Source organism: Haliotis rufescens, unplaced genomic scaffold, assembly GCF_023055435.1.
Source record: "Haliotis rufescens isolate VD_foot unplaced genomic scaffold, xgHalRufe1.0.p SCAF_1, whole genome shotgun sequence".
Lineage (NCBI taxonomy): Eukaryota > Metazoa > Mollusca > Gastropoda > Lepetellida > Haliotidae > Haliotis > Haliotis rufescens.
Window position 1 is genome coordinate 34,220,828 of NW_025963779.1, and position 72,089 is coordinate 34,292,916.

Sequence of the window (72,089 nt, forward strand, 5' to 3'; positions counted from 1 at the left end):
CAGGTAACACATAAACCAATCTGAATCACAGGTAACACATACACCTATCCCAATCACAGGTAACAAATATTAACAACAGCCAACAATGCAAAAAAATTCCCCAAGTAGTGGTAAGAAATTGTTCGAATTCTGATTTTTGCGAAATATGGGGTTGCTAAGTCAGTAAAACAGGTAAGATGCTGTTACAATGATTATAAACATGTGATTTTATTTGGTCATGTTTGTCTTCAATTTTACACATAACCCAAAATCTATCACATAGAAACCTGAGTTCAAAACATTATTCCATCTTCCCGAGGCAAGAGAGTTAACTGACTTTAAAAGTCCAGTTTCCACCCTTGCCGAACTAGGCTGGAATTCCTTGGCTCGATCGTAGCACTACCAGTGGCTGTTACAAGTTATGTCCCTTCTATAACTCTCCTATGGACCAATCAGATTCCACATCTCGTGTCACTTGCATTTGCTTCAAACAAAATGGCAGCACCCAGTCAGGATGATCTGATTGACAATCAAAATCTATATTGTGATAAAACGGGTCTTACATCGCGAAGTGCATCAAATCACGTGAGCACCTTGATGAAAAACTTGAAAAGATTTTGGAAAATATCTGCTGACAACGATTTGGCGGTGCACATGCTTTGAAAATCCTGCAATAGCCCATTTTCTGCATGACAGTTTACAAACCGGATTTTGATTTTGGTGCGCGATTTTGATTGGACTATGCATAGACTCGTTAGTCCAGCCAAAATCTTACTCCATAATACCAGCCTAGATTGGCAAGGGTGGAAACAGGACTTTTAAAGTCAGTTAACTCTCTTGCCTTGGGAAGAAGCATTTATAAGGTGTTATTAGTTAATCATTATTTCTCCTAATGGTACTCATGTTTGACATTTAGATGAAAAGATGACAAAGGAAGAGTTTTCCAAATTGATAAAAGACAAGTCTGGTTTCTATCGACAATAGTATTTGGATATCATTTCAGTGGTTTTGCTTTTAATATTTCAGTGGCAATCCTGGCATCAGGTTATCATGTTAATAATGACATAGATATTTCTTTGTTGCATTAATTCAACAAAATATGACAATACTATATTCATACCGTCAAAAGAAACATATCACAATATCTCAGCCCAACTACTGAAATTATTTGGATAAAATTCAAAGAAATGAATTACCAGTACTGTGGTCTTATATATTTATGTAGAATTTCATTAAACAAAGATAGGTACGCCATAAATCACAAAGAACAATGAAGAAAAAAGTGTGGTTTATTTCACGATAAAACATTGTTCTCTCATGACGTCATTTCGGGAGATTCATCATGCACCTGCAACTTGATGACGTTGTTAATTGGACAACATTATTTTTGAGAGGGAAGTGTCTAGTGAGTTGCAGAGTCCAAAACGATTGCTTCAAAAGGTGGGAGAGATATGACAATCAGTATTGGGAGAAAAGACACAAATAATTGACGTGAAAATTGTGAAAATATGTGTGAAAGACATTACCGCGGTCGAATTCTATTCAGGGAGTCGTCATTATTTGAATGCAGGTAAATATTTTTATTGCATGTACTGTTTATTAACATCCTTAAATAGATTATAAGAGAAATAAACGATGAGTGGGAGTTGTTTATAGACAATAAAACACTACAAGGTGAATAAACCATAAAACAACCTATTGAAGTCATACTGTGCTTGTGGTGACATCAGTTACCTAAGAACTCCAGCACAACAGAGGATGTTGCAACTTTTGGAACTGTTGCCAGGAATTTGAGGAAGTGTTCCAGATCCCCACGGCGGCTTCTAGCAACGACATCATTCATGAGAAGAACCTTCTTGGGAAGTGGAGGGAAAACGGTGCCAGAGAACTTCTCATTCAATTTGTTGTACAAGTCCTCAAAGTCATTAAACTTTCTCTCAACCTACAAACATATACAATCAGCATGTCAATATGCATGGCTTTTTTTTTAATTTAAGAGGCTCTGAACTCGAAGGCAATTAAGAAAATATCTTCTTGAGATTTTATCATATTACAAATGTATTATAGGTAGAAATGTCTGTACAACTTTGAATAGGAAAAAGTGAACTTTTCGACACACATTTTAAATCATGCTCATTAAAACATATCACACTTTTTGTCTTTGGGAATACAGCAGTAGTCAAAAGGTAGTCCAGCAGTCGTTCCACTGCAAACACCAAATTGTAGGGTGTGCTTATTTCAGAACCCTTCTTGGTAGCCATATATGGATTTATCTAGACTTGCTCAGCCAAAGCAGCCAATGTCACAGTACCATTCCCATATTAGAATTACAAATTTCCAAATTCATGTAGTTATAGTTATAACCAGTGATAACCAATGTTATGGCTCTGTAGAGGTGACTTGTATTTCACTAATGACAGAACAAATAAAGTGCATCGAAAAGACTGTAGTGCATATTTTTACACTATTGCAATGAATGCAATGTTAAAATACATCCTAATTTGAGAAAATAAAAACCTAAACAATAATTTCCAATTTTGAAACAAATGATCAGTCTTTTCCAAGTTTAGAAACCTAGATATATCCCTTCCATGTAACACACTTTTGTTTATTAGATTTAGGGATTTGATGAATACAAAACAAATGTCCTCATAATCAGTGTTTTGCAGCTATAAGCTATTTGATCTGGCCTAATATATAAAAAGACACTTTACAAATATCAAATTGCATCTTTTGCTAAATATAAAATTCACATCTGTGATAACATTTATATTTTGTCAATCTGTGTTTTAATCCAAATCTCTTCCCTACTACATGTATATAAATCTGTGTCAAGCCCAATGTACATACAATTACCTACCATAAATTGCACAGTGTCAGATTCCTTGTGCTTTGGGGATTTGAAGAAAGTTAGATTGGAAACTGCAACAACTTGATAAATATATGTTGATGACAGTAACCCTGGGATATGCTTGAATGTGGGCACTGTCAGATCAATCCCTGTGTCCTTGTTCTTCACGTCCCTGCATCAACAACACATTGATTTACAGCATCATCAACTGTAGTGTTATGGTATATACAGGGATGTTGGTGAGGAAAATACATAGAAACACACACAAAACATTGCGTCATTAAACAATGAAAATGCATGTTCATCAACGCTAGACAAGATAACAAACCAACTATACCTCTAAAGACCCTAACAACAGTCTACTTTCATCATACAACTTTACCCATTTTCATTTAGATTAAACTTTTATCGCATAAAAAGGATTTACTATACATCTGATCATAGAATATGTGTCTATGCTATATTATTCGCCATCTAAATAGAATCAGTTGATATTATCCTAACATGTGTTTTTGGTTTATTGATACTAAATCAATTACGTTTCATTTCATTATTCAAAATTAAAGCTTTATCTCATTAATAATTTTGATAAATACATTTGCTGACCACTGGGTGACCAGCTGGTGACAGTCATTATTAATTATGACGGCATTTTAAAACCAATCATAGTGGTCAGCAGAAGTGTGCACTCCAAGTGTGCTACCTGACAGTAACTGTTGCAGTCGGCATGGTTAACTCCTAGTCGTCTTGTGAACTGCAAATAGCTACATCCGTTTATTGGCCTTCTTTTCAACGTTTACTATATACTTATGCTAACACGCCCACATTTCAGGACAACCGCCATTTTGAACATCATGTGACACGTAAGCTCCCTACAGCGGTTTGCTTGTGGTAACCGTGCCAGAAGTTTAAGACAGCATAGGTTGCATACTCTAACAAATATCAAACAGATTTGGCATAATACCCAAAGCGGAAGAATACAAATAATACCACGCACATGTCCAATAGATGCCCTTGAAATCAATTATGTGAGGATGCGTAAATATTCATATAAAGCAGGACAGAAGACCTTTTTATACATTGACTCGCTAATATCATTTATTTACTTTGGCTAAAGGAACATCATATTAAGGCTGCAAGAAAAATACAATGATAATTTAATATTTCAAATAAAATTATCTACAGAAAATTTACTAAACGTTTGAACACTGAAACTGTCATGCAGCTACGAAATATAACAAACAACTGAACAAAGATACGGGGCCGCCATTACACGGCATGTGTTGATACGTGATCATCCGTGTGACAGCAGAGACGATATAATAGATCTGTTATATGATCTCTGGTGACAGATTTCGAGGAAATCATGCCGGGATAACGAATGCATAAATTGTAACATCTTTATGTAAAAAAAATTATCGCTTAGAGACTTGGCTTGAACCAAGTGAGTTTAAGTTTAGCTTGTAAAAAAAAGTCTTATATTGGCTCTTGTGAAACTGACATATGGTCTCTATGCAAGCGCTGATACAGGGTTTTTTTAAAAGGGGGTTGCATTTCATTTACATGACATCCATGGTAAGCACGTGTGTTGCCATTCAGTGTTAGACAGTCAGGTAAAAGCCAGAGCAAATAGACCCCTTTAAGTACACTCATAAGCCAACTGTAGATTTAAACACTTTACACACGTCGCTCCAAGTAACAGTTTCTTGGTCTGCTAGTTCAAATTTTAGGATGATCGCCAATTTACCAGTTAATGGCAACCCTAATTACACAGAGATGATATCAAAGTTCCACATAGTATTAATGACAATGTCTAGGCCTCGGTACAAAATGGGTACCAGGCAGTGAAGCATTCTCTCCCTTTCACGGCGTTGGCGTGTATGTTTTTGTAAATGATAATCATCACCTGCCAAACAATAGACACAGTTCAGTCACAGTTGTCCATGACAGGAATTTAAATGAAAAACGGGATCGGGTGGCCAGGCTCGCTGATTTGGCTGATTCATGTCATCATATCTCATGATGTCAATCACTGGATTGTCGGGTGGAGACTCGATTATTTACAGACCGCCTTCATATAGCTGGAATATTGATGAGTGCGGCGTTACACAACAAACGAACATACAAACAAATATCGATAATAACGATGTTGGCCGTTTACGAGCGCTTCCAGTGGAGACGATTTTCTGGGAATCTGGGAAATCAGCTATGGGCGGACAAACAAGCATCGGCATATACCTCGTCACATGACCAATCCTTTTCTCGGTCCGTGACCCGACCTCACTTCAATTAATCGCCCACCCTCTCTGGTACAACGTTCGCGATTGTCTGTTTTTGTTAATGATAATCATATAATACCGTTCTGGTTTTTTTGTTACAGGAAAAATTCACAATTCAGATCTGACTTGGGTGCGATGCTAAAAGTATCCATGCAACATAGTAAACAATATGGGCGAGAAGTTCTTTAGCTAGCATGCAGAATAGGGGTTCATTACCTGCAATATAGGGTCAATTGTTTTGTGTGGTTCTGTTTGCAGTTAATGAGGATACTCAGGCGATATCTCAATATCTCTGCCCACATTGGGGGCTGGATGGCAGAGTTGCGTCCCTTGGGCATGCCAGAAACCTATGTGGGTTCGAATACCGATTTGCCCCGATTATGTTTCCAGATAACTCCTATGTTTAACTGAAACGTCGTCATATAAGTGGTATATGCCCAACTCCCTCTCCTCACAGACAATGACTGTGGATCTTGGTCGTAAAGTTGGAAGTATGTTATCCATGTACGAAAATCAGTAACTTGACACAAGTGTCAATATGTAATCCGTTATAATGGCACAGGTAGACAGATTCAGTAAACAATTGATGCGTTATTCAAGTTTCACACTAAGATTGAGCGTACGCGAAAAACGCCGAATACACCCATATATTGATGTAAAAAATATATTGATGTAAAAATGAGGGAATAGTGTTGCAGTATCGTTTGTTTGACCAGACATTCCACAATGACCCTTGAGAATGCTCTTTTAGGGCTGGGACGAGTCCAAATTTACTACCCCCTATTACCCGACCCTACCCGGGAACCCACTGCAAGTCTCAAGAGTAAGGAACAAAATGTCTGATTGGCTAAAACTATTCAGATACATGTATCATACAATCAGATCATGCGTTCACTGAAGTTGACTGAAGCGTTATCTTTACTCAAACATATACAAGTCAAAAGAAATGTGTGCATCGTCAGAAGGAAATGCGAACATTAGCGACTTGTAGTGTAACCACTGAGCTACAATAACACTTTCTATACCAATAGGAGATGTGCAGGGAGAAGTTTGATTTCAATGTGGATTTTCTGAAATAATACAGCTATTTTTCATGTTTTGACTTAGCACGTTTTTACTTAAAGGGCAAGTTCACACGCAAATGAACCTTTTTTTCTTGTACTTTTTCCACATTAAAAGTGTTAACATAGAAGTGTCATAGACAAAAATATAAAAACATCATATTTAATTAACATATTTTTTGCATTAAAACGATTTATATTTTTCACATTAACCAAGTGTTCTATTTCCATAACAAAAACACCATGGCTTATGCCCCTTGCAATATGACGTCATTGGTGCCAATTGATAAACATTATGACGTCATCATGCTTCGTTAGAGCCGCTTCACGTGGTGAAGGTACAGTTTTGTGATTCTAGCGTCTCAGATGCCAGCCAGAATTGTGTTATGCTGACTCACCACTGCGCCGGAGTGTGTCGTAGACCATGTTGTTTTACCGCAAACTGGTCCTTGATATCTTTTGCGTTGAGAATAGACAGGGACCCGGTTGAATTGGCACCAATTACGTCATAATCTAAGGGGGATAACTCAGGCCTATTTCGCTCGTAAAACGAAGGCCTCACGACGGCATATTATTTTAACACTATTGTGAGCTTCCTACTTTCACTGTGAAAAAAAATGAGTGTATATTTTCAAACACAGATACTAACTAATTCTAAAATTGCGTTTTGTTTAGAAAAAGAAAGAAAGTGATTTTTGCGTGTACACTTCCCCTTTAAACATTTGTGCGACCTATAACTTGAACACAACCGCAAGGATTCTTTTGAAATTTAGGAACCTTTTCCATACTAAGAGAAGAGGTGCAGTACAGATTGATTTTGACAGGTGGATTTTCTGAAAATATATATGATATTTTACATGTTTTAAAATATTATTTTTTACTCCCAACATTTTTGCGACCTTTAACTTGAAAACTTCTTCATGGATTCTTTTCAAATTTAAGGAACACTTTCTATACTTATAGGAGAGATGCAGTGCAAGTTTGATTTTGATAAGTGTATTTTCTGGGAAAAAAATAAAATGTTTTAGGTGTTTTTTTTTAATTCAACATTTGTGCGACCTATAACTTGAAAACAACTTCATGGATTCTTTTCCAATAGGTGGGGTGCAGGGAAAAGTTTGATTTTGAGATTTCTGAGAAAATACTGCTTTTTTTCATGTTTTGAACTTAGAAATATGTTGTCAGTCGAGGTTGGGGGCATTAGTGAGCCCTGTTTCCAGTGCACTGGATTGACTGGTCCAGACTCGAGTATTTACAGACCGCAGTCATATAGCTGGAATATTGATGCGTGGGGCGTTAAACAACAAACTGCTTGACATCATTTTACGTTCGCTTCAAACAACTATACGCTCGTCTTTAAATGCGCATTAACTATCCAGATAATTTAATTCTGTTAAAAATGTTTTGAGAATAAAGTTTTCAGGAGCAGTGTTTGTTTGTGCATAATCATGAAATTATCTTCAAACTGGAGGCATATTCCAAGATCATATCTATACTTTACTTCCTAGTATGACAAATCTAGTAAAAACAGAGGCATTTTGTTCAAGATCATAACAGATAACAGCACGAGTATGGATTTATGCCACTTTCAGCAATATTCCAGCAATATCATGTAGGGGGACACCAGAAATGGGCTTCACACAGTGTACCCATGTGGGGAATCGAACTGGGTCTTTGGCGTGACAAGCAAGTGTTTGAACCACGAGGCTACCCCACATGGGGAATCGAACTCGGTCTTTGGCGTGATGAGCAAAGGCTTTAAACACTAGGCTACCCCACACTCTTTGAGAATAGGAGAGCCAAATCCAGTTTCATCATCCTACAATATGTCACCAAGTCTGGGATACCACTGATGTGGTGTTCTTGGCTGTTCATTGATGAAAGAGTGTTTGTTGATACCTTTTTAGGTGAAGGAGAAACACAAACTCAAATTCTCTTGTCATGTTTTATTTATTTCATGATCTGCTATAAGCCCAATCATCAATGAAAATATCAGACCAATTGCAGATAAGGAACTATTAACACACATATACACTATCTTCTTCCGTTCTTCATAGTGAACACACTGTGTTCATCCACTGTTTATGTTCATGTGAAAAATTGTCTATGGGAAACAAAAATCACTTTTTAGCCCATTCTGCCTTTTCTTGTATTTCAGCCACCACTTCATCCAAATAGGGCTTCAAGTAACGAACATCCTGAAGTGGTAAACATGTACATGAATAGAAACATTTGTGAGAGAGAGCATTGGCCAACATCACTTTTAGGATATTCCATTTCGAACAATATTAAGACTGGAAACAAAAAGAATGGGCTTCACACATTAAACAGTGTTAGTATGTCCAGTGCACACTTTAACCTCAAGACTACCTCTACACAAATCTGCTGGGGCACAAGCAGCTAGCAAAGGTATCGTAAGTCTCCATCGTCCCAAGCACTGTGGCCTAACATTGGTTGCTGGAGACGTAAAGCCTAATGTCTATATTTGTGGTGTTATAGCTTGATCTTGATTAGTTCATAAAATAAATACATTTTTTGAGTAATACAAACAGTCTGCCATTTATCTGTCTAGTACTCTCAGATATTGTTAGCCCATAGCACTAGACAAACTAGTCGTACACAATGAAGATATTACATATAATCATCACAATACAGCTGAAATAATGCTCTGACCTTTAATCATAACTCAAATCAAAGTTAAAATCGTCACCCCTAGCTTCATCATCTAGCTGCCTTGACCTCACCTCCTCATATTTCTGCCACTCGTCCTTGGGCAAAATATCTTTCTTGTTTGAAAGGTTGAGTGCACGGGAGATGCGAAACTGGCGGGAATCATACACATCCCTAGGGAGGCGACGAAGGGCTTCTTTAACATTTGGTGTCTCGTTAAGTATGTCATCCCGCATCAGACCTGCATGTACAGCATGAAATAACATACTTGGATAATTCAACTGTTAAGTTCAAGCATCAATATCCATTAGTAAATGTGACCTTCCATGGATACTAAATATAGATAGAATACCAAGGAAATGGGGTTTAACATCCCCCCCAAGATTATTGCTCTTATACAGCGATGTGCATGCACGTGTGTGTGGCTGCTTGTACTAGTCCAGGCTCCATAGTGCTAGCCCATTGAAATACAATGCTGCAGTTTAACATGAATACCCCACTCAAACACAATATAGCATGGTATGCTATATTATCACGGTAGTTCTTTTCATTATAGATTGTAATGGCGCATGCTTATTAACCTATTTAATATGTCATATGCAAAATGTTTCTTGTTCTTTGTTGAACTTTGATGACACATCAATTAGGATTGATCGATGCTGATTTTCTTTACTGGGTTTGGTAAATATACCTGTCATTAGCAAATCGAGGGTGGGCAAATCCATATTATTGTGGCATGTCTATTTTGTATTATGATACGAGTGGAATATGTGCTTTACATCACTTCCTGCTTTGGATTATGCATAATCAGTATACATATGACCTAGGTTGGGTCAAGGGATTTCGTCCAAACAAATGGGTTCTTTTCTCATCAATTTCGAATGGCGATAGGGGTAATTCCACTTCAAAAACATTCCAGAAACAATCATAAAAAAGTTAACATGTATACTTAAGAGTAGCTGTGACATACCACAACGAGTCCTGCATTTGATCAAGTGATGAAATATCGTGCTTAGATTTCCATAAGTAAACAGTCGACAGAGGGTGCGAATTACGAGATTTACCGATACCCCGATAATATAGAGCATGTGTTAATATAGAGTCATACTACATACTGATTCCTTGTTTTAGCCCCTTAATGTAAGGCACCAGACAAGGTAACAACAAGTACCATATTTTAACGTCTTTTGGTATGACGTGGCTCTCTGGGCAGATGTTCTACCACTAGACCATGGAGGCAGTCTATAATACCAAGAGGACAGAGTAATCTATATTCCCACCATCCGTGCATGCTTATAGTAGTAAACAAATAGATCTTACCTCTGTAAATATGAAAGGCACCAGTCCTATCTAGTCTAATACCAAAATTTCATGGACAATAATGAAAAGTTTGGCACCAGAAAAAAAGACAACCCTTATTCGAATTTGTGAAGTTGGAAAAGCAAATGATAAAAGTTGTAAAATTAAACTTTCCTTTTCAGGTTTTTGAACTCAAACACGAGTTTGCCACTAACGTTGCTACATGTATATCCCCCGCCCCTGTTGCAGAATTTATGCCATAATTAAATCTAAACAAACCTTAACCTTTTTTAACCAAGGTGGAACTTGTCATGGAAATTTAAAAAAAAAGAAGAGGTTGCCACTAACGTGGCCAAGTCTCCTGCCCAGCAAATGAAGTGTATATTATGTCAACAATAGTGAAATTTGATCACACAAACACATACATTTGAAAATATTCAAAATTTTGTAAGGAATAAAAGGCATCAGGGGAGCGGAAGAAACAAAATATGCTGCTGAGTTTTTGGCATTTAAAAGAAGAATTAATAAATTTCTAAAAGTTCAACTTGTTGCCATGAAAAAATAAAAAAAATATGAATGATCTATTTTAAATAGTAAAAGGCACCAGTTGAGAATGTACCTGACAGACCTGCAAAGTTTGAACAGTTTATGAGTTATGCTCCGGAAACGAACCCTACCTTCATAGAACCTAAGTCCATCTTGTTGCCATGGAAACGTGAAAAATAACAAATTCTAAAATTTCTAAATAGCAAAAGGCACCAGTTCAGCATGTACCTGACAGACAAGCAAAGTTTCATGAAAAAATATTTAACGTTTTATGAGTTATGTTCCGGAAACGAACCCTACCCTCACAGAACCTAGGTCCATCATGTTGCCATGGAAACCACAAAAAAATAATAAAAATTCTAAATAGCAAAAGGCACCAGTTCAGCATGTACCTGACAGACATGCAAAGTTTCATGAAAAAATATTCAATGGTTTCTGAGTTATGCTCCGGAAACGAAACGTGACGGACGGACATACGGACTGAGCCCGTTTCTATATCCCCCGCCAACTTTGTTGGGCGGGGGATTATAACATATTTATCGCTTAAAGTATGCAAAATTTTATCCTTGTATCCATAGCCAAAGGCGGACAGAACCCATGCCTATATCCACTGTCGCATTTGTGGCAGAGGATATTAATAATTCTATTGTGCCCACGAAGCTTCTTAATCATTTTCATCACAAAGACCTTGTAATGTTATCAGGATAATCCTAATAGCATTAACATTCAATCAAAAGAGAGAAGTAACAATTGTTTCCCAGTTTGGCTGCCATGAACACTTACTCTGGAATGCTACTCCCTGATCAGTGTTTGAAATATACAGGGTCTTGGGCTCCTTGATGCTTGCTCCTATACTATTCCAATCTTGGCAACCCATATATAGTTAATTTAACATTAGGCCCATGTCAAACCCTAGAATTGTGTGCTGCAGTGTTGATTCTACATACTGATTAGGGATACACAATTCAGGAACAGCTTCAGACAAGTTTGAATTGTTCTCAAGACAGTTCATCATCACAGATAACATGATGACCATTGCTAATTGGGATTGGAATATAAATAATTCTGTTACATCTTAGTATTCATTACCTAGCTGTGGGAAGTATGACAGACCATATGCCCACTTGGCCAGTGATTTTCTCCAAGCAGGGACTGAAAATACAACAAAATTATGTCAATAATGTTAATAATCTTCATGATAGAGTATGAATGATAAGGTGACTTGCCACCACTTGATGACCACTGTTTGAATCTATGTAATACATCCAGCTGAACACATTCTTGAGTATGTTTTGTATAGATGGTAAATCAGCTGTGATCTATGGATCAAATCTTTGATAGGCATTTAGAAGTTGGAGTACTAAGTAAGGATAAGAATTTATGGAGGAATAACTTCTTTATTACCATGATTACAATTAAGAGCTTCTCTACTCCAGTATAGCAATATCTACTCTACTGTATAAACATTGCCTCCTATATATACTTGCCAACCACACGCTGTATATCACTTGCTTGATAACGGTGTTAGAACCTACACCGAAACGTCGCTCTTAATTGTAATAAAGAAGTTGTTCATCCATAAATTCTTAACCTTACTTATCTATGGATCATATTTACAAAATGTATGAAAACAAGAAAATTAACCACTGCCATATGTGTAATTAGTAGTGGGACGACACACAATTTTTTACTTCTCGGTACAAGTCTCGATCACAGTTGCTCACTAAGTAAAAAATATCGATACTTGCCTTAAATGTTTGTTCTAATAACTGTTACACCAAACACTAATTAGTAGTGAAAATTAGTACTGAAAACATAAATATTTTCATCCACTGCGCCATATTTGACAATGCCAACAGAAAATTGTCAGTATGCTAGGTATTTGGCAACAATGACTATGAAAAAGATGGCTTACACACCATTGATAAGAACACAAGCAAGTATAGTGATACATATTGGAACGTGAGCAAGGTATCATGATACTATTGGATCGCACAGTTGGTGTATTGTCCCGGTCCTAGTAGTTATAGAGGTATGCTGCTTAAGTCCTCATTCAAGCAAAGTGGACAAACAACAGGTCACCAACCAGTTATAATTTTTGTCTTGTTATTTCTGAAAGCTTAAAAGAATGTTTTGATTTGTGTCCTGTGTTCTCGGAACATATTGGCTGGCAATCAGACAAATTGAGACAATGTCCTAAAAATGAACCAATATGACACTCTGCATTCATAATTAAAAGAAATGTCTTTATTAAAAGATCTACACATGCTTATTTGAAGTACTAATTACTTGCAGTCTGGGACAAAACCTTTTAGTCTGCTAACCCGAATATGGCTCTAAGAATCATTCACAGTAGAGTTTAGTGTTATCATATCAACTGTTATTGGCCAACCTTACTAGACTGTAGGGCTGGGATGAGTCCAAATTTAACACCCGGGTATCCGACACCCTTTTACCCAGCCCTACCCTCGTACCCGCTACAGGAAAGAGTTGGGTACAAAATGTCCGAATGGATATCGTTTTACCACAGCCCTGGCAAAAAGTATACAGATACACATATAAAATAATCTCATCATGCATACACTGAACCTTTTTCATTACTTAATCATATATAAATTAGAAGGAACGTGTGCATAGTCAGAAAGAAATGCAAACATTAGCGACTTAGAGTGTAACCATGGAGTTTTATTGTTATTGTCATTAAACAACATATCCACGTGACTAACCACGGGTCCAGGTACTCAGGACCCACAAGAGTTACCCGTCCCAGTACTTATTTACTGCAGTGTTAGAAATAAAAAAGAGTGCCTGGCTTCAATCAGGACCCACACACTTTAAGAGATGCAGGCTCTGACTAAACTCTCCAGGCCCTCTTTTAGAAAACTGCAGCTCATTGTGACAAATAAATCGACATGTAAATTTACTGCAGGCCATAAGGACTTATACAAATTTGAAACTATGGGCCCGACACAAGATATACTTACCATGGGCAGACCCTTATTTCAAACACTCATAGACTGAACAGAATGTTACTTGACTCAGGCTAAAGTCACAGACTGGGTATGGCCATGGACTGGTAGATATATCCCTTCTGGTTAATCGGACAGATTCCTTCATACGAGTGCATGCCATTTCTACCTCTATTATATAATTTATATTTGTATAATTTCAGGACAAGATTAAACACAGGACCATGTTACTAATATTATTTACACTAACTAACTCGCAGACGGTTACATGGTTATACAAGTTCTATAAAGGATATCTTATTTGTCAGTTGCATGCTTGTCTGAAGGGCAAGAGTTAATTTCGTTCGGCCATCTCATTTGATACTAATATATCTTGACACCGTCGAATCGGAGAATCAAAGAACATCCTTCCCTGAACTAGCATAACTCTTAAATCGAGTAATACAAAGATAGATTCGCCTACACTACTCACAGAAATCGTGTTGATTTGTTATCCAACACATTAGTTTGTCGAGCAACACCAACTAGCGATAACTTCCCATTGCTCTTAAACTCTTTAAATGTGTCATTACTTCCATCCCCCTTTATCAAAGTAACCGATAACCATTTACTGATGGCTAATAAAGAATTAATTGCGAATTACAGTCTAACCTTCTGCGACAACACGCCTGGCAGCCATAGTTAGTTGTTACCGACCGACCTTCAGAACTGACCTTGCTTACATTCCGAATAATATCGTATGTTTCCGCCTTCCTCCGTTTAACTTCGGAAATTAGAGCCTACTCGTTTCTTCTCGGCACATGAAGGCATTCGTCACACCTCGATTCTTTCCGCAACCTAACGTGGCAAACCAGCTTATCAAAACATATGAGGCTAAACAAACTAAATTTTAATGTAATTAATTTCAAATACCTCTGTCAAACAATAGCTCATTGCCATTTTAGCAGCAAACAGAACATGGTCTAACTTGTTTATATGATTCTATTTATGACATTTTGAATATTCACGAAAGGATTTGGGTGGACGTTCACAAGTGCGCATGCAGCGCATGTGAAAACAAAACAAATGAAAGATGCTAAATTGTGACTCTATCTTTATTATTCATAATCTCAAGGATTTTTTTTAATTATGAGCAAGGACACGTTTGTGAAGTAAAGATACAAATTTCCCCATCGTATCTCGACGTTTCGATACCGAAATGCTGGTTTCAAATCATAGATATAACTATGGACACTTCCATATTTTGGGTCCATGATATAACTGGAGGGATATCACTTTATTTGTCATTTTACACAACATGCCCGGGGGAATATGTCATTGTCATTCTTTGTTGTCAGCACCATACGCAGCCTACGTCATATTGTACAAGCTGACAGGCGCGTGAAGATCCGGGGTAGAATAGGTCTTCAGCAACCCTTGCTTGCCGTAAAAGGCGACTAACGGGATCGGGTGGTCAGGCTCGCTGACTTGGTTGATGCATGTCATCGTATCCCAATTGCGTGGATCGATGCGCATGTTGTCAATCACTGGATTGTCTGATCCAGACTCGATTATTTACAGACCGCTGTCATCTAGCTGGAATATTGGTGAGTGCGGCGTTAAACAACAAACAAACAAACAAGCTGACACGCCGTGATGTAACTGAAATACTGCTCGAGTTATCTACCTTTCGCTATTTTATTAACCTGGTTGGTTCATGAGCAGAGACTCAAAATGGCTGACAGTTTTCAACAACTGACATGTTGGACATTATAAGTGAATGTGTCACTCTTCAGATGGACGGGAGATTCTGATGTGTGACCTTGACTTTCGCAACACGTGCATGGTACAATCAACGTCATGTAAGCACTTTGGGAAAAAGCCATTAATTTTATTTTAACACCTAAAGCAACATGTTATCATGAGTGTGTGTGTGTGTGTGTGTGTGTGTGTGTGTGTGTGTGTGTGTGTGCTTTCCTAACCTTAGTATGATACACACAACTAAAATAATATCTTTATCATCCACGCTTGATAATTAGCTATAGTAAAGATTATAGAGTGTAATGGTTTATCTACCTATCGATGTATCGCAATAGTTCATAGCCGGTGTCACCCTCTACCCCCGATATATATTCTTATTGCAAACAACTGCGTGTATTACAGTACATGCAAACCTATCATGGGCTTTTGTTCACGTTTTGACTTTGCGCTCCCCCATAACACTGGTAACATGACGTCAACAGTGGTCGACACAGATAATATTATACGAGCCTGTGTGTCATACTGATTTTACGAAACGAGTTTCAGAATTCATATATTTCCCTAGCGAGAGAGAGCTCGCGGGTTATACATGAATTCTTACACTAGTTTCATAAAATCCGTTATAATCCGTTAATTATCTATCCTTCTAAGCTCCCCTTCAGATGCACTGATTCACGACCGCCGTCTTAGAAAACCACAATTGTCGACAGACGTCAACAATCTATGACGTCGTTTCTAGTGTGACGGCATTCCGACCTTGCGTCTCAATAAGGTTCGAATGACGTCAACAATGCCGTCCGGATGACGTAAACAATACTTGTGCGCGTGAAGTGATATTTGCCCAAGTGCACTCACGAATTTTGATATCAAAAGACAGATTTTATTTATCATCCAACATCATTCTTACAACTGTTTCAGTTTGTAGACAGTAACAAGCAGTGTCTTAGTGTAAAAAGTACTGCTAACGGCTTTAGTAGCAGAGCTATTAGTGTTAGCATTTGATTGTGACGTCATGTAATAATGACGTCACAATGGTCTGCAATATCTCCTGTGGGAGCCAGGGATGATAAATGACATTATCGTCTACCGTGACGTCACGACACTTTACGTCAACAATGACGACTATATCAGGGTGCGTGTAATTATTATTCTACCATAATGTAACATCAACTGCTGCCATATCACTAATCATTTTGGCGATCATTTCTCTTTGTTCGATCCCATATTCCCGTGTATTAAATCTTTTCAAATTCGAAACTTCACGCTATCGCGGTCAGGTTTCGATAGAAATTACAGGTATCGAATCTACGTTCCAAACCTCTATATTGACAACACCGTAGGTTTTTTTCATAATTGCACGTTTGCTTCTATTATCGCTTCTCGGAAATAATAAATAAATACTTTCTATGGAAGGGAAAAAACTCGCTCCATATTTTTACACGTAGTTCCGCAATTACAAATTCCTTCGGTTTGCCGTGCAAGGCATGACGTTTATGACACAGAAGATGTAACCCTCCAAATATAGAATCATGATTAATATAAAGCACTTTTGATTCATGACTGATTCATACACTGTTTTCTTGATTTCTCATGACGCATGTTCTAATCAAGTCATATCCGCCTCAAACAAACGGGACATGGCAAACATCGAATGACGTTTACATATATCTCCGTCCTCCAAGATCACGTGTCACATTATACACGAGGCCCTATTCCGTCACAAAATACTAAACATAAAAACACAATCTTACCGCTTTTACCCCATTTGGCATTGTTAAAATAACCCGCATAAAGTCGTGTAGTGACATTTGAAAAATGTCGAATACCTTTCTTTTGAACGAGTTAGGATACAAAAATACAATACCTCCACCCTTACTGGACCTGTGTCAGAAGAAGACAAAACATCGACCTACGACTTCGTTGACGGGTTTACGAGGTTGTCATGGCGCTGCTGTGGCACACGATGACGTTCTCCTGCCTGACCTCGTGCTCCTGCAGTGCGCAGCTGCCACTGCCACTGCCGTTACGAGCACACAACGTTAGCCTGCAGGGAGGGTTCGGATGGGTCTGTTACCAATACTTATCGGTCTGGTCGTACTCCAGGTGACCTGGCTAGGATTCAGTGATGGTAAGTGCTTATGTATTGTATGTATTATGGTAAGCTACTTTGATTTGCAAGTGACAGACAACATTTCTCGTGGCCCTTTCTTTTATAGAAAAAAACAATCAATTCGAAACAAAAATATAATTTCGATCATTTTTTTAATGAATTTGTCTTTGCATGATGTTTTTGTTTTTCATTTGTCTGAGAACATCAGACCCCTTTAACAACATATATAGCTTTAGCGGTGACTGGTCATTGTCGATAAGAAAAAGATGTATCAGTTTTTGAAATTAAAAACTCCGAAAGGAACAGGAAAATTAAAAATGTTTTAACGAAGCTGATATATAAGTGTATATTATATGGTACTTTATTATTATTATAGAAGATATGCATCTTCCCGAGGCAAGGGAGTTAACTGACTGTAAAAGTCCAGTTTCCACCCTTGCCGAACTAGGCTGCAATCATGGAGTTACATTTTGGCTGGACTAACGAGTCTATGCATAGTCCAATCAAAATAGCGTAACTAGCCACCCGGTTCGTAAACGCCATGGATTTTAACGTACATATTTCGGTCGACTGCAGGATTTGCAAAGCATATGTACCCAGCTGGGCGTCGACAGATATTTTGCAAATTCGTTCATGTTTTTAATCAAGACCCGTTTATTACAATACGAATGTTGACTATCGAGCAGATCGTCTTGACTGGGCCGTTTTGTTTGCAGCTAATGTAAGTGATATGAGAGATAGAATCTGATTTGTCAATAGGAAGAACATAGAAGGGACATAACTCGTAATAGCCACCGGTGGCGCAACGATCGAGCCTGGAAATTCCTACCTAGTTCGGCAAGGGTGGAAACTGGACTTTTATAGTCAGTTAACGCCCTTGCCTAGGGAAGATGGAAAATATGTGGCGTCATTAATATTTGCTTTTAATGACGCGGCATATGTTGATCAATTTCATATATATACGCTGATTTAATTTGGCAGATTTGGTTTAGGAAACAGGTGCACCTATTGTCGTCTATCGTCAAATGACGTCATTTACCTATATTATATCTGAAAACATATATGAAATTGATTTAAATCACCCTGACCTTTTATCCATGTACTAGGCCTTTCGGTAAACCCTGGGGCGGCCGGGTAGCCTAGTGGTTAAAGCGTTCGCTCGTCACGCCGAAGACCCGGGTTCGATTCCCAACATGGGTACAATGTGTGAAGCCCATTTCTGGTGTCCCCCGCCGTGATATTGCTGGAATATTGCTAAAAGCGACATAAAACAATACTCACTCACTCACTTCAGTAAACCCGTGTGGACCAGGGTAATATGAGTAACCAACCTATGCCAATTGCGTCGGTCGATGCTCCTGATATCAATCACTGGATTGCCTGGTCCAGACTCAACTATTTACAGACCGACGTCATAAATATAGCTGAAATATTGCTAACTCACAAATTCACCTTTCCTTAAAATGCACTTTTTCTATCCAAAATAGGAGCTGCCCTGTCCACAATCCAATACCATAGACCTCATGGCCCCGTTGCTGGGGCCCGAGTCGGGGCAGCAGCAAGTGGCGGTATACCCCCCGTAAAACCACTGCCCAGAAAAAGTGGACCTACATCTACGCCCGCCACTGCAAAAGCCCCAACTCCAACAGCATCGACGACAGCGACAGCTTCCGCCTCGGCTAAAGCACAGGCGTCAGTAGGGAAAGAAGACCGGTATCTTCACTCCTTAACGAAGATCACGACATTCATGGTAAAACTGAACTCGTTCTTGGAACTCACCATCGGTTCCATAACCAAACAACTAACCGATCTCACGAGCCAAATGGCAGAAGTACGTGGCAGCCTGGAAAATTTAGTGAACAATACCAATACACAACCGTCCATTCCATCCATTCCACCACCCGTGCCCGTTCTACCTGTGTTAAACCCGCCAACCACACCCAAGCCCATACCACCACCGCCGCCGCCGCAACCGAAAGCCAAACCAGTACAGCGTCCTACACCCCGCCCCGCGCCCCGCCCTGCCCCCAAACCCATAAGACCGACTCCAGTGAGGCAACCCATCCAACGTTATATGCCATCTTACCCGATTCAGTACAAACCCGCAGTGGTTCCGGCTGCTAGGAAACCAGCAATTACACAGCAACGACGTGTGGATTACTACCCTGGATCACGTGATAAGAGCTTAAGGTGGCCTGGAAATAATGAATTCCATCCCTGGTGGAAGAATTGGTGGAGTAGCAATTTTCAGGGGTTCTACCCAGAAACTTCCGGGGACACGTCATCAGCAGGGTCTTTCGGATCTAGGAGATCACAGTTTGGGTCCACGAATCAACTTGGATCACAGTTCGGTGGCCAGTCCTCTTTTGGAGACACGTCACAGTTCGGCGCTACTTCCCAATTTGGAGGTGTGCCTCAGTATAGTGGGTCAAAGTTCGGCGCTACATCCCAATTTGGAAGTGTGCCCCGGTATGGTGGGTCACAGTTCGGCAGTTTCGGCTCCTATCCTGGTGGTTCTGCGGCTGCTTGGATGGCAGCAAGCCAGAAGTCCCGGGAGCCCGGAGAGACAGAAGGGAAGGGGAGAAGTACTGCAGGGGGCACTGCAGCCGAATACTGATAGATTCACACAGGGATTCTCTGCCGCCTCCATAGCGTGGTTCCAGAAAACGATACGTTTCCGAGTGGCGAAATTTCGTATTTGAACAGTTCACGTTTTGTTGTCACCGCATTCATGCTGTTTGTAAAAGTATAGGAATGGACAACTAGTAAACCTTAATATTAACAAATTGTACTACTTAGTTATTGCCGTGCGTCACTTCAGCACGAAAGGGATCATTTTTAACATCAGTAGAAGCACGGTTCATGTGTATAGTACATAGGCGGATCCAGGGTAGGGGTGGGGTGGGATGGTGGATCTTGTTCAGGGGGTCTAGGGATTTTCATATTTTAGACCCGTTCGTCCCTTTTTAAAATGCTGGATCCGCCCTTGTAGCCCAAGACCATTCTGTGCATAACGTTCGAGATGCACCAACCGACTCTTAAAGGTTGACACTGACTTGCAATATAGTGAGATCTTCCAGTATCAGGGCCGGCGTAGTAATTAACTTAGTGGTTATAACGTTAACGTTCTCTCGTCACGCCGAAAGCCCGGGTTCGACTCCCCACATGGACACAATTTGTGGAGCCAATGGTGTCCCCCGTTGTTATTGCTGGAATTTTGCTAAAAACGACGTAAGACCCAACTCATTCACTCCTCCAGTAACAAAAGCGATCGTGGCGAGTCACCTTGAGGACAATGCACTTATCCATTTAATGTGTACTTTTGACCAATCTCATTAAAATCAGATCTTAATGGAATGACTGACATGAAGTCGACATTAGCCAATCAGAGGACAGTTTTCTCATGCTTTACGGCACTAATTACAAATTGGCGACTACGCTTCGAAACATATTTTGACAAATTCTCGATTTAAAATTTGGAACCTGAACAAAAGAACATTCTGGAATGGCTAATATATGGTCTAGAGTGTCTAGAGTGTATGGAGTGTATTAAGACCGTAACTATCGTTCGGAATACCCCGTGTTAAAGTTTTCGAGGTTGCATGATTAGAAATCACATTCCGACTGTCACTTTCACGAGCTGGTAAGCGACGCTCTGATTGGTCGGATGAAAGGTTGTTCTGACATGACCCCTAATGGGATGTCCTCAGATCTTTGTTTAGCAGTAGCCAGAACTAAAATCTGATTTTAATGAGATTTACTTTTGACATTAGCAATATCCCAACAAACCACATAACACAGAATATGTTTTACTCACTCACTCAAGTAGTGACAGTGACGTACAGGTTTTCATGGTGTAGTCACGTTCCAGGAATGATATACACGGCATATATAGGGAAATAAAACGTTTCAGGATAAATATCTTACTTTGTCATTTGTTCGTATAAGGCCGCACACATTAATTCAGTTATTCTTCCGAATCTCATCTTTGAGTATGTGTGTTTGTGTGTCTTCCGTATTATCAATGTGGTGGGGGTGAAATGGGGTTTAACGTCGCGTCCAAGATTATTGCACTTATATATATATAGCGACGTGCATGCATGCACGTGTGTGTGTGTGTGTGTGTGTGTGTGTGTGTGTGTGTGTGTTTGTGTCTGCTTGTACTAGTCGGGACTGGTGCCGATTAAGAGTGCTAGCACACTGAGATACCATACCACAATTTAACATGAATACCTCACTCAGACACAGTATACGTCTTTTGGTATGACGCGGCCGGGGATCGAACTGTGCAAAGTGTGACTGCCCAATGTAAATTACCAATATGTGTGTGTGTGTGTGTGTGTGTGTGTGTGTGTGTGGCTGCTTGTACTGCTTGAATGTTATAATGCTACCTAGCCCACTGGGATACCATGCAGCAGTTTAACATTAATACTCCCCCCAGACACAGTATACTGACTTCGAGCCAACCAGTCCTTGTTTTAGCCCTTTGAATGCCAAACACCAGGCAGGGTAACAACAAGTACCATCTTTTAACGTATTTTAGTATGACGCGGCGGGGGATCGAACCCACGACCTTCTGCGCTCCGGGCAGACGCTATACAACTGGACCACGGAGGCGGTCATGGTGTGTTTTGTGTTTAGGTGTTTTGACTTCATGTCTTTACCACCTCGATTCAGACTTTCGATCTTAGCAAATGTAAACAGACACAGATCACAAATATGCCATCGACAGTAACCATATTGGGCGTAGATGTCATGGCGCTCAGAAACATAAATTCATATATTTAAAAAAAACGGAATATAATTGCGCTTTTTGTGCATTCGTAACGACTCGATTACAATCGTTTTCGTGGAACGAAAATGCACGGTTTTTAAGGCCTAGCTGACTCATACCAAGAATTTAAAATCCTCGATGATGGTTGGAAAGTACACCTGACGCGACCTCCTGTGGAGGTGTGGCCAGATCTTCACACAGAGAGTCGGGAATCGTGTCCCTTTATGGTGACTAATTAATTGAAAGTTGAAATATTATTTCATATAAGAAAATTTACTACTACATGAATTGCAACAGAATAACACTTGATGGTCTCCGTAATGAGTCTAAATGACATACATTTTTTGGAGCGTGATCTCTTTATTAGTTGGAATAACCTCCGCTAATAAATGCCATAATGTTTCCATCCTCGGATGCAAACGATCCTCTGTTCGCAAGGTGATGATGTCTTACGAGGAAATCCGATTGCAATATCGACTAAGGGAGGCTACTCCGTTCTACAGTCGACCGCATCAACAAAGATGGCTGAACATGAGGGACAAACGGCAGAGTTGACCATGGAATAGATGCCAACTCTGTGTGAATCTTTAGTGCATTAATGATACCGACGCTCCCATAACATAACATCAGCCAGGTAACTTTATCAACGCTACGGTGATGTCAAATATTGATAAGACATTCAGAAACAGTCCATGGCTTCTTGCTTACATCAAGCTTTGCAGGTCATCGCCTCGGGTTCACAATGGCATTGCCATTCGCGCTGACTGGAACAGACGCGGGCCGGTCAAAATTGACTTTTCTACTCTTGAACTGCCCCTTTTCGTTTCAGAACTGAAAAAGCTGTTTTATTCTATAGATCTGAGTAGTCACATAATCAGAACGCGGATGTTTAACTGTACTATCAAACAAGGAAATATTTTCGCCTGCAGTCTGTAGATTAGCCTAGTCTAGTCTGTCATACCCAGAAACAAATATGTCCAATATAGCCCTTGCAAGTCTATAATAGTGGGCAAGTCTAGATTGCTGCAGTATAGGACAGTCTCTGGGCTCCTTTTTACTATATCTTATTAAGATAATTTAACAACTGTTTTTCTGTAATATATGTTCATTTCAGAGACTAGATATTTGTCTATCTGTGGGTTTGTGGTGTAGGCTGAGCTCGAAAAAATAAAACATTCAGTATTGGTTAAGAGATGAAAGCAGTTTTCAAAGGTAGCTCTAATCACTGTGTATTTACGTTAAGAACCCCAATTTTTTGTCATGTTTTGTATGCAGAATCCCTATTCTAGCCAAAATTTCACAATTTGATCTAAACATATGGATTTTGTGACTAATAATATGTTCAATTTATGCATGATTCATAAAACAAACTAATTTGGTTTGTTAAATTATTTTTTAAGGAATATATGGCAGACAGGGTGTAAGCAATGGTAACATATTGTGCATCAGTCTGTTGCACATCCTTGTGTAATCATGGGACCACCTCCATGGTCTAGAGGTAGATTGTCTGCCCGGAGAGCAGAAAGTCGGCGTTCGATTCCCAGCTGCGTCATACCAAAAGACGGTAACAGACGGTATTTGTTGTTACCCTGCCTGGCGCCCAACATTTAAGGGCTAAAACAAGGACTGGTTGGCTCGGTGGCAGTATACTGTGTCTGAGGGGAGTATTCATGTTAAACTGCGGCATGGTATCTAATTTGACTAACACTATAAGATTGGCTTTAGTCCGGAATAGTACAAGCAGCTACAAACACGTGCATGCACGTCACTCTATAAGTGCAATAATCTTGAACGCGACGTTAAACCCGATTTCACCTCACCTCTCGTAATCATGGGAATTGGATTTCAGTCACATAAGAGATATTGCCATGCCCAAACAATGAATGAATAAATATTGAACTTAAGTGTTTTCTTACCTGTCAACTTGAAGTTTATTGATATTTTGCACAAATCGTGATCGTTTTTTCCCTTGTAATAACGAAGCAATCAGTCGATCGCTTCAGCTTCCAAAACAACTTTTTGACAGTGACGTCATCGGATTTCTGCCAGATGATTGGCTGACCAACAGTGATCACCCTTGAGCAAATATGGTGTGTTTGGAGGGCTACAAATTTTGGCGTTGCGACAAGTGATCCATTAAATGAGTATTTTCAAAAAATATTTACAAGTTACATAATGGTTGTTCTGGTGAATTAAGAAAACCACTCCTATTCCAATCACCTTCAAACATTTTGCACATATATACAAGTCTCAGGTGTCCTAAATTCTTTTTTTTTCAACGTGACATGGACACCAGAACTCAGTACTATCCTCACGGGTGGTACACACTTTCAAATGTACCCTATGGTGACAAGAAGGGTGCGTGCACTGGGCCCATGACACAAACACAATGAACGCACACATCCTCAGAGTTCCTCGGGTTAGAATTTGTGGCACTGGCCAGCTGCTGGCAGCACAGTTCATCTGAGTCGACTTTGTCATTTGAACTCTAACTAAGGAAGTTTCCTCTGATATTCACACAGAGAGGTGTTGTATCTAAGTAAAAGATCTGATTTTAATTAGACTGACCAAAGCAGTACCCAGATGCTCTCTTTCCTAAAAAATCCATTGACACACAATCTTGGGATTGTTTTTTTAGGAGAGAGCGAGTGAATGAATATTGTATTGTCCTGTAATCACTCTTGTTCCAGCTAATATATGTCGGTTTGTAAATAATCAAGTCAGGGCCAGATGAACCAGCAACGATAGAAATTAACTGTTTTTGTCTACTAGTCCTTATAATGATAACATAAAGCAAAACCCTTAAAAATGGCAAATTGGCACTGGTCCTATTGGGCAGTTTGGCAAGGACTATAGGACTAGTGCCAATTTCTAACGCTGACCAGTGGCATGAGGAATGATCCTAACCATTTGGCAAGAGGTAAAAACATGCTGTGGCAGCTCTATTGAAAATGTCATTTTGTCCATTACTCAGCCATTTCTGCAAGAATGATTATAAACAAATTATATGAAGCAGGTATATGGTATGTGGTATAACATATGCACGGCATATTTTGATCTTTTTTCAAGCTTTGACCTTTGACCTTCACATACCCCACTTTTTGTTACCCCACTTTTGTTACTGCATCTCTGAAACTATGAGGTCTATGGAGGTGACACGGTGTATGTAAGTTTACATCTATGGTGTCTCTTAAATTGGCATGCATTCTTATCTGACTTTAAACATGGGTGTCATTATTTCTTTTTAATTTAATTGAGATACAGAGCCTTGTGGCTCTGTTTTTTTACACCTTTTGTATGTATTTCAGTGCACCCAAATCTGTAAGGAAATTTGTTTGGCCTCATTGAATATTTGCAAGTTTGAAATATGACCAATACATTGCTATACCACCGACAAGAAATGGGGAACTGATGAAATGACAGTGATGGTGTTGTAATGACAATAAATGTCTGTAAGATAATTTTCGGGCGTTTAGATCAATATCTAGTGTGTCCACCGTGTTTGGCGACACTTGCACATCACCTTGATTGCATGCTGTTGATTAACTTGCATGGGGTTACCCTTGATATTGCCCATTTTGCCTGAAGAACTAATCCAAGCTGGGCCACGTTGGTGGGTGTTGGGTCATTCTCTCTCTACCTGAGAACATGCCACAGCTGCTCAACTGGGAACATAATGGTCGTCAACATATTGCTGGCCAGACAAATGTCCATTCACAATATCATAACCAAATCAGTTAGGCTGTCATGTGTGATACCACTTCACCCCATGATACTACCACCCCTATACTGATCATGGTCAAGAATTTGTTGCCATGGCAATCTGCAACGTTGCCAACAACATTTTCTACCATCTGTGAATCAGAGGCAAAACCTTGATTCGTCTGTAGACATGATATATAATACATTTGGCACACAGCCCATCCCTGGTATTGCCTATTCCACCCCAATCTTTGCCGCCTATGGTGACCTGTTGGGGTCACACCCTTCTCAGGACACCTTGCTTTCAGGCAGGCTGCATAGAGCCATTTTTTAACAGTAGATGTTAAAATTTGCCTTCCTGTTCTTGTATGGAATTCTCTGATGATAACAGGAGCAGATTTGAATCTATTGCTTAGTGCAAAAAGTGGAATGAGAAGATCTTGACTAGGTGTAAGTTTTTTACGCCTGCAGCACCCAGGTCCATTGCAAGCAAACCCATTTGAAGGGACTTGTCCCACTGTCGAGAAATTACACTTGTTGCTTTGCCAAACATTCTGGCAACTTAGCATTTTGACTTCTAGTGGTGTAATGATATGACGATACAAGGCCCACGATACAATACATCGATTTACAAACCCTGTATCACGATACATACAATACATTCCATTACAAGTTATTTTGCTTTTAAACACATGAATAATTCCCATGATAACAAAACTGCTTAACAACCAGCTTTCACAGATTTTCAAGTATTTCCTGGTTAGCTGTAAATAGCATAACAGCATAACATTTACAGTGCCTTGTAGCCTATCAATTTCTGCGTTCAGATGCACCACCACAATATTGTACATGTACACCTCAATGACAGCTACATTCAAATCTACCCATGAAGATTCGGGGTAGAATTGGTCTTCAGCAACCCATGCTTGCTGTAAAAGGTCACTATGCTTGTCGTAAGAGGCGACTAACGGGATCGGGTGGTCAGGCTCGCTGACTTGGTTGATGCATGTCATCGTATCCCAATAGCGTGGATCGATGCTCATGATGTCAATCACTGGATTGTCTGGTCCAGACCCGATTATTTACAGACCGTCGTCATATAGCTGCAATATTGCCGAGTGCAGCGTTAAACAACAAATAAACAAACAAAACATAAAACATTCAAATCATTAGTTCCCTTGATTTTTGTAGGTTGTATATATATGATATTGTTATATGATATCTCTTCAGGATGGATGAAACTGCCATGGAAATTCTCTTTGATGGCAAACATGGCCTCAGTCTGAAACAAGGTCTCAATAAGCTGTACAAGGACAAGACTTTGTGTGATGTGACCTTGACCTCCAGCGATGGCATTGACATTCAAGCTCATTGGCTGGTTCTGGCAGCACATTCAGATTTTCTTCGGCATCTCGCAGTCAGCAGGAACGTGATGCAGTTCATGGTGTCAGACACAGGCAGCTTGAAACTGAGTAAGCTGTCATTAATTAAATCCTTTATGAGGTTGTGAGGTGGTTAAAATGTTTGTTGTACTTTATCAGAAACTATGTTTAAATATGGTCTTTGGTTTAAGATACAGGTTTGATTCCTGACGTAAGTACAATTTGTAATGGTCCTTTCTTGGGTTCAATACCAAATTGAACTTTCCAAGGGAATCAATTCTCTTTTTGAAAAGCTTGGTTATGCCTATGTTTTCAGTTGTATTTTACCTGTATTGGGGAGTATATTCATGGTATTTGATAAAACTATAATCATTCATCATTACACATGGTATTGTGATACTTCTGTGGAATTCTAACATCTATGTACAATTTTCTTATATGTTGATACTGCCAATATAACAGCAGCTGCCATTACACATCAACATATTGTCATTCTGGATATCTGAATTAATAAGGATATTCTAGGCCTTCAAGAGTGACCCACATGGCAATAGTTTGGTAATCTATGTCAAAAGATGGAAATGCTACAATACATGCAGTGTTAGAAATTATGCATGAAAGTCAACAGGTCATTGTCATAACTCTTTTTAAAAGAAAGAATTAGGGCGGGTCCAACATAAATACCATGAGGAGACCTCAAGGACCCCAGGACCCCTTTAATTTTGAACACTGTATAAGACGCTGATACTAGATAAATTTTAGCACATATATGCAGACAGTGATTGTTAAGGATTTATGTGTTTATACAAATATTCGTAATTTTTAAACTTATCCTATCTCACATGATGCATTTCTCGTTCTTCTATTGATCCTAAGTGGAAAAGTGCCTAAACAAAGGTTTCCAGCATCTAAAAGACAATCCACCCAAACACACCTAGCATCACCATGATCACCTCCCAACATTCTGGGTTATGCATGCTTTCATTGCAGTCGACCAACACACTCAAAACACATATGTGCCTGACTTGTAGGCAGGTGTTTTCCCCTTCCAACCCCCATGATGTCTGCTTGGATTGCTGCTGTCATTGCAGCTCATCTCTTCAATCTTGCAGCATTTATCTTCACAAGTGCCGGCAAAGAGAACAAGAAAAATTGACAAAAACAAAGAAAAGTCCTATGAAAAAGTCTAAAAAATCAGCGAAGCTACCTATATCTTCGATGATCGTTGAATTGTCTACCCCAACGCTTCCTATCTTGTCTCTCGATGACAATGGAGTATCTGACCACTTTCTCACGGAAGATGTTCCAGTCTTGACCGCTCAGCCCCTTCTGGAATATCGAAGTCTACGGCGATTCAACCTACTGTAGTTTCCTCACAGTTGGCCACACTCCCTCTTGCTTCTGTGAAGCCTACCGTCTACTGCCACTGATAATGTCAATCTTTTTCCACCTGAGGGCATCTCTCAGACTGCAGTTTTATCTACCTCGGCAGCTTGTCACTCCACGCCTCCTTCTCGGTGTTCCTGATCCTCTAATCGGTGTTCAGCAAACAAGCTTTCAGTTCTCCCACAGAACTCGAATCGACGATCTTCGAAGAATCCGTGATCACAGGATCTGCGATCTCCTCCCTGGATCAACATACTTCTACGGTTTGACGAACCTTTCAAGGATCGCGACACTCCCAACGTTCGCCACTCCTCTAAGGATCGCCGCATCTGAAAGGAGCGACGTAACTCTAAGGATCAAACGTTCCCCCATGGTTTGAGGTTGGAGATCTTCATAGGATTGATGATCAGGGGATTGGTCATCTACTCACATTTCGGGTAATAACTTTATACCAATTCTATTGGACACTGGTCACACTTGGCTCACTACTCTTCTTTCATTCATCTTGACTCTCGTCTACGTTGTTGTTCTCGTTCTTATGACTATCATTATCAACAACGAGAATTTCCATGGAACCCTGCTATGTTTAATGCCTACACAAACCCACCCCGGCACAGTTACTCTCTCTTACAAGCTGTGAAGTCAGCGTGCCTCTTAGTTGGGTCCTCCTACAGATGCAGTAACTCCCAGATGACGTCAATCGCATTACTAGGGTTCTTCGTCCCTGCGACTTCATGTTCAGTGTAGATCTACAGGACATGTATTTACACGTCCCCATCCATCGGGAGCATTGCCGCTTCCTCCAGTTCATTTTCCTCGGCCACCACTACCAATGGAAGGTGCTCCCATTTGGAATTTTTTCACCCCTTAGCTATTTACCTGCCTCACTAAGCCCTTTGTCAAATTCCTACATGTTCAACGCATCATCTTCGAATCATATATCACCAACTAAATTTAGTTGAGACTCAACAAAGGTTAAGACGGGAAAAGGAGACATATGGGTGAGACATTTACCTGATCCAGTTCCTTGTACTATATCTTTCTATATCTAAAATAAACCTTGGCATGGCTCTTTGAGGTTATTATAATTTTGGGGGTTCTCCCAGACTGAGTATGCGATTGGAGAAAGCTTTCACTCTTCTGTAGAGACTTATGTCCTTACCTGGAAGTCGCAGCCTGATTCCTGTTTCACTGTCCTCTATTCCACTCACCTGTGCCTTCTGCATGTGTTGTTAGGTGTTGGTTCACTGATCCTTTTGTGGATATAGTCAATCGTTCCTCATCCCGTCTTAACCTTTGTTTAAATCACCAAGGCGTGATTGATGGTTTTGATGACGCGTTGAAAGAGATGCCAAGTTGGCTTGTCCTATCATCCAAGGGAGATAGTGATACCCCTGTCTTGTTGTTTGGATTTACGAATCGAATCATATGGCTTTACAGTTAATCTTCTTAATGAACATGTTTCACATGTTGTTCCCAATTTCAAGTGTTTCATTTGTTCACTTATCAGAGTCTTTTTTAGAGTGTCTTTGTGACACTTGACAGTGTTACTTAATGTTGTTCTGTATCACTGTTAAGCACGAGCTTCCTTGTGTATATCCTATGGTTGTTGCCTTTATAGGCTAGGGATTTGCGCCCCCACCTTTCAACCGTGGGATAAATGCACAGTGTGACATGGGATAAGTTTAAAAATTTGTAAGTTTTACAGTAAATTGTATATTGATATCCTTATTCTCACACACTGTATGTTCACCATTCTATCCTTGAATCACAATTCCTGTAGCCTATTAGCTCAAGAAAGAGAAAGTTGGCTAGAGAAATCACATGTTGAGCACATGTAGGTCGACCAGCATGATAAGCGTGCATGACCCAGATTGTTGGGAGGTGACCATGGTGATGCGAGGTGTGTTAAGGCACTTTTCCACTTAGGATTAAAAAGAATGAGAACTGCATATTGTGCACTAGGACAAGTATATAGATATACAATTTCTTGTAAAATGTACAATTCTTATTCTATTAGTACAATAATTTTGGTTTCAGACATTGACTCCGAGATACTGAAGATGATCCTGGACTATCTGTACACTGGGGAGCTGGTGGTCACCAAGGACAGTCTGCACAAGATAAAGCAAGCTGCCAAGGTCCTACAGCTGTCCAAAGCTCTTGCCTTGCTGGAGCGGTCTCACTTGTCCTGCTTGGGTGATCAGAGTTATGAAGCCGAGTCCGAAATACTGCAACCAACTGAATTACCTCTGTCTCCTGTCCTTGAACTACAACAGCTCCCAAGTCAACAAGACCAGGGGTTTGCTGTTGTAGGGACTTTAACACAGTCACCTGCATCATATAGTCGAGTGCAGTCCATGCAGGCACCGTTTGTCCAAGTGCCATCCACTGCATCACCCATGGCATCTTCCCAGGGCCATCTCCAAGGCCAACAACATGACACTGATTGCCATAGATTGGAACAAGCTGCACCAAGTTTTCAGGAGGAAGCATCTTTACAACCTACCATTGTGTCTGTGGAATCTCTGAATGGTCATCAAACAGCATTTAGTCCTCCTTCATTTTGTAATGCATATCTACACCAAAGACCTCACACCAAGGACAGTTCTCATGAACAGCCCAGTGTCAGCAGTGGGAAGGATGGAGAAGTGTACAGCCAACAGGAAGGTAAGCTGAAAAATACTTCAATGGAAGTGTCTCCTAGCAGGGAACTCTTCATGACAAATGGCCAGGGCGATGATCTGTATGGCAACACTAATCAAGGGGTACATTCCACAGATCTTGCAACTTCTCCCAAAGAACAGGATGCTTTTTCTGAGCCTTCATGTGTTTCTCCTGAACATGAGGATCTTGACTCCAGTGAACCAGGTAGAAGGAGAAGTGAACCCATTAGGCCGTACTTGGATGAGGATATGAATGCAGGTGGGAGAAGTCAAGGTAGACCTTTGAAATCATGCTTCTCCTTCAGATCTGTTGGGAAAGACCGAAGTGCAGTTCTCAGAAGAAGAGGTAGGCCACAAAAAGTAGTTAAAGGATTAGGATTAGACATTCTCAAACGACAGTGTCCCAAATCTCAATGTCCCTCTGTGAAATATGTGAATCTTTGCACAAAAAAAAAGGTGTCCAAAATTCCTGCGATAGAAAAACAGATGAATCACGATGAATCATCTGCTTCTGTAGTGTTAGAAGTTGTGTCAACTAATATGTTCCCAGAAGAAGGATTATTGAATGAACAGCCAGAAGGGGAATCATCACAGTCAAGGGTAAAATATACATCAGAAGATTTGACAGCACAAAATGGTTCTTCATATTTAAATGGGTCATCCAGTACTTCAGGAGATTGTGAAGTAGACCTAGGACTTGTGAAGACTGAACAACCTGATGCCGAGTCAGGTGACCTGGATTATGTCATATATGAGAATGCTGACACCTCTGATACTGACTCCTGTGGACGCTCCTTCAATAGAGTTGATGATACATCACTCACTCAGGGTCAGCCTTACACTGGTCAAATCAATGGCACCAGACACAGGAGAGGGAAGAAAAGAAAAGGCAAAGTTAGAAATTGTAGAGTCAGAAACAACATCACCTCAAAACTTCAAATACATTCATCAAGTGGATCAAAGTCATACCACAAACTCAGAAGTGCATTAAAGAGTAAGTATTTACTTTCTCATTATGTCCACAACATGTGTATTTGGAAGACAGAAATGTCACCATTTCAGTGCAAGGTGTGCAAGGGAACGTTTAAGCACCTAAGTTACTTGAAGTATCACTGTTTGTCAAAACACTTAACAGTCAAAAGACAGAAAGTAAAACCTCAAATAAGAGCTTTAACACAAAGTCTACCCTCCATCCAAGCAGCTCTGATGGAAGACAGCTCTGTTCCAGCCCCACACCCACCAGGAAGTTCATGGACTCTAAGGACAAGTGGAAAACCATGGACAAAGGGCACTTCACAGACAGCCGGAAGTGATGGGAAGTTCAAAAGGACCAGGAGAAGGAAAGCTTGGAAGTTTGTTCTACCGACAATCAATAAAGGTTCTGGCAAGGAGGGTGAGCGGAGAATTTCAAGAAGGATGTCTACGAAACTGGATCACACTACTAACAACGTAAGTTGATTACATGTATTTTACAGCCTGAGAAATAGGATGGCTTATTGGGGTAGTGGTTGCTGTTTTCACGTTCCGTGATAGGAACATAGGTCATTTTCTATTATCCTAAAATAACAGTTTTATGTGTAGTTTAAGCATGTCTTAAGTTATCACATGTATAGATAAACAGCAGAACGTGGTCCAGGTAATCCATACGTATTAGGACATGAATTCAGTAATGTTTCTTGTGATTGTGCTGGTAATTGAGAACATGTCAAATGTTCAATGTGAACAGTTTGTGTAGCATCTGTTGTCATGGTTGCTGCTTTTTGAGTTATAAATCTGTTTTTCTGTTTGCAGTCACTCTTGCAAGATGAAGATAGACACCAACAGAATGTAGTTTTTGATAACAATATCCCATCCACTTCAGGGGACAACACCAGTTTCACAGTGTCAGATGAAAGTGAAAAGTCACTTTTGATAGGAGGAAAATCCATGAAAAAGGGAAAGTACAATTCTGCAAGGTATCACTGCGATAACTGTGCTAAACCATTCCATTTCAAAAGTAACATGCTTCGCCATTTGAAGTTTTGCAATAGGCCAAAGGTCAAGGACAAAAAGATATCACAGGGAAAGGTCATCGGCAGGCCTAAAAAGATCCCATCCAGTTCAGTGGTAGCAGACGTGAAGAAATCACCGAATGGACGGGCAACCAACTTACAGATGATTGTGAAATATATCAATGGAACAACTTGCACATTGTGTAACAAAACATTTTCTCGTGCTGATACCACAAGAATGCATATTCGTGCAGTCCACTTTCAGCAGAAAAGGTTCACCTGTGTGTGCAATGAGGTGTTCAGCTGGAGTGCAGCTTTGTCTGTTCATAAGAAAACATGTAGCTCTTTTATCAGTCAGTAACTGGATGAAAAGGCAATGTTTCTTCCACATGAACTGCCCCATGGCCACTCTTCTGTGTTTTAACCATAAGTCATTATCCGAAGAGTTCAGTTATTTTTGGGAGTTGCATTATTTTTATAAACATAAATATTTAAAGATCAATGTTAATATTTAAAAAAAAATTGTTTTGATCCCAGTAATTAAATAAGTGTCTCAAGCCATTGCCTTTGATATGTTGTCAACCAAAATGATACTTTACTGTATGACGTGGCCTCTTTTTAGGTAAAATGAGAGAAATATTGAATGGGATTACATGTAAAATAAACTCAATTTAGAACATCCTTAAAACTCTGGCAGTGCAGTAAAGTTTATGTATTGTTTATTCTTGTTATCATATATATACACAGCGATAGAAATTCGCTCTAGCCCTATAGTCCTTGCCATACGGCTCAATAGTTATAGTATATCATAAGGACTAGTGGAAATTTGCACTTTTTAAGGGTTTTCTTATGTTTTCATTATAAGGACTCATGGACGAAGACTGTTAGTTTCTATCGCTGAAACAGCTAGTCACAGACATTTCTGAACGATATGAAAATTGTGTTTTATATTGTCATAAGGGCTGGGACGATACACCAACTGTATGATCTGATACGTATCACGATATCTTGCTCACGATCTGATACTTGCATGTGCTCTTATCTGGTATGTAGGCCTTCTTTTTCAAAGACAGAATGGCAAAGTACTTTGCACACTGAGACTGTTTTAGTGGTCTAGTGGTAGAGCGTCTTCCCAGAGCGAATGGTTGGGGGTTCGATCCCAGGCTGCATCATACCGATAGATGTAAAAAAGATGGTACTTGTTGTTACCCTGCCTGAGCATTAAAAGGACTGGTTGGCTTGGAGTCCGTATACTGTGTCTGAGTGGGGTATTCATGTTAAACTGCGACATGGTAACTCAGTTGCCTAGCACTTTATATCCAGCATTAGTCCTGGCTAGTACAAGCAGCCACACCCACACCTGCATGTATGTCGCTAACTAAGTGCAATAATCTTGCATGCAACATTAAAACCCCATTTCACTTCACCTTCACCTCACCTGGCACAATGATGATTTACAGTTGACAGTGTCTAGTATGTTGTAATGGATTTAAATATTTACATTTTCACTACTAATTAGTGTTTCCTGTAACCGTTATTAAAGCAAACATGTAAGGTAAGAATCGATATAATTTATTTAGTCTGCGACTAATTGATACTTATATCAAGAAGTAAAAAATCGCAATCCATCAGTGTATCATCCCACTACTAATTTGTCAATGTGGGACACTATGACAGATGCTTTAAGAAAATTTTAGAATAATATTCACCTTCACTTTGAGGAAGTATTTCATTTCCTGTAGATTTCGTACATGACTGAGATTGAATCATCTTGAACCCAAAATGATAACTTAAACAGGAAGTGTATGTGAACATTCTACTTTTCCTCTGTATTTATCATCACCATAAGCTGGTTCATTTACAGACTTGCAGAAGAAGTTTTCAGGGTTAGTGGTTCATAAAGGTGAGCTTCAGTAGTTAGTGCTAGTACTATTATCATGCTGATTTACAATTCATTCTCATTCAGTGGGGATGGGCAACATCACTGCCAATAATAAAATGTTTTCAATAATCATGACATATTTTTATACATCATGTAGATAGCTTATTATGAACATATGCAATCTTTTTACCTTTAAATCAGGTATCCCATATTTCTGAATGAAACTGACATTTGGTACATACATGCTCCAAGCCTCATTGCTAGATGATATTGGCAGCTACAGGACGATACTTCAAACACTGCTGATAATATTGCACATTGAACTGACAATCTATTTCTCGAGTATATATATTAAATATCAAAGTGTTATGGTGTAATATTGTCTTTCTGTATTGGTGTCTTATTTTTATTCTTCTACATTGATGCTGTGCATTATTATGTGAATAAACATAAACGTGTTATTTAATCATATTTTAGAAATCAAATTTTATGAATTGTTTAAAAATTGTTTTTAAGAACCACAGGGCACAGGGCTTAAACTTGGTATGAATGTAATGACTACAAGAAAATATAATTTTGCAGAAGGCATGACTTTTAGTACTCCAACTTGTTGTTTCAAAAATACTTTTTGTTTCTTTTCTTTTTTAGAATCTTTTGCACCGGTTTTACTTTTACTATGTTTATTTATACTAAAATAAGGTTGAAGTGACTTTGTGAGTTGAGCTCACCTGACTGAAGTCTGACTTGGAATTTGTTACAATGTACTCGTTAAATCTTTTAATGTCATCATCGAAGCAGTCAGGGTTGCGGCCTAGAACGCCCCAAACATTTGATATCAAACTACCGTATTTCCTCTATTTGACACTACGCCGTCTATTAAGTTCATGAGAGCCCTTGACTCGGCGTGTATTAGAGACCTGGCTGGTATTAGAGACCCAGCGTGTATTAGAGGAAATAAAGATCCGTTTTACAGTTTATATGGGGGTGATTGATCGGCAGCCATTTTTTATGAATCGATATGTAGGCTTTCTATGTATTTATGCGCACTTTTTTTGTGAAAAGGCTTAATATTTTTTAAAGGGGTTTCCGTAGCAAAAAGGAAACCTCTTTTAAACAATCAGAATCAAGCATTCATCAATGTCATGGTAGAACATGTTTTTGTATCCAATCAAAGTGCATGTTTGGTTCTGTAAGCTGTAACTTTTTGTTTTGAAATTGAGGAACTGAAATGGAGCATGTGTGTTTCTCCTCATGATATCATAAGATTTCAGTGTTACTGTTTAGTTCCCAGTATTTATGTATTATATTTTTACTCATATACATTGATGCTGTGCACTTATTGTGAAAACACATCAATGTTATGTACCATGTTAACATGATCTTTTGCAATAGATATACCATGCTGTAATTTGTAAGTCTTTGAATGAATCATTGAATGTTTGTATATAAGCATGCTTTCATTCAATAATGGTAACAGTGCCATAGTTGCTTTGTTTTGTCATAGCAGAATTTGGATTAAAAGAATATATTCATTGATATTTGTTTTGGGAAATAATTTACAATGGTTTGAAATGCTTTGTCTCGTCAGCTGTTTCCCACATTGAAAGATCAATGTGCACTGTCAACTAACATCAGCCTTTCACAACAGAGGGGTGGTCGGGTAGCCTAGTGGTTAAAGCATTCGCTTGTTATGCCGAAGATCCAGGTTCGATTCCCAACATGGGTACAATGTGTGGAGCCCATTTCTGGCGTCCCCCGCCGTGATATTGCATGAATATTGCTAAAAGAGGCGTAAACCAAAATCACTCACTCACTCATTTACAACAGATGTTAAATCACAAAAGTTTCAAAGTTGTAATGGACTAACCATGACATTGGGATGAAGTATCATCAATAATTAATTGACTGTTGAGGCCAAGTGATACACGTGCCCAGTGATTTAAGATGCCACAATTCGCTGCGAGTTGCATCCATAAGCCATGCCAGAAATCTGTAATCAAGGGTTTGCATCCCAATTTTGCCCTGATTGTGTTTCTAGGTTTGACAGCACCTTGCCCTGATTGTGTTTCTAGGTTCGACAGCACCTAACCCTTGATCGTGGGTTTCATCAAAGTGGTAAATGTCCAAGACCTGCCTCACCTCAGGCTTTCCTCCAACATCAAGCTAGCACAACATAACTGAAATACTGTTCTAAAGTGGGGTTAAGCCAAACCCATTGGGCCAAAGGACAGATTAATCATTTTGCATAACAGTCACAGACAGGGGTTTGGATGTATGAGTCATTGAGTGAGAGGGAGCACCAGAAATGACACTCAGGATTCATCACATTAAAAAGAGTCCATTTAGTCCATATGTAGATTTTTTTCTCACTAAACATGCTAAATGTAGGGGCAGCCATTCGGTAAAAACAAAACATGAGTTGAAATAAAGGTCACCAGTATGCAATAATAGTCAATGTTAAGAATAAAATACAAAATGTTACTCAAAAATTATTTGCATAAGTACTACAGTTTGCTCTACCCCCGTAACTCCAAAAGTGTACTTTATCGCAAATATGGAACAGTCAGCACCTTTGATCTTTTAGTGAACATCTTAGAATTATAAATAATGTACACAAAATACAAAACAAATACCAATAAAAAACCCTCAAAGTAAAGACGCCATATGAAAGAATTGACAATGTGTACAATAGAGCATCAATGCTAAAGGACAACATCGACAATCAAGAATGCCAGACGACACTGCAATTTGTACCACATTCTGAGTTTAATCATCTGTGTATTCCACTGTGTATATGCATGCAATGCGCAACATGATGCCGAGGTTCACGACGTATTGCGTCTTTCTACTTGCACCCTTCATGTGACGTCATATACATGTTGCAGTTATATACTAGTATCTAGCATTTGGTCACTGCCACCAGGAAAGCGGGATGTTTTGATAAATATTTTGTTGGTATGTCAAGGGCAATATTGTAAATCTGACAAATCTGGAAGTTTCATACTATCTACCAATAGTTGTTTGTTCCTTATATGACATCACACAAAGGGTGCACGAGGAATGACGTCATACATTGTGCACCTTGCCGAACTTTATTCATAACATGTGGCTGTCATTGTGTACTGGTTACTTTTATTTTAACTGTGGTATTTTTGGACGAGATTGCCTCCGATCTAAATTGGCAGCTATTATAAATAATATGCTTTTTACTCTGGTTGTGAGTTGCACAATATTGAGAGAAATCCCTGGCAGGATAATCTACGTTTCACTCCTTTTGTATTTGGAGTGAGTGAGTATGGTTTTATGCCGCTTTTAGCAATATTCCAGCAATATCACGGCGGGGGACACCAATATGGGCTTCACACATTGTACCCATGTCGGGAATCAAACCCGGGTCTTGGGCGTGGCGAGCGAATGCTTGAACCACTAGGCTACCCGACCGCCCCTTTTGTATTTGGCAACAACCACCTGCAGATTGAGTGCCATGATGATACCTTGTATATAATGTTGTATAAAACAAAACACTTATTATTAATTGATCACTAGCATTCATACAAAATTACACCTTGTGCATAGTTTCGGAGCTCTTTATAAACATTCATTAACTTAGATTAATACAATATTTCCTGTTTAAAACACAAAAGATTTCATCTTGATCCCTTGAACATCCTTGGGCATATGTGGAAGGAACGTGACCTACAGCAGATGCTTACCTCTCACGAAACCAACGAGCGCAGATATGGCGCTGACAAACAAACACCTGGGATTCCAATCAAAACATTCAAACTCTAGCACAGCCAAGGTGGGAACAGTGGGAAATATTGTATAATTTTAACCTATGACTAGTTAAGTTCCCATAGAAAGTGTCACCATTTGGCTAAAGATGGAAGGTATTGATAACATTTAATAAGTTGTCAATGTCATATTTTATATACACAAGACATGATAAATGTACATAATATACACAAACTATAAGAATATATTCCATCCATGTCACTTTCACATCAATATATCCCATGATAAAGCAAAACATTGAAAACCAACAATTTTGTAATTACAAAAGATACTGAAACTTGAGTGAAAGATAGCTTTTTAACATGTGTCACATGAAAAGCATGTATTGGACACAGGACTAGAATCATAATAAACATGATAAATGATTCTGATCACAATACAAACATTAATCCATTCACTTCAAGATTGTGTCAATTTCTTCCTAGTCTTCAATTCCTACATCACTGGTCCTGTCTGAAACACTGTTACAGGGGTATGTCTTCAGATTCAAAGATTGTATCATGTTTTGTTTGTTTGTTTGTTGTTTAACGCCACACTCAGCAATATTCCAGCTATATGAGGGCAATCAGTAAATAATCAAATTTGGACCAGATAATCCAGTGATTGACTTCATGAGCATTGGTCCATGCAATTGGGATACAATGACAGGCATCAACCAAGTCACTGAGCCTGACCACCCGATCATGTTAGTCGCCTCTTACGACAAGAATAGGGGGAATGGGCGGCCCAGTCATCTAAGGCGACGCGATTCGTTGTGCAGAGCTGCGTCCCTTGGACATGCCAGAAACCTTTGATTGTGGGTTCGAATCCCGGTTCACCCAGATTATGTTTCTAGGTTTGTCAGCACCGTACCTGTGCTCTAGGGTTTCACCAAAATGGTAAACGTCCGAGGCCTGCATCACTTCGGGCTTTCCTTCCACATTAAGCTGATATGCCGTGATATAACTGGAATAATGTTATAGGCGGAGTTAAACCCAACACACTCACTCACTTCAACAAGCATAGTCGCCTTTTATTGCATGCATGGTTTGCTGAAGACCTACTCCGAATCTCCACAGGTAGATTGTATTATGTCATAATATGTACATACACATTATATACACATGATTGTCATCATTAATTTGAAAAAAACTTGAACATTCTTGCAGTTGAAAATACAAACATTGTGATAACATAAAGCATCATAAGGCCACATGTTGGGAAACATGTTTGGGGGTGGGAATATTGTCAAGGCTCATTTGATCAATTGTCCATTAACAGCTTAATCATGTTATGATGTACTGTCGAGACAAAAGTTTCAGATCAACTTAAATCCAACACTTTTCCAGTGTTACATTATTTTCCTATGGAGAAAACTTTCCTGGTGCCAGTTTTCCGGGGACCATAGAATCCTGAAAAACATGATATTGGAGTTATCTGAGAATTTGAGTGTATCAATATGAATATTAGAGCATTAACCATGATGACTAGGTGAAAACGTAATCTTCATATATATTTAAACCTGGGTTTTCATCATGACAAGCAAACACTATTAACAGGGACATTCCATGTGAAGCAATGGTTTTATCCCAGATACAAAGCATGCTGTATGTCATGATGTAGCATGTTCTGTATTAGACAATGGTTTACTTGCAGAGACAATCATTCAGTGTGAAGCAATTGCGTTCTTTATACTACTTTTCACGGCAGATTGTAAGAGGTATCATGGTTCTGTCATGTATGTGAAGCATGTTGAAAATCATCACACATCACTTTTTCAATATTGTCACTTTTTCAGTATCTTCTCATTTCATAAATGATAAATAAGTGTCCATCAATGACAACAACTGATAGAAAAGCAACCTGTTGATATTGTTTCTGCTGCAATATTGTTGACAACTTGACTAGACAGTAGACATGGTAGACTGCACATATGATCATGTCTTTATTTTGAAGAGGTAAATGTCTTCAGCATTCTAGCACACATGCCAGATTGATGCAGCTTGCATGTTTCACGTACACAGTGGTCGGAACCAAGTTCTTCCGTTTTTGTTTTTTATTTTGACAGTGACACTATGACGTGTATTGTTGCAACACCCAACGTTACTGTTAGCATTACTTATTCCATCTGCTCATCCTGTGTGCATTGTCCATATCCTCACGCCTGGCAGCATACGACACATTTCATCTGCCTGAGCCTTACAAATGACTCCCTACATGGATACATACATTAAGTGTTTGCTACTTCCCTTGAGCATCTGCTTGATGAACATACTTTTCCAAAGCATATCTTGATCAATATGGATATGTTCATACTGTATCCAGAACTTGATGAATGTCATCTAAAACCTGGATGATGAATAATCACATAGGTGCTGTGCTGTGCACTGTACCAAGCAAGCTTGCTTGAGTGTCATCAAATGGAATGATTTCTTAGAACACCGAATTTCTAGTAAACGTATAGTCGCCTCATACGTCAGAGTATTTGTAACCATGCCGACATATTTCCAGTACACCGGTGATCAGTGTAACCTCATCAAACTTCTGAAGACATCAAACGACGCACCTGATAGAACCAGCCAGAATGGAATCATCACAATGTACGTGGATATAATGTCATCAAAATATTGTACTTTGAGACAGAGTAGCACTTGGAACGACATTTTTAGCACGACCGAAGCCATAAACCAGGCTTTTCTTCTCATTGTCAGTTCGTTTCTATCATACCCATTTTTACAATGGACGATCATATTTACTGTAATGTAGATGACAACTACAGCATCAAAAAGCCACAGCGGAATGAAAATCAAGAACCAGTTCCACTCAACCTTGTGGTCCAATCGCAACACTAAAAGAATGAGAAACACTAAAACTGTAAACCAGGTGAACAGTGCTCTGTGGATGACAGCCATTTTGAAGCTCTACAAAACTTCCGGTAGAGCGATGGTAAATAGAGTTACTTCCCTTAGATCAACGCTGTCGCTAAGTTAAAAAGACACTAAATTCACGAAAAATGCACCCTGGCCTGACGACAACGGCACCGATTCTTTTTCTCATGTCAAATATAATAAAAGCACACGAGGTAAGTATGCGATAGTCCTGTGTATGTTTCGGTAATCTATGCAGCAGAATGAACGGGATTCATTTAAACAATACTTGTAACGGTTGTAACCACAATTCGAATCTGGTAAGAGATCAGCAATTTTTAAATTGTTTAGGTGCTCAATTATTTGTTCCAACATAAACAGGTGCTCAATATTGAGGCAATATATTGAAAATTGTCCACAAGGAAAGGGCACATTACATTTTCTTCCTAAAATGCGAGTAACACCCCATCCCAACTCGCTCACTCTTGACTCAGTCGTCTGAGGCGCCGTAATTTGCTGTACATAGTCGCGTCCCTTGGGCACATCAGAAACCTTTTATCGTAGGTTCTAATCCCGGTTCACCCCGATTATGTTTCTAGTTTTGTCAGCTCCATAATACCTGTACTCTTGGTTACAACTAAGTGGTTAACTTTAGAGGCCTGCATGACTTCGGGCTTTCCTCCCACATCAAGCTATTCAACGATTTCACGTTTGTGTGTTGTTTATCAGTATATACGCAGTGTTTCGAACAACGCCTTGTTTGTTTGCTATCGTAAATTGTGTTTTGTAAATCAATCTTTATTAATATACTTCGATTACACCGAGAAATTATGTTTCAACTTCACACATGGCATTAATTACAGCGTTTCCGTCTAATCCATCCACCTATACATCCATCTCCATGATTCAATGGAATGTTTGCTAATACAATGTTTTACACAAAATAATACATAATTGTATAAACAATATATGAAGATACTGTGGCGTTTACACTTGATGTTCTGACGCTGTCTTTTTAGTTTTATCCAGAGAGAATGGTCGTTATGTGTTCACTGCTATCACTCTCTGATGCAACGGGAAAATGGATAAATACAAGAATATAGCCTGTAACATTGCAACACTGTAACAAGGATGTCAATGAAGATCGGCAAAAACATTAATAAACAATGTTTCGCTTATTGGCGAGTATGCTTGACATAACAAAATCTTAATTATCGATTATGTCGATTTGTTGAATCTGGCCAATTACCTTTTCTCAAAACGAGTCGATAAAGTTTCTGATCGTGTGGAAAAGATCGTCTGCTCGTTTATGCAAATGATCTGCATTAGAGAATCACGTGATCAGTGACTGGCTCTCGTGGCATATGACTAAATCAACAGTTAAAAACAAGGGCTGATTTCCGCGTTCTAAAATACATGTCTGTATACTGCAACCGAAACTATTCAGACAAATAATGTTTAATAAGAAAGAAATATCCCAGTCTGGTAAAATGTCTATATTTAGGCGCAATAGCTCTTTAATACCAAATAGCTACTAATACTTGAAGCAACTAATAATTGTTCAACACAATGTAATAGTGCAATGTCACAAACATACTTCATGGTTCGATGACCCCTATACATCTAGGTGAAGCTGACTAAGTCTGACACTGTCTGATACGTGGAAAATAACAATATCCCATTCTCTACATTTGGTTATGTTTTAGTTTTCTAATTGGACTAATCTAAGCTGTTAGTTCACACAACTTGGTCTATCTAAATAAGACAAGGCATGACCTCTCAAAGAACTCATCAATGCTACCCATGAAAATCTTCTAGAATCATAAACTAAGTGCCCTTCGCAGGCAAATTGCCAAAAAATATATTTTGTTCAAAATTGGGATTTTGTAAACGTTCTTATTTTACTAAGTTCTGAAGCATCTTAACATTACGTTCAGTGCAATAATGTATAAATAAGAATTAAATCCTCTTCCTCTTTATTAGTTCTGTTATCGGTGATATAAAAGTTATCTCTACAAAGTAATAATTATACCCCCGTTTACGAAGTAAATCGGGGGTATATAGCGTTCCGTTCGTCCGTCCTTCCGTCCGAGCTTTTGTACGGCCTATAACTTTTTAACCATGCACCCTAGCTTCACCAAACTTGCTACACACATTTACCACAATGAATACTTGTGCCTTTTGCTAGTTTGAAGATTCTGAACTTTTTAATTTTTGCCATTTTAAGAAACTTAAACCTTTAGGGTGGGTGTTTCGTACGGCCTATATCTTTTTAACTATGCACTCTAGCTTCACCAAACTTTCTACACACATTAACCATAATGAGTACTTGTGCCTTTTGCTAGTTTGAAGATTCTGAACTTTTAATTTTTGCCGTTTCCATGGAAACATTAAGATACTTAAACTTTTAGGGTGGGTGTTTTGTACGGCATATATCTTTTTAACTATGCACCCTAGCTTCACCAAACTTTCTACACACATTAACCACAATGAGTACTTGCGCCTTTTGCTAGTTTGAAGATTCTGAATTCTTTAATTTTTGCCGTTTCCATGGAAACATTAGAAACATAAATTTTGGATAGAGTTTTTGTACGATCCATGTTTACAATATTATGTATCCTTGCTTCAGCAAACTTGCTACATTAACCGCTATGATTGTAATTTATCTTTTATAAGATTCTAAAAGTTTTCTCTTTTGCTGTTTTCATGGAAACAGGATGGAAATTTTGATGACTGGTTTTGTATAGCTAATGTGTTTTCAAAAATTGTTTCCACGCATGTAGATTATCATAAGTATCTGTGCTTTGTGATAGTTTGAATTTATGAATTCCTTACCATATCTGTTAAGGCTAGATGGAAACTATTGATATTCTTATATGATATTGTTCCATTTTTTATGTGTTTTTATATCAACAATTTTTGGTCCTTTTGATAATTCTTCTTTTGTTACTCCTCAATCAAATTTTTATCCAAAGGCTGTTCATGGGGATCTACTTCCTCGTAGTGAACACCGGTAACATGGAAGAAGGGGGGGGGGGGGGGGGGGTCAATTGTCACTGGAACTCAATCTTAGTTTTTAAAACATTGAAGTTAAAATCAGTTAGAAATATGTAATATTTCATTAATTAACAAACTATTTACTATTTGTTGTTGACCAGCGGGGATAACGGGGGTATGTGAGCTTTGCTCACTTCTTTCTTGTTTAAGTAATGTTTTACCCGCGAAGATCCGAATTAGAATAGGTCTTCAGCAACCCATGCTTGTCGTGAGAGGCGACTAAAGGGATCGGGTGGTCAGGCTGTGACTTGGTTGATGCCTGTCATCGTATCCCAATTGCTTAGATCGATACTCATGATGTCAATTACTGCATTGTCTGGTCCAGCCTCGATTATTTATAGACCGCCGTCATATAGCTGGAATATTATAACATAATATTAGTTGTAACAATATTACCGGTAACATGATTTTGGAAATTTGTCATTCCAATTTGGGAAGTATAATGATTACTGGCATTTGTTGCAGACTTGGGGTCGGATTTCAGCCTCTGAACAGGTCTAGATATGACCCCGAGAACATATAAACAACGTTATTTCTAAAGTTTAAAATCAAACTGACTGAACCAGTTCCTTATTATATGGGTGAGCAGTTTCTGCCTCCTGCGTATCCAATTTAACTGACAAGGGTTACGTACTGTATCGGGTAGGAGCAGGGATACTTTACAAGGGGTGCCGTGGTATTTTTTAATGAATAGTTTGTTTAGAAATATGCCCCAAATGAATAGCTTATTGGCAGTGGTGAAAAAAGTAAATAGTTTGTTTTGTGGAAAATACCAAATCGTCAAAATATTTGTGTTAAATAGTGAAAATGAAAAGATTGTTTGACGATGCTCAGTAAATAAATAGTTTGATGGACACAGATGGGGGAAAATAGAAATTGCTATAAACTTTGCTGTCTGAAAGGTATGTTGGAAATCTATACGAATTTTCTAGGGGTACAACATTTCTTGGGTGTAATATTTCGTTAGGGTTACGAATTTTGTTATGCAACGTTAAGGGCTAAGTATATACCTGAATATTACTATGTCAATCCCAATTTCTTTAAATTCACATCTCTGTTAAACATCTCGAGGTACTTAGTCTTACAAAAAATACCTATGCATGTTTTTCATGCAATGAGACATATGTTATAGAATCTACTGCTCTGAATGAACTAATTATAAATGTACTATAGGCCTGTGGCCTCCTCAGAAGGGAAATAAAGAAATCTAGAAATTACCACAACCCTCACATACAAATCAACTGGAAGTTCCTTAAGACATATGAAAACAGGTATCGTTGATTATCTTTGTTACCACAACAAAAGCATCAGCGAAAGAAATGCTTCTTTTAATAATCCGGTAAAAAATATGACGTTTGGAGGTTGGAACCATTTTTTAACATTAACGTGTTTGCATATTTGTAAAACAGACCATAAACTAGAAGGGAGATAACTCTAGTTATATTTCTGCAGAGACAGGTGCCCGTTAAAACAATATCTTGTCATGCTTGTGGTCTTGGATACTGGATAGCGTATAAAATCCTCCTGTAACACATTGGTAAGTGAATATGGATTGTCCCTATAAGGGAATGTACACAGTACACCCGACGATATCACGTGGATATGAACACGTCCAGCAGACGGTCAAGTTAGGCTCTTTCGCGAGTCTTGTCAGTTTGCAGGGGAACGTACTACTAGACTTGGATTTGTTTTAGCATGTGATTTCAACACTGATTCATCTCAGGAAACTGGATTATCAACACGCAAATTGCCTATTTGAAGACCTCTCCTTTACAACCCGTGAAGATCCGGAATAGAATTGGTCTTCAGCAACCAATGCTTGTCGTAAGAAACGACTAACGGGATAGGGTGGTCAGACTTGCTGACAGTGACATGATTGATGCATGTCATCGTATCCCAATTACGTAGATCGGGGCTCATGATGTCAATCACTTGATTGTTTGGTCCAGACTCGATTTTTTGTAAACCGTACTCATATAGCTGGAATATTGCTGAGTGCGGCAACAAACATCAACCTCTCTGTTACAGAATATTTAATTATATAAATCATAGAACAACACATAATGTGCATAATGCAGGTACATTGGAGACAAATAATGGAGATGTCTTCATAGTGCTATCTGTAACTGCATGCAAGTTTAATTGAAGTAAATTAAAAACTCACATTTTGGGGGCAAGACTTCTGCCTTTATCCCCCTAAACATATATATGTATATATATTGGCACACATAATGTAAAAGGCTTGAGTGGCAATGCATTGGACACTGTATGAAACATATATGTAATGATAATAACCATATTGGATAGTATAACTGAAGGAACGTCACATGTAAAGAGTTAAGGACCAAATACTACAGTCATAAACATAAACTTTGGAGGGGGGATACAGGCGGAAGTCTTTCCCATTTTTGTTTCTGCAAACTCCTTATTTGTTATGTACACCACTCCAGCAGTTTATGATTTTCAGTGTGAAAGACTGAGTTTTCCGAAGTTGAAAAAATGTGATATTTTCATTGCAGTGAACTTAACACTTGATATTTCACAGCAGTGAACATGAAACTTTGACGGAACTATTGTCATTCAAGAGTGACCTCCCCTCGAATTGTCTCCTTTTATCCTAAGTCTCTGGTCTGTACACAAACTGTTGACTTCCTTTTTACATTAGTTCCACATTGACAAGGCAAAATAATGACAGATGGTCATTTATGGAGTTAATATAGCTTCATGTTGTTTGTTATTCTCTTGAAAATGTTTCCTTATAAACTGTAAATTTCTCATTTAACTCGTCAATCAAGTCTGTTCTTTTCGCAGAGCGCCATTTTTGTTACTTCCATCCTTTTGTTACATGCATTCTTTCGCTTCCAACAATGGTCTCATAGTTTTCAAGAATATTTTTTGTTAAAGTTGATTTTGTATGTAATCATAACTATATGTATGATACAGAATTTTCATGACCCTAAATATTTTTTGTTACTTTTGTTTATATTTTTTTAGATTTTGCAAACTCAAAACTACTATTTTAGTTGTAAATACAAGGGGTGGTGAACTGTCCCTGTGTGTTAGGTAGGGAGAACTGACGTTTCAAGGTTTTACATTTGTAATGAAATAATATAATTTTCCAGTAGACAACTACACAAAAAGTATAAAATAAATAGGATATTCCATGTGTCTCGGGTAATATCATGTTTCTCTCATTGAGTGACTTTGGGAGAGGAGATATTTACATGAGTCACTATATCCTCTTTTACACACAGACAGTTTGACACCTCGACATTGACTGCAAATGGGCAGCAGACACTGGATCATAGTCCCTAGACTAACATTTAGTCTATGAAATCTTATATAACACAATATCCTTCTTGACTCTAAAAAAAATAAATCTCCCTATGCGGATTTCATATAGAGCTAGCTAGAGCTGGTTCATCGAGGCAAGGAGTTAACTGACTTTTAAAGTCCAGTTTCCACCCTTGCCGAACTAGGCTGGAATTCCTGGGCCTTATCGTAGCGCCACCAGTGGTTATGTCCCTTCTAAGCCTCTCCTATGGACCAATCAGATTCCACCTCTCGTATCACTTGCATTTGTTTCAAACAAAAAGGTGGCGCCCAGTCAAGACGATCTGATCGATAATCAAGATCTATATTGTGATAAAACGGGTCTTACATTGCGAAGTGCAACACATCACGTGAGCAGCTTTATTAGAAACATGAAAAGATTTGAAAAATATCTGCTGACAACGAGTTGGTGGTGCACATGTTTTGCAAATCCTGCAACGACCGAAATCTGCACGACAGTTTACTAACCGGATTTAGATTTCGGTGCACGATTTTGATTGGACTATGCATAGACTCGTTAGTCCAGCCAAAATGTAACTCCATAGTACCAGCCTTGTTCGGCAAGGTTGGAAACTGGACTTTTATTGTCAGTTAACTCACTTGCCTCGGGAAGATGGACCTGGCTAGACTTGCTTTTGTATGTGTTTCTAGATTATTTCTTTTCATAAAATAAATATTTTCCACAGTCATGGTGCAGGACTACATAGTCCCAGGCACTTCCTTTTGAAGACAGGCTTTCTCATTTGACAGCTAAGGCAACATGAGTGGGGGGGTCAGTTGTCAGTTGGCAGCCACCAGACATTTTAAACAACACTGAAATTTTCCATTTTCATATATACATGACAGCCCTAAATACTGCAACAGAACTCGTGCAGTGAATTTGCCTCCTAATTTTAACATAGTGTTGTATTTTAATTTCAAACCCAAACGAACACCTACAACAGTCACCAGCAAAGGGAATGTTGTTTACAGCAATACAGCAATGTCACAGCTACACAAGTGTGGTCCGCAGATGATGAAGTTTGCAACTTTCCTTTAACATGTTTTAGAAAGTGTACTGCAAAATGATCATTTCAAACAAATTAATCTTTTTTGGCAGTTATGCTTTTTGTGAAAAATTAGGCTTACATCAATTTGGGGATCACATGAGGAAAGTATATACATCATCAGGAGTTTTCTTTGGATAAAACACACCCTTCTTCGCAGAAACTCACATGTCCCCATCATGATCAAGAGGGTTGAGTGTACCAAACACACCCTACTTCGCAGAAACTCACATGTCCCCAGCATGATCAGGAGGATTGAGTGTACCAAACACACCCTACTTCAAAGAAACTCACACGTCCCTATAATGATCAGGAGGGTTGAGTGTACCAAACACACCCTACTTCGCAGAAACTCACATGTCCCCATCATGATCAGGTGGGTTGAGTGTACCAAACACACCCTTCTTCTCAGAAACTCACATGTCCCCATCATGATCAGGAGGGTTGAGTGTACCAAACACAGCCTACTTCGCAGAAACTCACACATCCCCAGCATGATCAGGAGGGTTGAGTGTACAAAACACTCTACTTCACAGAAACTCACACGTCCCCATCATGATCAGGAGGGTTGAGTGTACCAAACACACCCTACTTCACAGAAACTCACACGTCCCCATCATGATCAGGTGGGTTGAGTGTACCAAACACACCCTACTTCTCAGAAACTCACATGTCCCCATCATGATCAGGTGGGTTGAGTGTACCAAACACACCCTTCTTCTCAGAAACTCACATGTCCCCATCATGATCAGGTGGGTTGAGTGTACCAAACACACCCTACTTCTCAGAAACTCACACGTCCCCATCATGATCAGGAGGGTTGAGTGTACCAAACACACCCTACTTCGCAGAAACTCACATGTCCCCATCATGATCAGGTGGGTTGAGTGTACCAAACACACCCTTCTTCTCAGAAACTCACATGTCCCCATCATGATCAGGTGGGTTGAGTGTACCAAACACAGCCTACTTCGCAGAAACTCACACATCCCCATCATGATCAGGAGGGTTGAGTGTACCAAACACACCCTACTTCACAGAAACTCACACATCCCCATCATGATCAGGTGGGTTGAGTGTACCAAACACACCCTACTTCACAGAAACTCACACGTCCCCATCATGATCAGGTGGGTTGAGTGTACCAAACACACCCTACTTCTCAGAAACTCACACGTCCCCATCATGATCAGGTGGGTTGAGTGTACCAAACACACCCTACTTCTCAGAAACTCACATGTCCCCATCATGATCAGGTGGGTTGAGTGTACCAAACACACCCTACTTCTCAGAAACTCACACGTCCCCATCATGATCAGGTGGGTTGAGTGTACCAAACACACCCTACTTCACAGAAACTCACATGTCCCCATCATGATCAGGTGGGTTGAGTGTACCAAACACACCCTACTTCTCAGAAACTCACACGTCCCCATCATGATCAGGAGGGTTGAGTGTACCAAACACACCCTACTTCACAGAAACTCACACGTCCCCATCATGATCAGGTGGGTTGAGTGTACCAAACACACCCTACTTCGCAGAAACTCACACGTCCCCATCATGATCAGGTGGGTTGAGTGTACCAAACACACCCTACTTCGCAGAAACTCACACGTCCCCATCATGATCAGGTGGGTTGAGTGTACCAAACACACCCTACTTCACAGAAACTCACACGTCCCCATCATGATCAGGTGGGTTGAGTGTACCAAACACACCCTACTTCGCAGAAACTCACATGTCCCCATCATGATCAGGTGGGTTGAGTGTACCAAACACACCCTACTTCGCAGAAACTCACATGTCCCCATCATGATCAGGTGGGTTGAGTGTACCAAACACAGCCTACTTTGCGGAAAGCACATGTTTCTAGTGAAGAACTTGTTAATGACTGGGACATGGGAGTTTCTGATAGTTAGACATTTCAGTTTGGACAGTGTAAGACGTGTCGTGGGATACTCTCACACAAGAGTACAACTTACATTATTGTGCCTTTACAGGGCAATATTCAGAATTATAGACATATGATGTTGCCATAACAGGGTAATATTATATTGTACAATAACTGAATGTTTGTAAGTATCGTTTGTATTTCATTGTGCAACGTGCACGTGTCAAATGTGTGATGGAACAGTAGTTTGTGCATATTGTACATAGTTTTGGGTTAATAAACGGGCTGAATAATCATATTTTTCTTTCCGTTCATTTAGTTGGATATTCGTTATTATCAATACAAATATTTGAACACAAATTTAATTCATTTTCAGACGTAAACAGGCGCAGTAAACATGGGGAGTATAAAAGATCCCCAATATGGACAAAGTCTGGTGAGGAGCCTGCATAATCTGTATGAAACCAAGTGCCTGTGTGACATTACACTGAAGACTGCTGATGGGTGTGAGCTGAAAGCTCATTGGTTAATCCTTGCTGCTCACTCGGAGTACTTTCACAGCATGCACAGTTCAAGAAACTCAGATAGTCCAGTGAACACTGTTGATTTAGGTGTGTATAAGTGTGTGACTATCTGTATGTGACATTTAGGAGTACTCAGTATTAGTAAAGTAATATCTATGCCGACATTTTGTTGACCCTTTACACCATTGGCTTTGTATGTTTCTTCACCGAATAAGACAAAAGATAAAGGTTTGAAAACATTCTGACGTCTTGTAAACCTTTTTATGGTTCTAGTGATTTTTCTGTTTTACATGTAGAATTCGCTTACTGAAAATATTTGTCAAACCCTAAAATGTATGAGCATTGATGTGTAACGTTCACTGGTTCAGTGTAAGTGTCTTTACGGACTAGAATTGCTTCTCCTGTTTACATATGCCACGATCATTAAGGTGCTGCTATTTGCAGTGCAGAGTTGTGGCCTACCACCTCCAGTGTCTAGTGGTAGAGCGACTGCACCATACCGTACTCATGGTTTTCACCAAAGCAAATCACTTTGGGCTATCCTCCCACATCAAGCTGACAAACTTTGATATAACTGAAATACTCTTCAGTGCGGTATTAACCCCAACTCACTCAATCACTTCTCTTAACAGATGTTGACCTTGATGTGCTGCAAAATATCCTTGAATACCTATACAGTGGAAAGGTGAAGGTCACTGACTCAAACAGGGCTCAACTGTTGGACACCGGCCAAAAACTGAAATTTGAATACCTTGTCAAATTTATTTCAAATCAAACCTCTGTGATGACAGCAGATGGAATGAGGGAATCTTGTTCTCCAGCCACAAGAGTGAGTTCTTTGGACCTTCCTGGTGGCAGATACAAGTCAGGTGGAAACCTAGCCGACAGAGACCAGTCCGATGGAGACCATTCTGTTAGAGTCTGGTCAGGAGGTTCTCCAGGGTCAGACTTACGGAATCAGGGTCTACCGGAGTCTGAGTCTGTGTTTCTGCCCGAGTCTCTCCCCCACACAGACAGTGAAGAGTTCGACATCAACCGAGTCAAAGATGAGGTGGAGGAGGAGGAGGACCAGCTCAGCTCCAATCTTCAAGTTACGTTTAACACAGAAGGGTTTGCTGAAACTTCATGTGTGGCACCAATGCCAAAAGATCAGTTTATGTCCAGTAAAAATCAGCTAAGAGACCTCGATTTGGTTGATGGTAAAGCAGTCCATATCAGCCATATTGTGCCAAATATTGCTGGAGGGAAGGTCCCACAGAACATACTGCTTCCATCAGCATCAGCTGATGTAGGTGATGGGAGTCCCTCCAGATATGATCATGAAGAGGTGTCTTTATTTCAATGTCTTGCAGCCAGTGACAAACTGGAAGAGAACAAGATAAGGAGAAGGAAGACACAATCAGATGGACTAGATGTCAAGAAGAGCCCAGGAGAACAGAGAGGTGGGTGTCGGAGAACGCCACGTGCTCAGACTAGTAATTTTGCTGCTTCTTTGCATTCTGACATTAGAGATAACTGTCAAAAATCAAATAAATCGACATCAAGATTTAAGACCAAAAAGATAAGGAAAGGTGCTGTGTTGCTGAGAACTAGAACTAAGTCTGCACAGAAAGGAGCAGAGTCTCTCCCTAAGAGGCTTGGAATTGCCATTGTGAGTGTTGATTCTGTTGGTCGTGATGTGATATCGGATGTTGACAATGAGCCTGCTGAAGGAGGGTCAGCCGTGGATGATGAGTTTGGAAACAAAACGGATGAGGCGGCACTTGTTCCTCCTCACACAGGCTGTAATGACCAAATAGATGAGTTCTTAATCCCTAGCCCCAGAAAGAAGAGGAAATCAGGAAAGACAGCTGTCAAGGTTGGTCAAAGTTCTTTTGAATATTTGAATTGTTAGCTTAGCACATTTTCAAGCTTGTATCAAATGCTCTGCTGAAAGTTGATATGTTCGCTGTAATATGGTAGCATTATGCAGAGGTAAAACACTACATTTGCCCATTATCTGACAACACTAACAGAAGTCAGACTAGTTTGTGTCACCAGTACTATTATTCAGCTGTAGTGTGATCTTTGCATTCAATATTATTGCAATAGAAACAAAATGAATGAGTGAGTTAAGATTTTATGGCATCAGCAAGTTTTGAGCTATGTAGCTCCGAGAAAATCTACTGTAAAATCTCTCAGTTAAAGGCAGTGAAATGAGTTTTGAAATATCAAAGATTATGTTTAACCAAAATGAGAATGTGTGGCTACTTGAATTTCTTTTAACCCTTGATTATGAAACATTCACTTGACAGTTCACAGCACCTTGTTAGGCAGGGCAAGTCTTACCAGCAGTACAGTTCTGCTGCTAATGAAGTAAAAGTTAACAACAACAGTTCGCCACCACCACCACCAACAACAACAACAACAGTAACATTGTGGTATTATTTTTTCAGACTCTGAAGAAAGGGAGAGCTGGCAACTTTCTGGTGAGTCAAAAATCACTACATGAATATCATCCAGAGGCGTTTTGAAGTGGATGTAGGATGTGGGATATTGATACAGACTACATATGGTTACAACGTCTGTATTCATATTTTCAAAGAGTGATTGGTAGTGATTATGGAGATGATCAAATCAATACTCAATACTAAAACAAAGTTTTAATAATGACACTTGAATATAGATGTTGCAGCCGTTTTGTTTGTAGGTATGTAGACCATGAGGGGTTTTAAGGAGAGTATAAAACTCTTTAACACGGACCATCACACCGATAAGTTCACACACATCACTTGAGAGGACTGTCTTCAAGGGCTGTTTGGTTGAGAACTACTTTTGTACATCAACAGAATCCTGCCGTTGGTTGAGAACTACTTTTGTAGATCATCAGAATCCTGAGGACTTCAGCCAGCCGATCAGTGAATTTATTTAAATGGTAAATACCCTGACTTTTTAACTGACAGTTTTAACGACTACCAGTTAAACATGAAATGTTTCTTGTCCACAGATTCGTTGGAACAAGAACAGTATCTGCAGCCTGTGTGGGTTTGAAGGTCAGATAAGTGATGTGGTGACCCACAGGAAGTCTGCACATCCGGAAGAGGCTCACGTGTGTCCACTGTGCTTCAACAAGTCCGTGGACCACAGGGCCATGATCCAGCATCTGAAGCGGCAGCATCTGTGGCGGGAGTCAGGGAAGTACAGCTGTGGGAAGTGTGGCCGAGACTGCCACAACCGCGTGGGCCTGCTCAGTCACGACCAGATTGTGCATGGAGTACACCATGGAGAGGTGAAGGAATACTGTCTGATGTTCTTTAAATTAGAGGGGCGGTGGGGTAGCCTGGTGGTTAAAGCATTCGCTTGTCATCCAAAAGCCTGGGTTCGATTCCCCTTATGGGCAAAATGTGTGAAGCCCGGTATACCCTATCGTGATATTGCTGGAATATTGCTGAAAGCTGTGTAAAACCATACTCACTCATACACTCTTAAAATAAGGCTAGATCAGTTTCTCTTCTTGTTGGTCAATCTAATGCAGGAGGTTAAAAAATATGGATCGATGAATAATTGAGATCAACCACAAAGAAATCATTGTCAGTACTGCACAGGTTTGTATACACTACGTTCCTCCATCCGCTGTAAATTCTTTGTGGCAATATGTGGTTTACTGGTGACGCGTGTCTATTTAGCAGCTCCATGAAACAGGACTGCTTTATGGTTTTGTTGGAATTTGATTGCCGCCAGTGATTTTACTATATGCCTGTTACACAATTATTGACAGGAGAGATTATTCTTCCATGGACATCTTCCAAATGAAGCCACAAGGAAGGAGACCATCCATATTAATGAGGTCCCACTGTACAGTATTTCCATATTAATGATGTCCCACTGTACAGTATTTCCATATTAATGAGTTCCCACTGTACAGTATTTCCATATTAATGAGGTCCCGATATACAGTATTTCCATATTAATGAGGTGTCACTTGTCCCAATGTACTTCAGATTGATCAGATGGTCAATAGCGCACCTGATTAACCTACACCTGATTGACCTACACCTGATTAACCTACACCTTTTTAACTAACACCTGATTAACCTACACCTGATTAACCTACACCTGATTGACCTACACCTGATTGACCTACACCTGATTAACCTACGAACACCTGATTCACCTACACCTGATTCACCTACACATCTTATGTGTTAGATGAGCACAGAATGTTGTTTCCTTCACTGACACAAAATTAACGAAAGGTTATATTTTAGAACTCATCTCATCATTAACCTAAAATATATCATTAGAATTTCAAATCCATGTGATCTTGATGGACAGATAAGCAATGATGACTTGGAATGTGGTAAGGTGGGACAGTGGAACTAACAGGGTTGATGATGTTGCAGGTGTTGGTGTGTGAGGCGGAGGGCTGTCACTTCTACTGCGCCGCCCAGTCCCCTGCCACTATGGGGGAACACAGGAAGGGGCATGGTGACACGTTTAGCTACGCCTGTGAACACTGTGACAAACAATACAAGACCAGGAAGTATGTCAGTTGTTGTAATGTTTTATAAATATACCTACCCATCTTCCTGAGGCAAGGGAGTTAACTGACTCTAAAAGTCCAGTTTCTACCCTTGCTGAACTAGGCTGGAATTCCGGAGTTACATTTTAGCTGGACTAACGAGTCTATATGTAGTCCAATCAAAATCGTGTTACCAACTAGACATCTGGGACATAACTCGTAATAGCCACTGGTGGTGCTACAATCAAGCCCAGAAATTCCAGCCAAGTTCGCAAGGGTGGAAACTGGACTTCTACAGTCAGTTAACTCCCTTGCCTCGGGAAGATGATACCTACCCTGATTTTTATAAAAGTAACAAAATGGAATCAACATGCGTTGATGGAAATATGCACATATTGGAGTCAGAATCCATGGAAGGGATTTCTTATGCATGAAATCAGGTAACTGATCAGTTTGAGAAACAAATTGTTGATGGATATTCACAAAATATTTTTGCATATTGACAGATAAAACATTAGTGTAAGTATTTGTTTCATTCCATTTTTTATGAAAATAATGTTGGTGGATCTGTGATCAAACAAATACAAAAATAACAGCCTTATCTCTTTTTTTGTAATCAGAGCACTCAAGAATCACATGTACCACCATATCAACAGCCAGCGCTACCAGTGTGAGATATGTGGCTACTTCACAGCCACGCCGTCCGACCTCAAACTGCACACGACCACAAACCACTCCGATGGCCCGCTGTACAAGTGCCATGTGTGTGGGAACAACTACAGATCTCAGTACTCCATGGATGGTGAGGGAACACTGGGACCTGTATTCAATCCACACTAAAATAATGTCAATGATGGTGCCAAAATTAAGAAACAAATGTTGCAAAGGATAATTAGAGGTTAATTGTCTGATAAACTTTGAAACAAGGGGGTGGTCGGGTAGCCTAGTGGTTAAAGCGTTCGCTCGTCATGCCGAAGACCCGGGGTCAATTCCCGACATGGGTACAATGTGTGAAGCCCATTTCTGGTGTCCCCCGCCGCGATATTGCTGGAATTTTGCTAAAAGCTGTGTAAAACCACTCACTCACGGAAATAAGAGTAATAACAAGAAAAAAGACGAACCAAAAGGGGTCTTAGAAGAATATTTTCAATCAAACACTGCAGTTTTGATAATGACAGTCACAAAACTTTAAGATTATATGTAAGACAAAATTGAAAATTGGTCTGACAAAATGGACATCTAATCCCTACTCGTGTCACTGAGAGCCAAACTCTCTGGTAATAACTTAAGCATAGGTTCTCCATTATCGAAAAAATGTTTGAGCAAGATTATTTTAGAAATAGAGTTTCCATTTTCTGTAATATTAGTTTGTGAAATATCTTAATAATTGTGTGTTTATTTTATTTTCCCAGATCACTTGTGGAAGGTCCATGGGCTAAAAGATGACAAAAGGAAATGTTTGCAATGTGATGAATGCGACTTCATCACCCTCTGGCAAGGAACCCTCACTGCGCACAAAAAAATTCACGTCACAGAAAAAAACTTTGCTTGTGAAATCTGTGGCAAAATATTCCGAACTCCAAATAATTTAAGCAGCCACCGAAACTCAACACACAAAGAATCGGATCTACACTGTAACTTTTGTCAACATACAACAAAGACTCTGGATCACATGAGGAAACATTTGATGATCGCCCACTACTATAAGGGTGTGAAGCCCTATTCGTGTGTGTATTGCTCGTACAAGAGTATGACTGGCGGCAACGTTCGCAAACACGTCATGGTACAGCACCCAGCCGAGGACGTGAAGTATGTGCCTGATCGGGAGCTTCTTGCTGAAATGAAGGCTAAATGGCTGTCCCTGGATAAATCTCAATGGACAGATGTTTTGAGAAACAAATGAATGAATGAATGAATGAATGAATGAATGAATGAATGAATGAATGAAGTAAGTCACAGTTCGCAATAGTCAGCCTGAATGAATGAATGAATGAAGTAAGTCACAGTCAGCAGTATCACAATGGCCAGTAAACTATCAACCTCTGTGGGGCCTACAACTTAAAGTTGGTCCCCAGCAATCTATGCTTGTATGAGGCGACTTAATGGATTGGGTGGTCAAGACCCGGGCAGCTTATGTCTAACACCCCAACGCCACAAACAACAGAGCTGTATGTGATCGATGCCAGTAATTGATGACATAGGCAACAGTACAGTGACACAGTATCAGCCAAGTCACACCCAGTGACCACCCAAATCTCATTAGCCAGCTCTGACAAGAAGTTCGGGAGGCCGAGGACCTGTTCTACCTTGGAATAACCACAGGGGTCTTGGACAAGCATGGGTCAACTGGTATGTGTCTTAACCCGTTTCCCCACAACCCGTAAATAATACAATATGCAGAATGAATATCATCATGTAGTATGTATCCATGCTCGTATTTTAAAGCAAAAGCTGACATTTTGTTTATTAGAAAGCATTTATTCTTAGCATTTAATATATGTACATCTGTAGCATTTAGCATTGTGTGATATACCTTGGTCATTTAGATGGGTAATGAAAGTGTTCCTTGAACAACATGCACATTATACAAAATAAATCCTGAAGGAAGCTCAAGTGTTTTGTGTTGTTTATGATCAGGAAGAGCCAGAGAATATGCATAATGGAAACAGAGAAATAACGTTCATCAGCTCAACTAAGCTTTCTCTTGAATTTGCAACAATTACGTCAAATTAATGTCTAAAAAAATGAAAAAATTCGACCTTAAGCTTATTCCTATTGGTCATGTGGAATTATTTCAGAATGTCAATGCCACGAGATCTGAAGTACTCACCAGGATTGAGGCTACACTTCTCAAACAGTATTGTTTACTGTGGTTCCCATGGAGGCAGGATTGGTTGCTTGTGTGTCATCATAACAATGGTGAAGGATGTTATTCCTATCAATCATACAAGCAAACAGGTCATGTGCTTGTCATAGACAAATGGACGTATGAAGATCTGGATTAGAATTTGCTTGAGCAACCCATGTGTGAGAGGTGACTATGCTTGTCCTAAGAGGTGACTAACTCGATGGTCAGGCCCGCGGACTTGGTTAATGCATGTCATCGTATCCCAATTGTGTGGCATTAAACAGTAATAGACAACAAACACAGACAATTGTTGGAGGTGGAAATGCAATCTCATTCAAATCAGATCTCAGTTCTTGCAAGGTCGTTCTGTAATGGAATATCTTCAGATCTTTGTGTAGCAGCTGCGAGCGCTAAGATCTGATTTTAATGAGATTGGTGGCAACACGACCAAATCATGCGCTTTCGAATGGACAATTCTTTACTGTGAAATGTCACTATTATTAAATTGGTCAGTTTTTGGATCATGAACAATTAAATTCACCAACATTTGTTTTTAAAAAAAATTGCAAATGTTTATCTGTTTGTGAATAAAAATCTGCTTATGCTTTTGGTTATGAACATAGCTTGTAACCACTAACCTCAGTGCAAAACAACTTTCACTAACTTGCTCCTTAATAAAAAAATAACAGTAGACAATTATAATGAAAAAGTTGCACTGAACAACAAACACACTTGTCTATGTTATGTTTTATTCAATATTTTATCTAACAAACTGCTCACAGTGTATATGAAGCATATAATAATCATAGGATATGCCTAAGGTAACAAAACCAGGGTCTGACTCTACCTACTTCACCATCACAGTAACATGTTCGATGATGTTCAAGTTAAGAGGAGGGTAACATTGTCTGTACCGGTCCATTTGCTTCACTACACCCTGGGACTGGGGTCGGTGGGTACCAGCATCTCTGTCACATGACTGTCATCCAGAGAACAGTAGATGATGCTCATGCTATCAACCACTGGTTTGCCTGGCCCATACCCAAGATCGTGGGTTTCACTGAAGTGGTAAACATCTGAGACCTGCATCACTTTGGGCTTTCCTCCCACATTAGGCTGACATGCCGCGATATAACTGGATTACTGTTAAAAGTAGCTTTCAACCCAACTCACTCATTCACTCACTACCAGTAGGCAGTCACTGGTAACTTTCTTATAACAGTCCGATGCTGATTTTGCTCCGGCCTTCACAAGCTCTGTCACAGTGCATATTACAGAATATCATGAAATTGTTAATACATCTTAGTTAAAAAACCACTCCTCTTTAAGTACACCAAATATTTTGATTGAAAATGTATTTTGTCAAAACTCGTAAACCTGTAAACATGAAGGCATCAAGCTAACCGTCTTGGTCACTGTCTGAAAACAGACATGCCTGAGGCAGTAAACCCGGTATCAAACTTCACAAACAAGTTGCTGTTGAGTGAATGGTAGCTATGTACCCAGCAGATGATGGATTGTAGCTAACCCATGCAGGTTAAGCTAAGTTGACATCAAGACCTTCCAGTCGGGGAGAACAATCCAGTTTCACTATATTTTCAGGGGGAACTTCACGTTGGATGATACTGACAGCCTCATTGTCAGTTGAATGAGTATGGTTTTACGCCGCTTTTAGCAATATTCCAGCAATATCACGACGGGGGACACCAGAAATGGGCTCACACTTTGTACCCATGTCGGGAATCGAACCCGGGTCTTCGGCGTGACAAGCGAACGCTTTAACCACTAGGCAACCCGACCGCCCCCATCTTCAGTTGAACATCAGCGAGTAATACATAGTATATTTCATCATAAATATGTACAATCCGTCTTTTCACATCTTGGAGTCTATACCTTAAAGACTAGTGATTATAGTTACAATAGCACATATCTAAGACATTCATAGGATAAGATACTGATGTAAATGTTGATAAAAAGAAAGCAAACACAAAAAAAGGTGTAAGGTATTTGTTGAAAGATAACAAAAACAATATGCAGTACTATGCCATTAATCAATTATAGAAAATAACAAATATACACCAGCCTGTAAATATGTCTTTTATAGTAATAAATACTTGACAACGTTCTTAACCAACATGCTTAATTCAGTGAAAATGTATTTCATCAAGAACTAGTACATATAACTATATTAGCACTATGGGCATTTGAAAATTATCTTTCAACTTTCCAGAAAGACACTTCCCATATGCTGTGGTAACGAATGAAACAGAAAGTTTTGTATATCTCGTCCTAACCACTAATGATAAAACAAACATATATACCAGCGCAGATTCAAAACTAGATTTGCTAAAATTTGACCAGATAACACGCAAGGTATTTCCTTAAACATAAAAGAAAATAGAACTCAAGGATTCAAAGCCATGGAGTGATGGAACAAGAAACAATTCCCGCTGCTGTTTGAACCTTGGAGAAAACTGAATGGACCAGAAAAACCAAATTGTGCTGCGGATGCTCTACAGCCTACCAGAGTCGATACAAAAGTAAAAATGGCTGTAAAAAATGTTCAAACTACTCAATGCAGAATTTGTTTGTACAATACATAGCATTGACTAAAAACAGACTGTTCTACATTTTATTTGTTTACTAGTTAAAAATCTGTTACTCTCATGAATTCTATATGAGAAATAGACATGCAGTCAGGATTCTTAATTATAACTGTTAAAACCCTAATCTGTGTTTGTTATAACTGTTTACACCCAAATCTGTTTGTTATAACTGTTTATTCCCTAATCTGTGTTTGCTACAACTGTTTATACACTAATCTCAGTTCATTATAACTGTTTATACTCTACATTCATGTTTGTTATAACAGTTCGTACACCCCATCCATGTTTCTTACAACTGTTTGCACACAACACCTGTGTTTATCATAACTGAATGACTGTTCATTTCCATTTGCAACGTTAGGGATACATGAAATTATGTTTTTGAAAACAAGCTCAAGTTGGGTGTAATTCTGAAACATTATTATTCCTGGTCAGTGTTGGAAAAACGCACCTGCCCGTGGGCCTGTGGCAGGCAGATCTTGTGTTGGGCCCATAGTTTCAGATTTGTATGGGTCCTTATGGCTGTAAATTTACATGTTGATTTATTTGTCACAATAAACTGCATATCTTAAATGAGGGTGTGAAGAGTTTAGTCAGGGCCTGCAGCTTCTAAAGTCTGTGGGTCCTGATGGCAGCCTGGCAATTTATTTTATTTCAAACACTGTTCCTGGTTATGTTAACCAAAATAATGAAATCAATAAATGTATAGAAGCTTCAGACAAATTAATGTCAAAACAATCGAAAGTCATTGATCACCACATTACATAGATCATGATAATGATTAACAAAGTAGGTATGAGACATGCTAATGTAAAACCAACTTCTAACATGAAGTAGGGACACTTTTCAATCACAACAAACTGCTCAAATTATTGCTTTTATATATTCAAGCTACCAAATCATATCAATAAAACTAACACACGTAACAGCAAACACCTCAATACAGATGTCAAGCTATTCTCCACGAGAGTATTTGCAGTGTCTCCGTAAGAGTAAGTGTCTGTAAGTGTCTCCATATATGTATTAACACTCACTATATGTAACATGGTATCAGTGATGCTAAGAATGTTCATCTTTGGACTGACAAGACGCCTAACCTATGCTGACCTTTTAGCTATCATATTGGCACGTGTCACTACATTCATATTTTTGCCATGTTGATCCATGTTCTGTACCATCCACTGTGATGGTGATCTGCAGAATTGTTCATCACCATGAAAATCAAAAGAACAGACTTTAACAGATAACGTTTTTTGTTTCTCCAAAGATTGTGCATATATCTTTGTGTAACCTCAGTGGTTCCAAGCCTGTCATGTTTAGGGTGACCTTGGTTCTTTTACCAAGCCCACCATCCCATAATGGGTGAGGTGAAATTGGGTTTAATGTCGCATTCAAAATTATTGCACTTACTTAGTGATGTGCACGCACATGCATGTTGGCTTCTTGTGCTCGTCCTGACTAATGGTGGACTTCTAGTGCTAGCCCACTGAGATGCCATGCTGCAGTATTACATGGATACCCCACTCAGACACTGTATACTGACTCCGAGCTGACCAGTCTGCATTTAATCTTAACAACAAATACCATCTTTTAACATCATTTGGTGTGTCGCTGTTGGGGGATCGAACCAATGACCCCTTCGGGCGGACGCGCTGAGACCACAGACCCATTCTCCTCCCATATTGATTCCATCCCCTTATAATCTTACTGTAGTCTTAACTATGTGACTGATGTGTGTAATATCACAGTCCTTGTATTGCTTCTGCATCAAATCAGTTTGAGGGGAACTAGCCAGATAGATGACGTTCACCAGTACGACACTGGTGTTGATCCATGTAGGTGTTATGTCTATTCACATAAATATCTGTACCATTTTCTACCCAAGTCTTGACACCAGATTTTATAGCAGTGAATCAATCACGATATCTGACTTGTGTTTTGGAAATAACTAATTCAAGAATAGTCTCCCTTGATAACTGTCACTCTGATTTAAACAGTTTGCGTGACATAGCTTCTTATAAATCTCTACTCTCATTTGTCAGAAACCTGATAGAAAATATTACTTAACCACATTTCAAGTGAAATATAGCAATCTAGAGGGACACGGTTGACGGCTGTTCCTTCACAGATGTATTTCTAATTCTTGCCTTCACACAGGCAAGCCACTCAAAACTAACCATGGTCCTTCACAAACAACAACACTACAACAGACACATACTTCACAGACTTGTATGAACTCTCTGTGAACCCTACTACTGTTGTCATGGAAGCAGTGAGTAGACCTGAAGAACACCAAGCTATGACCCATGTTGCACACACCGCCCAGTGAGAAGCAGCCTTTTACTTGAAAGTATTGACAATGCAGCAGACACTGAACACAGAACCAGTCTGTACCCTGGTCAAGCCAGGTTAATTGAAAGAATTTTTTAACCTTGTAGAAATGATTGCATTTCTGGTTATTCAGTTATGTGTTCGGTTGCAGCAGCATCAGCAGCTTAGGAAACCACCTGGGTGAAGGATTCATCCTCCTCTGTTGTTCTCCCAGCAGCCTTCATGTACGCGATGAGCTCCTCGTTCCGGTTATACGTCACGGTCTGTCCAGGGTGCTTCTGCATCACGTGTTTGCGACAGTTCCCGCCTGTTGCGCACTTAAACGGACAGTACGGACACGTATACGGCTTGTAGCCCCGGAACATGTGTTGAGTTTTGATATGGTTCTTCAGCCTGGTTGGCGTCTTGGTAATGTATTCACAGTGAGGGCACTGGTGCTTGGCAGTCTTGTGTGCCCACCGCGTGTGGGAGTTAAGGTTTCGAGGGGACCCAAAAGTCTTCCCGCACAACTCACACGTGTAGTTTTTGGTAGTAGCATGTCGGTCCATGTGTTTGGTCATCCAAGACTTCACCAGGGCTGTGTAGTTGCAGTGTGGACATTTGATCTCCTTGCGTTTGTCAAATGAGGCTCGGATGCCATGGACTTGATACATGTGGGCTGAAAGAATTGTAATTTTCATCAAGCATGTAAATGTAAACATTATTAAACCAGATTCAGAAAGAACAGGAAAAAAACAATCTTCCAAGGCCCCACAGCACAAAGAGATCAGGGCCCCGTTACACAAGGTGATCTTAGCGCTACGACTGTCGTAAGTCAGTGTTAAAGAATGGGAGTTACGATCGACTTAGCGCTAAGATCACTTTGTGGAACAGGGCCCAGAGCACTAAGACGATCGTAACTTCCATTCTTGAACACATGGTTACGACAGTCGTAGTTCTAACATCGCTTTGTGCAATGGGGCCCTGGATCAATGTTTTGCCTGGTTTCCAAGATTTTAACTCTCGAGTGTTTCTTCTACTCATCTTTCATGCAGTTCATGCAAGGCTCTTCAAGTCTCCTATATAATAAATACTTGGACCATGTCTCCAAAATTCAGTAATCAAAACTGCTATTGTAATCCTGTAGTGAATATCGAAGAGCAGATGGAGGTTTACAGAACAGTGTAACACCAGCAATGTGTTGTGAATTTAGTTTTCCGCTTCATTCACAACTATTTCACTCCTATCAGGGCAGTCTGTAATAAACAATGGCGTCTGCACCAAACCAGGGTGAATGCAGGTGATCCACACTGTCAGGGTACACAAAGTCACAATTCAGTTGTGTTTTTTTTGTATTGTTTGTTGTTTAACACTGCACTCAGCAATATTCCAGCTATATGATGGCGGCCTGTAAATAATTGAGTCTGGACCAGACAATCCAGTGATTGACATCATGAGCACCGATCCACATAATTGGGATACAATGACATGCATCAACCAAGTCAGCAAGCCTCACCACCAGATCCCGTTAGTCACCCCATAAGACTTAGCACCGAAGGCTGGGATGAGTCCAAATTTACTACCAAGGGACCCTCGCTGTAGGTATCAAGAGTTGGTTACAACAAATCTGATTGGGAATTGTTTTATTGGAGCCCTGGTAAAAAGTATTCAGATACACATATAAAGGATTTTGTCATGCATACACTGAAGAATTTGACTGAAGTTTCATCTACATTCAAACATATAAAAGTCAGGAGGAATGGGTGCATAGTCACAAAGAAAAGCAAACATTAGTGACTGGTAGTGTAACCCTGGAGTTACAGTGAATTTTTGTCATTAAAGAAAATATCACGTGACTAACCCCATGTCTGGGGAGTCCTGTGGGTACAAAGATTATTTACATGCTTATAAACCTATTCATTGGGATCGCTATTAAGTAAGAGACTTCGTTCTATAGGCATTAAAACCTATTGTGAGGTTTTACTTTCCAGTCAGGTTAAATCTCATAAACAGGGACGTTGTAATGTCCCTGGGATTTTATATAATATCCCAGGGATTTTATAGGATATTCAAGTCATATTTGCTATAATATCCCAGGGATTTTATTAACATAACTTCCGTTCAGATTGTAACATGTAATGAAATGTAAAATCAAATGACAAATGTTTTCTTTATATTCCCGAGGATCGAACTCGCAACCTTCATATCTGTAGCCCAGTGAGTGTACCACGAGGCTACAGAGGTGTTGATAAGCCTCACTGGTTTTTAGAATGTCCTTTTCAAGATCTGTACGCCAGCAACAGATATTTTTCCTAAGGTTCATGGAAAGTTTTTCGAAACATAAAAATGTTGATAAATGTTGTTTTAAGTTTCTTTTTTCGGTTTATGAGTATGGAAAAACACTTTCCCTCAGTTTTGGTAGACAGAGCATGCACTAGGGGTCGGGAAAAACCGTGGGGGCTTCGCCCCCTTGTTTTTTCCCTCTCCCCAGGGCATGCTCTGTCTACCAAAACCTCGTAAGCGTGTTTTCTCCAATACATAAAGTGTCAAGGAGAGCAAATTGTTAATGCACCCTTGATATGAAGCATTCCTCAGCAAAACTACGCTGACAAATGAGAGCCAAGCTGTCAATTCACATAATGTTAAAATATCCATTACTCCGTGATACAATGTCTCTGATTGGCTGTAATGTCAAAATGGGCTCAGGTAGGAACTACTGGTACTGTTAGCATTTCTCTTTTTCACATGAAATTACTCTTTTACATCCACTGATTAATTGACGGCTTCAATTAGGTTTGGCATCTCTGCTGCTAGCACAAGCTGGACTCTAAGTAATGTAACATTTGCTGCAGGCTTTACAGTTCTTACATGTACTATTATAAGCAGAGCTCATATGGTTCATCACAGTAACTGTAGTAGGAACAGACTCTGAACATCGTCTAAAGCGATCATTCATTCAAGATTTTATCCAACAAACTGGTGATTTTTGTAGTTTTTAATAGCTATGAAATCACATGGTGCTTACCATCTTCCCGAGGCAAGAGCGTTAACTGGCTTTAAAAGTCCAGTTTCCACCCTTGTTGAACAATACTCACTAGCTACTTTGTATCGGATGTTTGCTGCGTAGGAGCAGTGCTCACACTTGAACTCCTTCTTCTTGACGTGGACGGCGGAGATGTGGGACTTGAGGGCGTGCATGTCCCCGAAGGCCGACCCACAGTGCTCACACTGGAAGGGGCGGATGTTCAGGTGCTGCTTGTTGATGTGACGCTGCAAGTAACTGTGACAAACATACTTGTTTCAAAACTGACAAAACTGATGCAATGAAGACTTTACTGCCCTTGATCATGACTATCTAGGTAAATAAGGCAAACAATGCATCCAGTAAAATAGTAACTAAATCTTCAATGAGAAAAAGTAATGAAAATTTATCAGTAAAAATATCAGGAACAGTAATGGGATCAGTTTTGGAGACGGACAAGGGATGAGTGATGATCGGGACAATATGTGACCAACTAGATCTGCATCATTTCAGAAAAGACTTTTAAAACTAGAAGATATTTTGAAATTTAATCGATGTGTTTATATACATGACAGATCAAATGCAAAGTTAGGGCTTTTGTGTCACAAAATGGTGATTTCCATGTTTTCTGGATGCATTTTTCTAATATTGGAACTAAACTGTTTTTGCAGATGATGTAGAAAAACAGTACAGTTCTTTATGTAATTACATTAAGTATACCAATCTGTTTCTGTTTGTTAACATCATTCATCAATATGATAACAGCCAGTAAATGATCGAATCTAGACCACAAAAACCAGTGATTGATACTATGAGCAAATGATCCATGCTGTGTAGGGGTAAACTGACACGTCAACAACCAAGTCACTGAGCCTGACCACCCAAACCTCGAAGTCTAACAAATAATTCCAAGTCTATTTACATATTTGTCACGCTTTTGTGACCTTGGACCCCCAGAAGATCCAGGTTAGAATAGGTTTTCAGGAAGCCATTCTTGTTGTAAGAGACAACCATGCTTGTCATAAGGGGCGAATAGGCGGGTGGTCAGGATTGGTGACTTTGATGATGCATGGCATCGTATCCCAAATGCGTAGATCATGAATGTCAATCACTGGATCATCTGGTCCAGATTCATTTACAGACCGCCACCATATAGATGGAATATTGCTGAGTGCAACATTAAACAACAAACAAACAAACAAACAAACAAACAAACAAACAAACAAAACCAATGTATGAACATGTAGAGGGCCTGTCAAGTTGTGACAACCTGATTCACTTTCCACTGACTAGGTGGCCACTATAAGCCTACACTACTCACTCCATGGTCCTGATCTTGATGCCACAGTACTGGCAGGAGTACATCTTCTCCTGGTGGGTCATCTTGTGCTTGAAGTAGTTGTGTTTGGCCAGCGTACGGAACTCACACCCCTCCACCTCACACTTGTACTCCTGGGACAGATGGAGAAAACATTAGGGTCCTGATCAGGGGGTTAACTGTCAGTAGGCAGTCGAATGTAGGTCCTTTAGTCAGTACAATGTAGGTCCTTTACGCAGTACAATGTAGGGCATTTAGTCAGTACAACATAAGGTATCTAGGCAGTACAATGTAGGTCCTTTACTCGGTACAATGTAGGGCATTTAGTCATTACAATGTAGGTCCTTTACTCGTACAACATAAGGTCTCTAGACAGTACAATGTAGGGCCTTTAGTCAGTACAATATCGGGCCTTTTAGTCAGTAAGCAGTATGATGTAAGACCTTTAGTCAGTATGGTGTAAGGCCTTTAGTCAGTAAGCAGTATGATGTAAGACCCTTAGTAGGCAATATGATGTAAGGCCTTTAGTCAGTAGGCAGTATGGTGTAAGGCCTTTAGTCAGTAGGCAATATGATGTAAGGTGTTTAGTCAGTAGGCAGTATGGTGTAAGGCCTTTAGTCAGTAAGCAGTATGATGTAAGACCCTTAGTAGGCAATATGATGTAAGGCCTTTAGTCAGTAGGCAGTATGGTGTAAGGCCTTTAGTCAGTAGGCAATATGATGTAAGGTGTTTAGTCAGTAGGCAGTATGGTGTAAGGCCTTTAGTCAGTAAGCAGTATGATGTAAGACCCTTAGTAGGCAATATGATGTAAGGCCTTTAGTCAGTAGGCAGTATGGTGTAAGGCCTTTAGTCAGTAGGCAATATGATGTAAGGTGTTTAGTCAGTAGGCAGTATGGTGTAAGGCCTTTAGTCAGTAAGCAGTATGATGTAAGACCCTTAGTAGGCAATATGATGTAAGGCCTTTAGTCAGTAGGCAATATGATGTAAGACCCTTAGTCAGTAGGCAATATGATGTAAGGCCTTTAGTCAGTAGGCAGTATGGTGTAAGGCCTTTAGTCAGTAGGCAATATGATGTAAGACCCTTAGTCAGTAGGCAATATGATGTAAGACCCTTAGTCAGTAGGCAGTACGATGTAAGGCCTTTAGTCTGTAGGCAGTATGATGTAGGGCCCTTAATAGGCAGTATGATGTAGAGACTTTAGTCAGTAGGCAATATGATGTAGGGCCCTTAGTAGGCAGTATGATGTAAGACCTTTTGTCTGTAGGCAGTATGATGTAAGTCCCTTAGTCAGTAGGCAGTACGATGTAGAGACTTTAGTCAGAAGGCAGCATGGAAGGCCTTAAGTCAGTAGGCAGTATTATGTAAGGCCTTTTGACAGTAGGCAACATGATGTAAAGCCTTTAGCCAGTAGGCAGTATGATGAGACTTTTAGTCAGTAAGCAGTATGATGTAAATCCTTTAGCCAGTAGGCAGTATGACATAGAGACTTTAGTCATTTGGCAGTATGATGTAAGGCCTTTAGTCAATAGGCAGTATGATGTAAGGCCTTTTGTCAGTAGGCAACATGATGTAAGGCCTTTAGTCAGTAGGCAACATGATGTAGGCCCCTTGGTCAGTAGGCCATATGCAAATATGGTAAATAACACTGATGCCAATAGGTTTTGAAATCTTATATAGTCAGTACATGGTTTATTCTGCTTCCTTTTTTTCCCATGGAATTCAAACAGCTTGCACCAACCATCAGTGATGATGCAACAGTCTAACTCATTAATTATTATGAGTTACAACTGTCGTTACAACTGTCTCTTAATAAATATTACCTTGTTATTACCAGTCAAAACATTAGTGTAGCAAGTCAGATATCTTTTTTCTTTCACAAATGAGAACCTTAGTTTTACAGGCTGCTTAGTCAGAACCTTGTTTTGTTTTCACTTTGTATTTCAAGAGTTTTTAAACAGAAAATTAGCTTCAAATCAACCCTGACATTAGTGCCACACTTTGTAATCATAACTATGCTTCCTGTCATTCGAACATTTAGAATAATAACTAAACCTGTAGAAATGTAACTGGTCCAGACTCACAAACAGACCAATCAGGGAAAGGCGACAACTGCCGTTTCCTACCTTCATATTATGATTGATGCCATGGTGAGACTGCTCATGTGTGCGGTGGTGGATAGCCTTGGAGAACTTCTTCCCACACGACGAACACGAATACTGCCGAGCCTTCTTCCGCTCATGGCGTTCTGCGATGTGTCTCTCCAGCTCCTCCTTGTTGCTGCAGGCAAACATACAGTAGGAACACTCCATGTTGAGGTGGGTGTCGTGCATGTGCTTGTTGACCGCCCTCGTGCTGTAGCCTGCGAAGCTGCAGCCCTTCACACTACACTTCACCATAGTGATGTACTGTGTGTTCTGTGGCTGGAAGGGGAAGAGAGAGAGTGTAGGAGTGGATGTTTTCCAGTCAGCTATTTTACAGCTCTATCAGGATAGCGTGTAAATAAAGAAGTCTCGGACAGAAAACTAGTTGTTGACAGCATGGGTGATCTAACATTGTAACCACGTAATCCTCATAGTCAACAAGCATAGAGAACTTGGGACCCATTCTACAACAAGACCCTACCAAGGTACAACGCTGTCTCACCTATTGGGTGGGTGTATTTGTATTTGTATGTGTGTTTGTGCGTGCATGCATGCATGAGTGTGTGTGTGTGTATAGTTGAGGTAGGTACAGGATAACAAGACCCTATTGTATAGTTGATACCAAGGTACAACGCTGTCTCACCTATTGGGTGGGTGTATTTGTATGTGTTTGTGTGTGTGTGTATAGTTGAGGTAGGTACAGGATAACAAGACCCTATTGTATAGTTGATACCAAGGTACAACGCTGTCTCACCTATTGGGTGGGTGTATTTGTATGTGTTTGTGTGTGTGTGTATAGTTGAGGTAGGTACAGGATAACAAGACCCTATTGTATAGTTGATACCAAGGTACAACGCTGTCTCACCTATTGGGTGGGTGTATTTGTATGTGTTTGTGTGTGTGTGTATAGTTGAGGTAGGTACAGGATAACAAGACTCTATTGTATAGTTGATACCAAGGTACAACGCTGTCTCACCTATTGGGTGGGTGTATTTGTATGTGTTTGTGTGTGCGTGTATAGTTGAGGTAGGTACAGGATAACAAGACTCTATTGTATAGTTGATACCAAGGTACAACGCTGTCTCACCTATTGGGTGGGTGTATTTGTATGTGTTTGTGTGTGCGTGTATAGTTGAGGTAGGTACAGGATAACAAGACCCTATTGTATAGTTGATACCAAGGTAAAAACGCTGTCTCACCTATTGGGTGGGTGTATTTGTATGTGTTTGGGTGTGCGTGTATAGTTGAGGTAGGTACAGGATAACAAGACCCTATTGTATAGTTGATACCAAGGTACAACGCTGTCTCACCTATTGGGTGGGTGTATTTGTATGTGTTTGTGTGTGCGTGTATAGTTGAGGTAGGTACAGGATAACAAGACCCTATTGTATAGTTGATACCAAGGTAAAAACGCTGTCTCACCTATTGGGTGGGTGTATTTGTATGTGTTTGGGTGTGCGTGTATAGTTGAGGTAGGTACAGGATAACAAGACCCTATTGTATAGTTGATACCAAGGTACAACGCTGTCTCACCTATTGGGTGGGTGTATTTGTATGTGT

General features: G+C 39.6%; 6 protein-coding genes across 11 annotated transcripts in view; 3 read left to right on the forward strand and 3 right to left on the reverse strand.

Annotated features, from left to right (window-relative positions):
* The window catches only part of LOC124139458 (HCLS1-binding protein 3-like), a 13,838-nt gene extending 10,158 nt beyond the window's left edge, over nucleotides 1–3,680 (reverse strand). For both annotated transcript variants that reach the window (XM_046506524.2, XM_046506523.2), the window contains exons 1-3: nucleotides 3,534–3,680; nucleotides 2,840–3,002; nucleotides 1,714–1,921 (exon numbers count right to left, since the gene is read on the reverse strand). In XM_046506524.2, coding sequence (XP_046362480.2) covers nucleotides 1,714–1,921; nucleotides 2,840–3,002; nucleotides 3,534–3,559 — 397 coding nt within the window. In that variant the 5' untranslated portion in view covers nucleotides 3,560–3,680. The remainder of the gene's footprint in view (nucleotides 1–1,713; nucleotides 1,922–2,839; nucleotides 3,003–3,533) is intronic.
* Nucleotides 3,681–8,101: 4,421 nt separating this feature from the next.
* On the reverse strand, nucleotides 8,102–14,422 carry LOC124139459 (cytochrome b-c1 complex subunit 7-like). Its single transcript, XM_046506525.2, has 4 exons — nucleotides 14,306–14,422; nucleotides 11,775–11,837; nucleotides 8,915–9,081; nucleotides 8,102–8,368 (listed from the first exon to the last, which is right to left on the reverse strand). The coding sequence occupies exons 1-4, from the start codon at nucleotides 14,331–14,333 to the stop codon at nucleotides 8,291–8,293; spliced, it is 336 nt and encodes a 111-aa protein (XP_046362481.1). The 5' UTR covers nucleotides 14,334–14,422; the 3' UTR covers nucleotides 8,102–8,290.
* A 2,950-nt stretch (nucleotides 14,423–17,372) lies between these two features.
* On the forward strand, nucleotides 17,373–21,423 carry LOC124139457 (translation initiation factor IF-2-like). Its single transcript, XM_046506522.1, has 2 exons — nucleotides 17,373–17,522; nucleotides 18,992–21,423. The coding sequence occupies exons 1-2, from the start codon at nucleotides 17,456–17,458 to the stop codon at nucleotides 20,119–20,121; spliced, it is 1,197 nt and encodes a 398-aa protein (XP_046362478.1). The 5' UTR covers nucleotides 17,373–17,455; the 3' UTR covers nucleotides 20,122–21,423.
* A 1,357-nt stretch (nucleotides 21,424–22,780) lies between these two features.
* LOC124139454 lies at nucleotides 22,781–36,823 on the forward strand. 3 transcript variants are annotated; one of them, XM_046506517.2, is made up of 5 exons: nucleotides 22,781–22,912; nucleotides 27,211–27,452; nucleotides 30,789–32,408; nucleotides 32,616–32,863; nucleotides 33,206–36,823. In XM_046506517.2, exons 2-5 carry the CDS (start codon nucleotides 27,212–27,214, stop codon nucleotides 33,764–33,766), a joined length of 2,670 nt encoding a protein of 889 aa, XP_046362473.1. In that variant the 5' UTR covers nucleotides 22,781–22,912; nucleotide 27,211; the 3' UTR covers nucleotides 33,767–36,823. The 3 variants fall into 3 exon arrangements, with proteins under 3 accessions (XP_046362473.1, XP_046362474.1, XP_046362471.1); XM_046506518.2 differs by having other exon boundaries at nucleotides 32,643–32,863; XM_046506515.2 differs by having other exon boundaries at nucleotides 30,789–32,863.
* A 9,596-nt stretch (nucleotides 36,824–46,419) lies between these two features.
* Nucleotides 46,420–58,905, forward strand: LOC124139455 (zinc finger protein 37-like). 3 transcript variants are annotated; one of them, XM_046506520.2, is made up of 8 exons: nucleotides 46,420–46,522; nucleotides 51,635–51,869; nucleotides 52,415–53,640; nucleotides 54,218–54,250; nucleotides 54,769–55,050; nucleotides 56,165–56,304; nucleotides 56,904–57,085; nucleotides 57,696–58,905. In XM_046506520.2, exons 2-8 carry the CDS (start codon nucleotides 51,656–51,658, stop codon nucleotides 58,184–58,186), a joined length of 2,568 nt encoding a protein of 855 aa, XP_046362476.2. In that variant the 5' UTR covers nucleotides 46,420–46,522; nucleotides 51,635–51,655; the 3' UTR covers nucleotides 58,187–58,905. The 3 variants fall into 3 exon arrangements, with proteins under 3 accessions (XP_046362476.2, XP_046362477.2, XP_046362475.2); XM_046506521.2 differs by lacking the exon at nucleotides 46,420–46,522 and adding an exon at nucleotides 46,652–46,809; XM_046506519.2 differs by lacking the exon at nucleotides 46,420–46,522 and having other exon boundaries at nucleotides 51,381–51,869.
* Nucleotides 58,906–64,086: 5,181 nt separating this feature from the next.
* LOC124139453 overlaps nucleotides 64,087–72,089 on the reverse strand; it is a 15,011-nt gene continuing 7,008 nt past the window's right edge. Inside the window, exons 4-7 of the mRNA XM_046506514.2 lie at nucleotides 70,512–70,808; nucleotides 68,391–68,521; nucleotides 67,143–67,327; nucleotides 64,087–64,726 (exon numbers count right to left, since the gene is read on the reverse strand). Coding sequence (XP_046362470.2) covers nucleotides 64,233–64,726; nucleotides 67,143–67,327; nucleotides 68,391–68,521; nucleotides 70,512–70,808 — 1,107 coding nt within the window. The 3' untranslated portion in view covers nucleotides 64,087–64,232. The remainder of the gene's footprint in view (nucleotides 64,727–67,142; nucleotides 67,328–68,390; nucleotides 68,522–70,511; nucleotides 70,809–72,089) is intronic.

Excerpts from the sequence above, each read along its gene's own strand:
- LOC124139454 (XM_046506515.2), top strand. The coding sequence starts at position 27,212 with ATGGATGAAACTGCCATGGAAATTCTCTTTGATGGCAAACATGGCCTC. Across the intron at positions 27,453-30,788 it reads CACAGGCAGCTTGAAACTGA|ACATTGACTCCGAGATACTG; the intron begins GTAAGCTGTCAT and ends TTTTGGTTTCAG. Across the intron at positions 32,864-33,205 it reads TGGATCACACTACTAACAAC|TCACTCTTGCAAGATGAAGA; the intron begins GTAAGTTGATTA and ends TTCTGTTTGCAG.
- LOC124139457 (XM_046506522.1), top strand. The coding sequence starts at position 17,456 with ATGGGTCTGTTACCAATACTTATCGGTCTGGTCGTACTCCAGGTGACC. Across the intron at positions 17,523-18,991 it reads CTGGCTAGGATTCAGTGATG|GAGCTGCCCTGTCCACAATC; the intron begins GTAAGTGCTTAT and ends TATCCAAAATAG.
- LOC124139455 (XM_046506520.2), top strand. The coding sequence starts at position 51,656 with ATGGGGAGTATAAAAGATCCCCAATATGGACAAAGTCTGGTGAGGAGC. Across the intron at positions 54,251-54,768 it reads GGAGAGCTGGCAACTTTCTG|ATTCGTTGGAACAAGAACAG; the intron begins GTGAGTCAAAAA and ends TCTTGTCCACAG. Across the intron at positions 57,086-57,695 it reads ATCTCAGTACTCCATGGATG|ATCACTTGTGGAAGGTCCAT; the intron begins GTGAGGGAACAC and ends TTATTTTCCCAG.
- LOC124139459 (XM_046506525.2), bottom strand. The coding sequence starts at position 14,333 with ATGGCTGCCAGGCGTGTTGTCGCAGAAG. Across the intron at positions 9,082-11,774 it reads GTCATACTTCCCACAGCTAG|GTCTGATGCGGGATGACATA; the intron begins GTAATGAATACT and ends CTGTACATGCAG. Across the intron at positions 8,369-8,914 it reads AGTGGCAGAAATATGAGGAG|GATGTTCGTTACTTGAAGCC; the intron begins GTGAGGTCAAGG and ends TTACCACTTCAG.